This window comes from Acomys minous, assembly GCF_964271855.1.
Source record: "Acomys minous genome assembly, chromosome: 4".
NCBI classification, from domain to species: Eukaryota; Metazoa; Chordata; class Mammalia; order Rodentia; family Muridae; genus Acomys; species Acomys minous.
In genome coordinates, this window is record NC_140486.1 from 88,597,257 (window position 1) to 88,669,345 (window position 72,089).

Consider the following 72,089-nt stretch of genomic DNA (forward strand, 5'->3'; position numbering starts at 1 on the left):
GGCATGTGCCACCATGCCCGGCTAGTATTATTTTTTGAAAGGAATCAAGTCTGAATTTTATCATATGTTTACCTGTATATCTACATTTATATCCTTATAGTTGGTATTTGCAAGGTTCCAGGACTCCTACAAATAACAAAACCCAAAGATTCTCAAGCTCCTATGTAAAATGGCACTGCATTTCTACATAACCTCGGCCTACCCTCTTTCTTTCTTTCTTGCTTGCTTGCTTGCTTGCTTGGGGGAAGGCTATCCTCTTCCATGCAATAAATCATCTATAGGTTACACACAACACCTAACACAATGTCATGCAATTCTTATTGGTTGGCTGGTTTGTGTGAGGTAGGCATGTACTACCATGTCTGGCTCAATTCTTTTATTCTTATATTTCGGACTCCAGGTTGGTTGAATCTGAAGATTTCCTACTCACGGACACAAACTCCCCAGTGTGTGTTTCTGCTATATGCTCTCATCATTCTCAGCTCATCTGCCAGATTTTCATTTATCTTACATTTTCTTTGCTCCTAGTTTTCTCCTTCTTAATCCAGAAAAATGGAATCATCTGTGTATGTAAAGGCTTTATATATACTCATGCTCATATCTGCTGTGTTTTGAATGGCCACAACATGGAACCCACCCAAATGCTCCCCCACAGGTGAGTAAATACACACATTGTGCTGTATTTGTGTCCAACTACTCAGTCTTGGAAACAGAAGGAGTGTTACATTGGGTAATGTGTGTGCATCTGAAAGTAATTATGCTGGTGGAAGAAGCCAAGCAGGAAGAGGACACACTGTATGATTTCATTCCTATGACAGGACAGGAAATGCAAGGTAATCTACAGTGACACAAAGCAGATTAGTGGAGTTTGGTGATGAGGTGTGAGAGGAACTGAAATTCAGAGGGCACCAGCAAAGTGTGGGTAGTGATGGAGATGCCAATTCACTTGATTGAACTGAGTGCTTCATGAGTATGCACATCACTTAAAACCATCGCATTTTAAACATCAATGTATGCAGTTGATTGTATGTCAATTATATCTCAAGAGAGCTGTTAAAGTCTTCCCTGTGTCATGTTTAGAGTCCCTGACTGCTGTGTCCTGAGTCCCCCCCCCCCCCCCCCCCATGGCTGAGTCATAGTATAGAACAAGAAAGCCTTGTGTTTATGGCAAGATTGACTTCCACCAGCAGCTGTCATATTCTGTCTCTAAGACATAGTCCTGTTGATGTTATTTGTATAAAACAATGTTTGTTTCTCTTAGCTTATTTCTTATCCTGGCTATCACACAAGTAATTGAGACTCTTTTTATATTACAAAGGATCACAACATAATCTGAGCAGTTTAAGTTTGTTCTTAATGCTCTATGCTATTTTTTTAAATTTTTATCATATTTCTTCATATATATGTATATATACATTTATGTTATTACACAAATATAAAATAAACTACATAAAGCAGGAAGACCCATGAGACAACCAGGAATTATGTAAATGTTACATTCATAGTGATTTGACTATTTGTATTTGGCAAACATCTTTCCGATCTTGGTGAGTGAATGAAAATCAATATCTATCATATCTCATCTCTATCAACTTAAAACATCTATATAGACCTAAAAACGTCTTAGCCCCTGACCAACTAAGCTCAATTATAAGACTAAAGTATCTGGTCTTCAACTCCATCAGAGCTTCCCATCAGAAGGAATAAAAGTTAATCATCTGAGAGAACTGGAAGTGCAGGTTAGCAGCTTCCAAAATGAAAAAATGACAGAGACAATTTACTGCCTGAACAGTCACCCAAAACTCTCTATAACATTGGAGCATCATCTTCAGCCTTCTGGCCTAATATATCTGACAGACATATTTGTGAGGCAGGAACTATTGAGGGCTTGCTCACCCAGTCTTAGCAGAGTTTGGTCATCAACTCTGCCTGCATCCAAGCTTGTCCATTTTTAGGCATAATTCTGTCTGTGGCAGAAATGAGGACATTTTGCTCAGTGGCTTGTTTGCCACATTTGATGCCATCACCATAAGGAGATTCTTTGATGTTCATCATCTTCTTTGAGGCAGTCTGGGTGTTGCCAAGAGTTAACCTGTCTTGTTGTCAAAGAACCTCTAAAATAATAAAAACATCTTTATATGCCATAATCTGTAGGTCTCTGAGGCTTTTGAAAACCTTATCTAACTATTTCACCTTATATATCTATAGAATCATATCTATCTGTTAAGCCTAGGATATACAGTCTTGTGATAAAAATAAGCTAGTAATTTACATGACCATGATTTGGTAAACTATTAGCTTGTATTATTTAATTATCCTAAACAGCCTGCAATACCACTTTTAAGGTATTGGAAGTAAACCTTGCATTATAATTGAGTTGGATGGGTATAAAACCTCATATTAGAGTATATATATATATATATATATATATATATATATATATATAAATGTGTGTGAAGAATAATCTTAAATTTGAATTGGCCCTCTATGTTATTTTGTCTTACTCCCAGCAAGCATACCAGTGATCCTTGCATTTTATACCTTTCCTGGGCTCCAGCTCCTTCCTCCTGATCTTCCTTGGACCTCTACCCATGGCTGAACCCCCTGCTTCCTTTTCTAACTTCTCCTCTCCTGGCTGTCAGGAAGTCCAGCCATCCATTGGCTGTAAGCTGCTTTATTGACATATCAAGGGGACAATTGGGGAGCAGATTATACACAACATTTAGACAGGAGATCAGAATTTAAACTACACGATAACATTGCGCCTACACAGTCCCTCTCTCTAGCCTCTTGCTTTATTAGAGTGCATAGCTTGTTTTGCTGAGAAGGATGGACCAGATGTAAAACTCCGGACACTAAGTCAAGAGAAAAAAGCAGTAATGTTGCAATAGCTAAAGTTCAGGAAGGGAAGAAAGCCCCACCTGGTGCTTAGCTCATTAGCCTTTTCATTACAAAATGACAGTGATGGGAGAAGAAAAAATATTTACAGTAAATATATTTGACTAATCTTTAGAATATACAAAGAATTCTTAGAATGTACTAGTAAGGAGATAAGCAACCCCCCAAATCAAATAGACATATGTATGTATGTATGTATGTATGTTGATAATAGATTGATATAGATATATCTACTCATATGTCTATATGAATGCACAATAAAGTACTTACTCGTCAAGACAAACAAATGAAAATCACACTATATACTTAGATTGAAAGACACTCAGAGGGTTGCCAAAATTAAAAATAATAATAACAGCACAAAACGTTGGCATGGATGTTGGTATTTAGTATTTTAATACATTACTGGAGGGATATTTAAAATGCTAAGATCATTTTGAAAAGGTGTTATGAGAATTTCTCTTAAGAGTTAAGCATATAGCTGGTCAGTGGTAGCATAGGCCTTTGGTCCCAGAACTTGGGAGCAGAGGCAGGCAAATCTCTGAATTTGAGATCAGCCTGGTGTACAGAGCAAGTTCCAGAACAACCAGAGCTAAAGAGAGAAAGCCTGTCTCAAAAAGAGAGTTAAATACATATGATCCCTAGGACTCAGAAATTTCTCTTCTGAGTGTGTACTCAAGAGAACTGAAAGTGTATGCCAACACAAATATATGAATATTCATTGTAGCTTTTTTTTCTCTAAGACTTCCCACAATTAGAAACTCCCCCTTTGGGGACTTTGAGGTCTGACGTTGTCCCTTAGCACTGATGCTCTGCTTATTTGATTTTTCAAGTTTAAAAAAACAATTCTCTCTGGTTCATTTTAGGTAGCTTCTATTGCTATATATTTGCCATTGCAGATCTTTTCTTTTCTGTTATGTAATACATTTTCTCCCTCCAAGTGAGTAATTTACACTGATAAAGATCCATTGGGTCCGTTAATGTTGCCCACATCTCTAAAGTCTGCACATCATGTGCTATCTTCTTGTTTCTGAATTTGTGGATGCTGTTATAAGACTTTTTAAAAATGGTTTGTTTATGAACTTTATTGTCTGTATCATCAGTTTCAATTGATTGGTTTCCCCCTCGTTATAATTCACACTTTCTTGCTTCAAATGCTAACTCTGTTAATTTCAGAATAAATGTTTGACACTGTGAATTTCACATTTGAGAGTAAAGGTTGAATCTTTGTAGATAATTCTTGAGCATGACTACAGAATACATTTTGAGCCACTGTTTGGGCTTTGCCTCTGATCACTGTTGCGTGGAACCAGAACAGCCTTTCTTCTAAGGAGGTACTTGCTTTCAATACTCCAGCCAAATCCAACCTAGTGTCCCAGGAATGACGAGGTTCTGCTCCCTGGCTGGTGGGAACGGGGGCCATTGCTGGTTTTGCAGGAACACTTAATATGCGATTTCTAATCTTTGCAGGGAGATTCTTCTCCAGGCATATATAGTGCACATGCAAACATATACCAAAGCCAGCTCTGGTGAAGAGTGAAACGTGGGGGACAGGGGAATGGGATCCTCAGTTCACCCCTGTTCTTTCTGCCATAACCTCTATGTACACAAACACTTTCCTCTTTTCCATTCTAGGAGGCCACTGCACTCTCTGCGTGGGATCGTTCCCTTCTGCACCATAGCCAGAGAGGACCTAGGCAATGTGCACATCATAGCACCCACTGGCCCTGTTTCCCATACGTCCAGGTTCACTGTTTTGTCCTTCATGGTGCTCAAAATACTCACAATAGCTGCATCAGATTTTGTGTCCATTCTTGCTTAGTTGTTTCAGAAACAACACAGTATTTTTTTTCCTAAGGTGCTATTAATTTATAAAGAAACAGAAAGCTTGCAAATAGTATTTGGAGTAAATGGAGATTCAGGTGTCAGGTTGAGAGAAACAGTGAAAGAAGGCTTACGTATGGGGCCAGCCAAAAGCTTCCAGTTTTAAAACAGAAGAGGCTATTATTGTAAACAGAAGAACACATCCTTGAACAATGCTGAGCCTTGAACACAGAAAGTGGAACTGCATTACCTTCTAAAACAAAAGTGACTTTGCAGATGACCCAAACAGTGAAATGACTGTAGGCTGGTGGCAGATCCAACAGAATCACCATGGTCCTCATAAGAGAAAGATGGAGTCAAGATTGTCAGAAACGTGGACATAGAAGACAGAGAATTGACCACGTAAACTGTTATTTCATTACAAGATTAAGAGTTCTCTAGAAAGCAATATGACAATGCTGATGGGATCAGAGGGTGGTGTGGACCCAGATGCCAAGAACTGGGGGCATCCTCAAGAAGCTGGAAAATGTGAACAAACAAACAAACAAGCAAACAAAATGTGTTCCCTTAATACTTCCGAAAGGAAAATATCTCCATTAAAATCTTAAAGTAAGGCCAGCCAAGACCCATTTTAGACATTAGAACTCCAGAGCTGTGTGAGAAGATAAGGTTATGTTTTCTTTTATTCTTCTGTCATATATCACATTTTGACTACCGTTTCCCCCCCTCTCCTCTCCTGTCACCTCCCTCCTTGCGGCCTATCTTCTCCCCCAGATCCACTCCTCCTCTATTTTCCTTCAGAAAAGGGCAAGCCTCCCAGAGATGTCAACCAAACAGAACATATCAAGTTATAATAAAGCAAGCCAATAAGACAAGGTGACCCAGGAGGAGGAAAAGGGTGCCCAAAGCTGACAAAAGGGTCAGAGACAGCCCCCACTCCCACTGTTAGGAGTCCCACAAGAACACCAAGCTACACAACCATAACATAGATACAGAGGACTTAGATCAGACCCTGATAGGCTCCCTCATTGCCTCATGAGTTCCTGTGAGCCCCCATGGGCCCTGGTTAGTTAATTCTGTGGGCTTTCTTGGGGTGTCCTTGACTCTTCTGGCTTCTAAAATTCTTCCTCGCCCCCTCCCCTTTTTCTTCTGCAGAATTCCCTGAGCTTTGCATAATGGCTGGCTGTAGGTCTCTGCATCTGTTCCTAACAGTTGCTGGAGACGCCTCTCTGATGACGATTATGCTAGGCTCCTGTCCACAAGTATTAGCAGAATATCATTAGGAATAAGGTCATGTTTTTGAGACTGCTTAATGATAATTTGTTACTAGCACAGCCCATGAGTAGAAGGGCTTCGTTTAGCTCCTTTATCTCAACAGGAAGACGGCCAGGTGGTAAAGTTCCCATATGCTGGCTTCCTCACTCAGTGTTGCACATCCTTTACCTGCTGGTGTACCGGAGGACTAAACTGCAAATGTGTTCCACTTCCTGTTAGCCTCTCTTGATGTACTAAATTGATTGCAATAAAAGGCGGCTCTTAACCAGGTGCTTATAGCAACACAGGTGCCTATGAAGTCTTCAGCCCTCACCTGCCAGACAGATACAGATTACGCAAGAGCTGGAGGAAAGAAATGGATCCACAGATCTAAGATTAGACATCAATAACTATCATCAGCATTAAAATCTTCCTTAAGAGAATTTAAGTCTCTTCTTTATCCATGTGCATTAGAAACACTGGTACATTAGTCACTTCTTGTTTCTGTGATAACATGCCATGGCCCAAGGTGACTTAAAGAATAAAGAGTGTATTTTGGCACACAGTTTCAGAGGGTGAGACTCACTAATGGTGAGGGAGATTCGGCAGCAAGTAGCTGGAGCAGAAAGATGAGAGGCTCCACCTCAACCACACAGAGGAAGCAGAGCGGGAAATGGAGCAAGGTGACTATATGCTTTCAAAGCCCTCCCCCAATGACTTTTACTTCCTCTAGCTAGGCTTCCCATCCTGAAAGCTCCGCCCATGCCTGAACAACAGCACCAACAGGAATCCAGTGGTCGAAAAGCGTGAACTCGGAGAGGGACAGTTCTCATTCAAAGCACCACAACGAGCTTTCATAGTTATCATTCTTGTTATTTCTAGTTTAATTCTAGTTGCTTCCCATTACTTAAAACTGTTGAACAGTATTTAGTTAAATTATTTATAATTCAATCATCAACCTTTTATCATTCTTGGATACCTTTGTTTCTGCCTGTGAGTTAGCTTTTCATCACTGTGACAAAACACCTGAAGGCAGAAACTTAAAGACAGAGAGATTCATCTTAGCTCATATCTCCGAGGGTTTCAATTTGTGGTTTCCTTTTGCTTTTTACTTGAGGTGAGGCAGAAGCAGAAGAAAGGGAAGAAGAACGAAAGGGAGAGAAGAGAGGAGAAAAAGAATGAGGAAGAATGAAGAAGAATGGTGAAAAGATAAAGAGGAGAGAACCCCAGGACTAGTTATCTCCTTCTCAGCATGTCCCCACGGACCTGCCCTCCAAGGAGATCCCACCGTCTAAGAGCCCATTAAGCTATGAAGCCATCCATGGGTTAACCCTCAGATCATGTGCATCATTATGCCGATGAGTCTCAGTAGCACCACCACCAAGGGACCAAGCTTTCAATACTTCTTAAGGGCATCATTGATCCAAACCACAGTACTGAAGTTAAGTCATAGCCATTCGTTATTGGTGAAACTTTCTTATAACACAGATAAGTTGCCTGCATGAAAAGCCCAAGAATACTCAAGTCCTCTTTAGAGGGTTAGCAGCCATGGAGATACCATGCAAAGAACTGAGCAGTCCCCTCCTTGGGCCAGGTGGGAGAAGAGGTGTGAGGAGATGGTTGTCCCTTTAGGTGTGTGAGGATGAGCACAGATAAGCAGTGGGCTGACTTGCACATGCGTTGTGGTGCAAGAGAGCTTTGCTCCTGGTGAAACAGCAGGGCACATTGTTGGGGTCAATTGCAATCCACTTGGCTTCTCCGTGGGAAATAAGTAGTGCTCCAGAGCCTTCCATGTCTCGGCAACGTGCTGTGTAAGTTCAGGCCAGGCAGAATAGAGACAGTAGGATTCATTTTTCTTTTCATTCTACTTTTTTTTTCTCATCTCCTCCCTTTTTTCTTCTTTGCCTCCATAAAGTTCTTATTAAACAAGCCAAGACAAGATTTTCAGACAGACTAGATGAGACAGGAAGATGTTCACCGGCGGAATTAGGTTTAAGGTGCCCTAAATTAGTTTAGTTAGTTTTATCTTACTTACAAGATGGACAACATATACTTTTTGAAACCATGTCTATATAGAATCATAAATCCAATTTCTTGCAAAAATCAGATATTTGGGGTTTTTTTTTTCCTTTATGAACTAACTGCTAAAAAAAGAATACAGCTTCCTTTTCTATATTTTTTGCTTCAGCTACTTGTAAGAATCCATTCATAAATCTCTGAAAGTTTCACTTTGACATATATTAAGTATGAAGTTGTGTGTGCACATGCCCCTTTCATGACTTCTTCCCTCATCCTAATCCAGATGATTCTAAAGATGACCAAGGCCAAACAAACGTTACTTGTATAACAGAGCATATCTACTGCAAAGCAGGTATCAGGTTCTGCTCTATGGAGCGGCCAATGAAAAAGTGGTGGGGAGGTTGGGCAAAGAGTGGAGAAAGCTGGCTTGCGGAAGTACTGGGGGGACCCACCCCCTAGAGGCTGCAGCCTGATTACAGAACCGTCCATAAGGTGAGCCTCTTTGAAGGCAGGCAGCATTCCTGAGTTTCCTGAAGGGTGTTTGAGGATTAGGCAAAGAGAGTCAACTCAGGAAACCTCAGCAGACAGAGTTGGTGAATAACTCCTCCTCCTCCATTTGTCAGGGAGTTTCTTAGGGCAATTCTGCCTCCGGAATAGAGAATCCAGATCTTCTGGGTGCTCCATCCTTATTGGTAGACAGTGACAAAATGAGATCCAGCCTACGACTTGGGAATGAAGATGAAAAACAAATGTCATAAAATTGAAGCCATCTATACATACACGGCCTCAATTCCTTTAGTTTATCTAGCTAATTAATTATCATATATGTAATCAAAGATGCCAGTAGACAGCAGACACACCACACCCTTCACAGAGTTGAAAGCCAGGCAGAAGAAAGGTATGTTAGGACAGTGTGGTCAGAGTATGTGAATATGTGACCCGGCTCTGCAGACAGGATCATTAAAAACCTTGAGATTGGCGACGTTACCTTGGACTATCCAGGTGAGCCCATCATCATCCCGAGTGTCCTTCTATATGAAGAAGGCAAGAGGCTCAGAGTCAGAGATGAAGTGACAGGCAAGCTGGCACTGGAGGTGAGAACTGCCATGCGGCTGGCTCTGGAGACAGAGATAAGGGTCAGGAGCCACTGAAAGGAGGTGACCTTCCACAGTGGGAAAGGTAAGAAAATAGATCACCCTCTGGAACCCATAGAGGGAGCAGAGACCTGAACCAGGGCACTGCTGCAGCAGGATGCTGGAAAAGAACAGTCTCCGGGTGGCTCTATGAATAAGGGGCTGTGGACTTTTAGAGGAGTGCCGTTGTGAAAGGGCAGCACGAATGGTTGCTCTGTGTAGAGTGGATTCAAGGAAGGGAGAAGCAGAAGATGCTAGATGAATATGATTAGGAAGTGATAATTATGCAAGCGTAGACAAGCGGGCACGGTTCTCAAGGTAGCACTCACAGAACCCAGTAATTGGCTGCCTGACTGAACCACTGTTTGCTCTAATTAAGGATGGGAGGGCACTGCTCAGTGGTAGGCCACTTGTCGAGAAAGTACGAGATACAGGGGTTGAGCCACAGCACTTGCCCAAATAAATGCTTCTTGGTGTTTATTACAGGATTGAATCAGAATGTGGTTATCAGTTCTGGGGCGTATCTGGTTTGGGGCTAGCGTGACGAGCCTTGTTATCTGTATTCCTATACCACTCACTTTATGAGCATATAATTTTATTTCTCTTGGGTAAATACCTAGGGATGAAATTGCTGAATCACAGCGAGGGCAGGCATATTTGACTTCTTAAGAAACGGCCATGCTGCTTCTCAAAGGGATTGTCTGATTTTACACTCCCGTTGGTGATGTCTTGGACGATCAAGGTGGCGAGAAAGTCAGCATGTTCCTGTTCCCTTAAACCAAGGAACAACATGCCTACTTTCTTAACCTGCTCCATGTTTTGTGTGCTAGGAGAAACAATGAGGGAAGAGCAGGCTATCATCCTCTGAGCAGAGTCTATAGGACTTAGGATATTTGGGGTGTTTTGTTGTTGTTGTTGTTATTGTTGGTTTTGGTTCAAATATTCCCTAACTTGTCACTAACTCTAGGGAATGTTTTCTTTGCATGCCTCTAATGGCGGTATTTGTCAAACCAAGTCATAAGATAAAAGTAAGCATTCACGCCTCAGATGATATTTACTCTTAGACAATGTTAAAGTTGTTGTTAGCTTTATTATGTATTTATGCCTGTGTGTATGTGTATGACATGCATGCCTGGTGCCCACCTAGGACAGGAAAGGGCATCAGGTCTCCTGGAACTGGAGTTATAGATGGCTGTGAGCCACTGAGTGCATGGTGGGAATCAAGGCCCTGTCCCCCACAAGAACAGCAGGAGCTCCAAAGCCATCTCTTAGACTGTCTGAGACAAGGATGCTGAGGCCTTGAGCTTAATAGGTACTCATTCTTTTTCTAGCCTTCCCAGAAGTCTTGTCTGAAACCATGTGGTGCCGTAATTCTAAATACTCTTTCAGATCTGCCCCGCCCACACCTTAGCCTCCAAGTTTGCAAGTTCAGACACACCCTCCCCTTCTCATCACTGAGGAGAATTCTCCCTATCATCCCTCAGATCCTCTCTCTAGGCCACAAGTGTTCTTGGCAGGGGTAAATATGTGGTGGGACTTTGGAAAGCTGGAAAAACGCCAACCGGAAAAGACTCCAGAACCAACAAGCTTCACACAGGACTCTGTCAGGCCAGAATGTACAGCCTCTGGCTGGAAAACTACATTCACCTACATAACAGAGCCCTGGACGGAGGACTAGAGAAGTTGATCAGAGCTGTGTGTGTAAATCTCAAAGGCCAGGGGACTTGGGAGGAGGGGCAGGGGAAATGTATGAGAGACTGGTGGTCCTGAGCAGCCTTGTGACTTTGGCTTTAAAAGAACTGGGGGGATAGAAATAGAGGGTACTACAAATGCCCTGGTGAGTGATCACTCCTTCCTTGGAGGAGTCTTATTCTAGGGGACAAGGGCTTTCTGTGTTTAAGAAAAGGGGGGCATTGGGTTCAAGGGTGGATCCTTCCAAGCACACATCCACTAGAACTTGTGTGTGGGCTTTTGTTTTAAAAAGTGGTCTCTGTGGCTGTAATTAAGGTAGGGTCTCTGGGTGAGATCATCCTGCATTATGTAGGCGATCTTAAATCCGGTGGCCAGTGTCATTCCAAGAGCCAAGAAAAGAGCAAGAGGCTACAAGTAGGTGGGAGCAGAGACTGCAGCTCTGCAGGCACATGTCAAAGATCCCAGGGCTACCAGAAGCTGGAACCATCCAAGAGAGATTCTTCTTAGTCTCGGAGAAAAGGAAGTTCAGTTGACATCTTCACTTCAGATATCTGAGCTCAGGGCGGTGACAGAATTATCTGTGCTATCTCGAAGGCACTGCACACAACGTTGTTTATCACACAGCCCGAAAACCAGTATAGAATAGGAAATATTAATAAATATGGCAGATAAATATCATTCTTGTTCAATCAGCCAGGAGGTGGGGACAGGGGAGTAGACATGTGTGTTCTGAGCATGCAGAGGTGAAGTTCCAGGCAAGTCCAGCAGGGAACAATCCAGGACAAAAACAAAAACAAAAACAACCCGACAAAGTTGTCTATGAGGCATCATGTTTTGGAGGCACTCCTGAGGTGACCCCAAGACAGCATCTACAACACTGCATCACATCACCCACCCATCTAGTCTAAAACAAGATCCAGGCAGAGGTGGGGAGGCAGCTCCCCCACTCCATCTCTTGCAGCTCCCGTAAGTACATGTGACTTCGTCCGTTAGTTCAAGGCTCATTACCAGTAGGAGAAGCCACACAATTCAGTTCTTTTAATCATTTTTCTCATTATCTTTCGTTCCCTGTTTTAGTTGTCCCATATTTCTTCACTTCTGTCAAACAGCTTCTTGGTTAGACATTTTTCTTGTCATCTGCCCTAGAAAAAAACAGAACTGAACAGCATAATTAGCATTACTTATATGAAAGATGTGACTTAGGGAGGAAAAGTTGCTATTAATTGCTGACTCACATTGTAAACATCTTTGAGTCATTGGAGCACACTGCATTTTCTGGTCCCCTCGGGGCCTTTCATGGGGTACAGTGGAGCCCTGTCAAGAAATGGTGACTCAGCCGTGGCTGTGCCAGAGACATGTCATTGTGAAGCACATGTGGCTAAAGCCATGGCCACAGCAGACCAGAGCTCTATAGACAAACAAACACCCAGTGGGTGTTGTACAGAGAATCCAGCTCAGCTGACTTTCTAGGTCATGCTAACAGGGGTCTGCACCAGGATTTTTAAAGGGGAGAGCATTCAATTCTAAAAGATGGCAACTCTATACTAGACTTTCTTCACTGATGGCATTCTGTGTCTGAGGGTGATTTTCTTCTGTACGGTCCAAGGAGAATAATGCCTCCTATTCTTGGCTCTAGACTTGCACACCAGGCTTTGGGATATGAATTTGCTAAATTTAGTTCAAGTTTTAACTTGGGGATTGAACTGAGAAAGTTGGTACAAAGGGGATGGTCAGACACTGGGCTTTAGAATGAGATATTCTGTGTTTATAAACACAGACTCTCTGTAGCTTTACCTCCTGGTCTTGATGATAGTAAGGATGCCAGAAACTCTGCTGAGAAAGCACGAGGTGTAAGTAGCAGGTAACTGCATACATAATATTACTGCCAGCACAACTAGGGTGGGCTTTTACACATTGCAAACAAAATCCATACCTCTTTTCTCCCCTTTAAGTCATTTGTGAATTGTATGGTTAAAGCAGAACCAAGTTAGAGTCACAGCATCCTTAAGCTCTTCACCTGAAACCCTCTTGGTCCACCAGAAGGCACGTGACTCTGACCACAGTACCAGCCTAGGGTGCTGGGACTCTTAGCTGTAGTTAGAAGTGCCTAGACATCCCAAAATATATGTGCAGCTGGCTTCTGAGAAGTTCCCCCTTTAAGATACCCTCATTCCTGAGGGAAACCTTTAGCAACCCAGTCCGATGGCTTCCAGGATCTGGTGGATCAAATACTATATCTCCTGGATTCAAATCTCAAGACATCATTTGCTAGAAGTATGTTCCTGGAGTTGAGAGGGCCAGATAAAATGCTACAGATATAGTTATGTTTGAATTTCAAATAAACAAAATCATTTTAGTTCCGGTATAGTCCAGATGTGACATACAACACAATACTTGTTAATAAAAATTTGTGAGCAGGTGATATGTGAAATGTATTTAGTAGAGAACCATCGATTGCTATCAGAAATTCAATTTCCAAGTGAGCTTTTTTGTTTTTATTTGCCAAACTGGCGACCCTATCTGGTACCTTTAGTCCTTCTGGGGCTCCGTTTCTTTGTTTGGAAATGGAAACACACACACACACACACACACACACACACACACACACACACACCCTATCAGGCAGTGTGAATCTCTATTCACAGAATTGTTACATGGATCCAATAGTTTATAAGGTGCTTTAAACAGGACTTGGCAGATAATAAGTGTGAATAAATAACTTGAATAAAACAACAATCCACCCCATCATCTTTTCAAGCTGTTTATCCATGCTTTATATTGACAAATGCATGTGCTTTGTCTTATAAAAACACAAGTGCGGCTTCCCAGAATAAGAGGTTGACTTATCTCCCCAACACAGTGGTTTCAAATTCTTTCCTGACGCCCCTTTCCCCAAGCTGCCTCCAAATTAGCCTCCCTATTCCCGCAGTGGTCTCTGCTGTTACTTTAGATAATTACCTATGTGTGCCCCAATCCCACTCCTCCCATTAACTCAATGCTGATGCAGAATAGAGTTTATTTTAGTGAGAATAAATAAAGAGAATGGAGAGGTAGGACCTCAGCTACATTCTCCTGTCACCTTGTCAACACTGGTGCACCACCACTGACTCTTGGAAAAAACTCAGGTCATGGCACATCTGTTTCCTTCCACAAGCAAATACGTATGCACAAGAAGCTGGTGTTGGACCAACTGTCCATAGACTAATTCCTTCCTCTCCTCTATATAGTCTTACAAGGACGTAGGGTAGAGGGGTGAACAGGGAAGTACATGTAACATGAGGCATGCCTTCTATCTCCTCTCAGGACACTGTTGCCACCTCCCTCTCTTCAAGCAAGATGAGCACCCAGATTCTCTCTGATGTCATTAGCATGTGTCATACTACACGATCTTCCAAAACAGCTCGAGGTTCCAGCGGATGGGACTGGACCATCTTTTTTAGGTATTAGGGTCACTGAGCTTCATGAGTGGACTCATTTTTAGTCTATATTTGATGTTTTCCTAATAGTGAAAGTCTGAAGCCAAGAAAACATCACATTGAATCAAAGACCAGAAGCCAAGAGAGTGGCTAGGCTACAAAGCAGGTGCTACACTCTTCCTGTGTGACCAAGCTGTGTCCCAGGATAGATTACAAGAGGACACAGCCATGACAAAAAAGCAGTCCAGTGCACAGTGTTCAGTGCACAGTAAAGGAGAACAGAGACATCTGTGTGCTGTCAAGTCCTCAAAAGATGAGAGAGGATACCTAGACTCCCATTCTGAAGAATTCAAATGAGCAGAGGCCTCTCCTCAGCTTAGTCTTTTCCCAACTCTGAAGGGCTCACTCGACATCTCTCCTCAGTTGGGGAAGTAGAGATTTTATGTTAGTTACCTCATCACTGTGACAAAAATATCTGACAAAAGCAGATTAAGAGAAGGCAGAGTTATTTTGGCCCACAGTTCAGAGGGTCGCAGTCCATTATAGTGGGGAAGTGTGGTGGGACAGGTCTGTCTGTGGCGGGAAGAGAGAGGCGCAGTGGTGACTGCTCACATGGAAGCAGATCATAAAACAGATAATAGAGACGAACATGAGTTCAACTTCAAATAACCACTCCTAACCTACTTCTACATGTCAGGTTCTACCTCCTAAGGATTTTATCCCCCCCCCCCACAAAAAAACCCAGCATCAGTAATTATGAACCAAGCATCAAAACGTGAACCTTTCGAGGACATCTTTAGTTCAAGCCGTGACAGACATATAAGGAGACTGGTCCAAACTGCAGGAGCCATTCAATAGGCATGGTGGTCCTGTGCTGTAGACATACTCTGCCGTGGTCTCCCAGTTATCAACTGCTGTGTAACAAACACAGAAGCTAGTCCCAAACCTAGAAGCTCAGAAACAGTAACAGTTTCTCCGTAGGTCATATCAGATGTGCAGGCTTTACTAAAAGTCTGAGCTGTTTGGGGAACTAAGTCCTCCTCTCCTCAAAGTGCTCTTAAAGCAGTACTCTCTCAGGAGTGTTTAGTTAAATGCGATTTATTGAATACATTTATCATCCAATGCACTATGTGTGTGTGTGTGTGTGTGTGTGTGTGTGTGTGTGTGTGTGTGTGTGTGTGTGTGTGTGTGTTAGGAAGCTTGTCTCTACTCGTACTTAAGTTCACATTTGAATAAAAACAGATTTGTAACTTCTAGTGAAAAGCATTAGATGAATACTTATCATTTAATTGGAAGGAAAAGATGGTACGGGGAAATTTTGTTTTAAGCAACAGAGTGATAAGGAAGGTTCATAAAAAGTTGCGAGGAATGTACTTTCCACATTATAAACCACTTTGAAAACATGTAATAATACTCACCAGTGCTTCTCTTTGGAAGTCAATTGCTTTTCAAAAATTAGAGTTAGAAGCCCTGCTTCCTCTTGGTGCAGTGGGCCAAGAGCTTCCCTTCTCAAGAGCCCTGGAACAGAATTTGGATTCTGCACCCTAGGTTAAATCCTAGCTGTGTGACCTTGGACAAGTTCCTTAGCCTTTCCATTCTTCAATGTCATGTCCTTCAAGGACAGAAAATGCTAATGTATTCTTGCATGTTTTGCTCACCAGTAGGTCTTGGCACATAACAAATGCCCAGGAAATGTCAACTGTTGATGATGATATGGCTGAATAATGTCCATATTCCCGGGAACCTATGAATATGTGTCAACAGAAACTTTGCATATATAATTAAGTTAAGAATCTTTTTAAATTATTTATTTAATTAATTTTAAAAATATTTGTTTTTTATTATTTTAACTGTGTATATGTGCACCTTTCTCTCTCTCTCTCTCTCTCTCTCTCTCTCTCTCTCTCTGTGTGTGTGTGTGTGTGTGTGTGTGTGTTTGTGTATGCACATGCGCGCCTGTACATGAGTGTTAGCATGTGTGAGTGAGTGCCCATGCCCACAGAGTCCATAAGATGGTCTCAGATCACCTGAAGCAGAGTCACAGGTGAGTGTGAGCTAAGTGAGAACTGAACTTGGAGCCTCTGAAAGAAAGCACAGCTTCTTAACCACTCAGCCATCTTTCCAACTCAAAGTCAAGGTTCCTGAGACACTAGAGAGTGGGCTTAATTGCCCATTTGGGGACAAGGAAACACTGGGCCCTTCATCAGCGAAGGAAATGACACAGCCACTGAAGCAGAGCTTGGTGTAACAGAAGAAAGGCAGGCACTCTGAGCTGAGGTGTGCAGGTTTCCACAGCCCAGAAGGGCAAAGCCGCATTCACCTCCAGGGCTCCGAGAAGGAGCACACTCCTCTAGGCTCATTTCAAACCTGATCTCCGGAGTTGTGAAATAAGAAATCTGTTGCTTTTGCCCAGGGACTTTTTGCCAAGTTGTGACTGCAGCAATAGCAAACTAATACAAGGCTGCGGCTGTTGCTACTGCTCCTGATAATCCTAAAGGCAGCAATTTTCCTGTGTCATCAAGAAACTCTGCTCTCCAGCCCTGGGATGCTGTGTCAGGGTGAGGCCTTGATGACAATGAAGTGGCTCTGTGCAACAGCTCCAACCCTGCCACCACTGTTCTTTTTCTTAAGATTTCCAAACTACACCTTTAGATGGCAAAACAATGCTAACTATTTTCCATTTATATTTCATGACTTGTTTGGGGGCATTTTCATCAATATTTTATCATGAAGTTATGAGTTTTACTTTTAATTATGTATCTTGTAAGGCTCTCGGCATGCTTGAATATGACTTTCTCATGTGGTGAGGCCATACTCTCCCAAACTTGTAGCAGGTAAGGAAAAGTGTTCGATGTTCCTATGTATGAAACAGTGTATGAAATCCACTGTACAGTTTACATGCTGTTTTGTTGATCTCATCCTACTTTGTTCTATGACATCCTCATGAGTAGACTACTAAACTTGGGTTGAGATGACTTAGAAAGTGACACAGACAATACGTGACAGAGGTGACAGTCTGGACCACACAGGCCTCTGGAATACACAGCAAAAACCCCTCAGAGACGCCCTTTTAGTTTTGTTTCCTATTGCTGTGATAAAAATGCCTCGGGGAAAAAAGCAAAATTCTACTTCTGGTATCAATTTCTTTTTTCTTGTTCTTTTTATATTTCTGTGATAAAATATTCTGACAGAAACAAACAAATAAACAAACAATTAGGAGAGGAAATGTTCAATCAACTTGCAATTCCAGGTCACAGGAAAATCACAGCAGAAACATGAGGCCCTGGTCACATCGCATCACACCCGAGAGTGGCAGGAACTAAATGCAGGTGCCCTTACGAGCCAGCTGGTTTCCTGTACTCTCATGCAATCCAGGGCCCCAAGCCATATGGTGACATCACTCACGTTCGGGCTGGCTCTTCCCATTTCAGTTAAGTCAGTCAGGACACTCCCCCACCGGCATGCCCACCCACAGGCCAAGCTGATCTAGAAGGTTCTTCACTGAACTGCTGTTCTCAGGTTGTGCTAAGATTAATAAAAACAAACAAATGAAAAACTGACTTCAAAACTGCAACGATTTACCAATTTGGGGAGCAAAGGTTCTCTTTTCTCTTTATTTTGTTTCTTCATTACCCATTTGGGACATAAAGGTCTAATGTTCCAAGTATGGAAATGCACGCATCGCATCTTTCTGTTTACCAGAGGGAGTTTGAGTCCTGCCGCTCCCTTTAAGGAGCATGTCCATCCCCACAGTCAAAGACAAGGCATGGGTTCTAAGTGCGACCTTAAAAGAAATGATCAATTAGAGGCACACATCTTGAGGGCGTGGGGAATGTGAATGAGGGTTGCATGCGGCTTCACAACCACATGAAGTTCAATTTCAGTTTGGTAAGCCAAACGCCCTGCATCGTTTAATATGAACAGTGGCTGTGGCCGTCCAATGCATTCCCTTAGAAGAGAATCTGCTCAAGTTTGATCTTTTGTTGCTGTTAAAAAAAAAACAAAAACCATGATCAAAAGTAAGTTGAGGAGGGAAGAGGTTTATCACAGTTTGCACTTCCAGGCCACAGTCCATCAGCAAGGGAAACTACAGGGAACACCAGCACCAGCTGAAACAGAAGCTGGGGAGGACTTTCTTACTGGCTCTTGCTCTCTGCTCAGCTAGCTTTCTTACTTAGCGCAGGCCCACCTGCCTCGGCATGGTTCTGCCCACAGTGAGATGGACCCTATTTCCATCAGTGAGTGATCAGAAATGCCCCCACAGACACACACCAGGCAACCAGATGCAGGCAGTTCTTCAACTGAAGTTCTTTCTTCCCAGGTGCCTTGATGTCATATCAGGTTGACAATAAAAATTAACCAGGGAGGAATCTGAATTTAAGGGGCTTTTTTTTTGTCTGTTTTCTTCCTTTGGGAACAATTGAAGAGTAATCCTGGAGCTGTTTGCAGCAATCGTTCACAGTTTGTTATGTCGTTTCATGTTTGGGAGCTATCATGGAAAATTAATCAATAAGTAAATGCCTGACACTAAATGACAAAAAGTCTGAAGGACTCTAAGTAGCCTACTGGTAACAATTAAGAGACTTGAAGACATTGCCACCAAATGAACTAGACAGCCTTGGATGCAGGGCCAACGCCAGCTCACTCATCTCACGACGCTTGCCTCTTGACCCAATGAAACTTCTTCACCTACGGAGTTCTGTGACATCAAACTCTAGCATTCTCGGAGCTAAAATGAGATGCTGAGAAGCATCTGGGAGAAATCAGAGATCTATCCAGATGGCTGAATAAAAAAATCAAAATTAATTCGAAAGCCTGCTTTCCATAAGTTAGAAGCAATGAATTTGACATACGATATGGAAATTTTCCACTCCTAACAGTACTCATAGATGGGGCACCTACTGGTAAATCTAACAATAATAACAGGGCCTAAGTCAATAAAGCTAAGATCTACTGAGAGGAGACCTGAATAAATGGAGGGTTATGCACTGTTCCTGGATGGAGGTCATTAAAATGTTAAACTTTCATTCTTCCCAATTAATCCATAAATCCAACATGATCCTAATCAAAATTCTACTCATTTTCGAGGTACCTAACAAGCATGCTCTAAAATTCACATGGAAGTGAATAGGGACAAAAATAGCTAAGACTTAAGCAGAAAAGAACAAAGAGGTGTTGCCTGGGCAGATTGGGGGCCATACTATAAATCTATAACAATTAAAATGGTGTGAATTTAGCACATACAATTATTTTTAAAATCAGTGAGACAGCAGTACTACAGCAAGAAAATCACATATGGGTTGGAATTTAGTATATGACAAAGGAGGTATTAATCCCTGTAAGTTATGATTATACTCTGTAGTAAGCCACGACATGTAAAAAAAAACTGTAGCTTAATCAATTAGGGAATAATTTTCCTCATATAACAAGAAGTAGAGGATTTAAGTCCTGGGTTGGGCAAAGTCTTGGGTGATTCATTCTTCCTTCAGCTTGCTAGTCCAGCCCTTTAGCTAAAATCTTGCCCTCCTATACTGCACTTCCTACGCACCGTGCTCTGCCTGTGGTAAGTCTGACAGGCAGAGCCTTTCAAGAAATCAAAGTAGAACTAAGATTTCCGTACCAATTCAGTGGACAATTAGCACTGTCATGCCACTCCTCAGCCCTCAAGAAAGGACGGGATTGGGAGAAGGTGTGGAGATGCTAATCCAAGCGCAGGAAAGCACAGCTGTGTGGACCACTAGGCTCAAGAGACCTATGTGACCATTGCATTCCACAGAGTTAATTAGTATAGATTTTAAGTGTTGTTAACACAAAAATCTCCACACATATGTAAACTGATGTGTGTCTTCATTTGCTCAATGCAATCATTCTTCAATATATACACAATTCTAACAACATTCTACATATAATAAATATATACAATTATCATTTAAGTAGAAATTAATAATAAAAGGAAATGAAAGCCTGTCCAAAATTTCAACACATTGATATAATAACGTAGCATGAATGGATGTCTTCTCCATTAAAATGAAAAGGAACTTAGCTGGGTGAGTACTTAGCAACTTTTAATCCATAGGGCCAGCTTCATAGATGTGACATCAATGAAGTCATAAGGGACTTTATGGTTGGTTTAATGCCCTCTTAGATATTTCCTTAAAAATCTTATTACTTTATCATTGAAAGAGGTTTTTTGTTGTGTTTTGTTTGCTTTTCCAGATTTCTTTAAAAATTTATTTTTAATTTATAGATTCACTTTACATCCCGATCACAGCCCTCCCTCTTCTTCTCCCTGTGCCACCCTCCGACCGTCTTTTTCCTATCTCCCCTCCCCTTCTCTTCAAAAGAGGGGATCCTCCTCCGTCCAACCCACCCCAGCAGATCAAGTCCCATGAGGACTGAGCTTATCCTTACCCACTGAGGCTAGGCGAGGCAGCACCATTAGGGGGAGTGACCAAAAAGCAGGGACCAGAGTCCATGTCACAGACTTACTAGGGGACCCACGTGAAGATCAAACTGCCCATCAGTTACATATGTGTAGGGGGCCTAGGTCCAGTCCATGCATGCTTTTTGGTTGGTGTTTCTATCTCTGTAAGGCACCAATGGACTGAGGTTAGTTGACTCTGTTGGTCTTCTTGTGGCATCCTTGTCCCCTCTGGGTCTTTCTACCCATGCCCTACCCTTCCACAGGGTTCCCCAAGCTCAGCCTAATGCTTTGCTGTGAGTCTCAGTATCTGATTCAATCAGCTGCTGGGCGGGGCCTCTTAGAGAGCGACGGTGCCAGGCCCCTGTCTGTAAACACAGCATTGAAAGTTTTATAGTTAGGAACAGAGAACCCATGGAACGTGTACAAAGTCAGAGGAGAGACGAACAATGTACATACTCACTGGTTCATACTGCTCCGTGTGTATGCGTTATTCGTGATGCCCCGTTGGTGCACTCTTGGGAAATCCAGTTGCATCTAGATCTGAGTGAGTGTGAGCACTGGCAACTTTGAGAGACTTTGCTTTCTCTTCAAGCCAGAACTTAACTATAAACAGGAAAAGGAGGCAACGATGCTGAAGCAGCACAGATGGCCTAGAAGCTGCCGTATTGCTTGTTAACTGTCTTAGAGTGTCTATTGCTGTGAAGACACACTAAGACCACGGCAACTCTTACAAAGGAAAACATTTCTTTGGGAACTGGCTTACGGTTCAGAGGATTAGTCCATGGCCATTGTGACAAGAAGCAGGGTGGCACGCAGGCAGACGTGGTGCTGAAGAGGTAGCTGAGAGTTCTGCATCTGGATTTGCAGGCAACAGAAGGAGAGTGTCAGCCATTAAGTCTGGGTTGAACTTCCGAAGCCTCAAAGCCCACGCCCAGTGACACACTTCTTCCAATAAGGCCACACCTTCCAATAGTGCCACTCCATATGAAGTTAAGGGGACCATTTTCGTTCCAACCATCTCACTTATTCACTTCCCTTTTCCTTGCTCTAAATTCTTTTTAAAAATATTTTATTAATTTATTCATATTACATCTCAATTGTTATCCCATCCCTTGTATCCTCCCATTCCTCCCTCCCTCCTGCTTTCCCCCTACTCCCCTCCCCCTATGTCTGTGACTGAGGGGGACCTCCTCCCCCTGTGTATACTCATAGGCTTGCTCTAAATTCTAAGGCTTTTCTATTATAATCCCATGAAGGAAGTGTAGGGATAAGACATCCCAAATTCAATCCTTTCTTATCAGCAAGCTCTAAGCAAAGAGAGATGTTAAAATGTTCATAGATCAAAGTGTGAAATAAGAACAGCTGCAGATGAGAATGAGAACGGTGGTAGAGCACCTGCACAGCACGGGGAGGTCCCAGGTTCAAATCCCCAGGACGCCAAAACCAACCTAAACAAAACGAGACAACCAAATTAATTGTATATAGTGCTTCTACTCTTGAAATAAGAATAAAATATTTCTAAACACAGAAGCTGTGACATATAAACTGTGTCCTTAAAATATGCATCGTAGAGTTACAAGCATGCCTAGGATGTGTATATATGATCAAACAAGACTTCAGAGGACCCTCAGCTCTCCCTTTTAGCTAAAGAAATCACTAACAAATGGGTAGCTAACCATGAAGCTGTCCCCAAGGAATATAAGAACCAACAAAGTCTCACTCAGAGATCTATGCTAGAGCATCAAGCATACTGACATGCATAAGAGAAGTCCCCAAAGACAGGGAGATATGGTCAGAGATACTAGCTGAAAACTACCCAAAGCTGATGAAAAGTATTAATGCACACATGTATTCCCGTGTAGGGAAAACTCAGATTCTGAAGTAGCCACTGTACAGCCAACCTCTGTAAAGTCAAAGAAGAGGGAGAAGGAGCAGAAGGTAAGCGAGTCTTCACATATGAGGGGCCCTTAATAAAACTTAGGTTTTTTTTTTGAAACTCAGAAACCAGAAAGGTTTCTGAAACAATGGAAGAAAGATTAACTCAACAAAAAGTTTTGTATCGAAACAATTCAATTTTTAACTATCTTTTTATTTTTACTATTATACTCTAATTACATAATTTCTCCCTCCCCTTTTCCCAACCCTTACATAGTCTCCCATATACTCCTGCTTGCTCTTTCTCAAATTCATGGCCTCTTCTTTCATTAGCTGTTGTTACAAACGTATATGTCATTATAGATACATGCATTTCCAAGTACAGCCTGCTCAGTCTGTGTAACGTCACTTGTACGGTTGTTTTCAGCACCGGTCATTAGGTGTTGGACAGCCAGTTGAGGAGCTCTTCCCTGGGGAAGACTATTTCTCCCACTCTCAAAATCCCTTACGTCACCGAGAGTTCTTTGTGTAGGGCTGAGGCCTCAGGGTCTTTACCCTGTCCGCGTTAAGCACGTCGACTATTGCTGTCCATGTTCAGCTCACGCTTAGGCAGTCACAGTGAGAAGTCATGGGTGGAGCTTCTGACAACCATAGAACACAATCTCACACCACTCCCCAGTCCTCAGGGTCTTATAATAATCTCTCTTCCCTCTTCTGCGATGACTCACGAGCATTTTGTGCAAGAGCTGTTTTGTATATGAAGCCACTGGATCTGGGCCCCACGATGCTGCATTTATGATTGGTTGTAGTTTTCTGTAATGGTCTCTGTTTGTTGCAAAGAAGACGAGGCGTGAGGACTACACTTATCTGTGGGTATAAAGACAAGGATTTAGAATGTTGTTAAGGAAGTGTAAAGTAGTAGTTGTAGATTCTCCTCCAGAAGGCACCACGCAAGCTAGTCTTCAGGGAGGAGACATTCAGATCCAACTCTGTCCCCTGTGTCTGAAGAACATGTTGTCTTCAGCAATAAGAATTTACCCCTCCACCTCTGGGAGGAACTAAGGGAAATAGTAATAACCTATAAAGTTTTGGGAGTGTCTTGGACAGCTCTAATTAACAGCTCAAAAGAGGGCTACTCCCTCTTTTGGAAATGTTGGGATTTTGTTAGCTGGTCTTTGATTCTTGGAGGGAGCGTTGGCAGCCCAGATGGGGGATTTTCATAAAAAGTCAAAAGGAAGTACACTGTTACTTATCTACCTAAAAATACCTACACAACACAATTTTAAGTTGTTTGTTTTCAGTTTGTGTGTATGAGTGTTTTGTCTGTGTGTATATTTACGTATACCACATGAATTCAGTGTCCCTGGAGGACAGAAGAGGATGTCAGAGCATCTGGAACTGAAGATACATGTGTTTGTTAGCTGCCATGTGGGTGCTATAACAATAGCAGTACAAAAAAAATATTTTATAGAATGTAGTTTTTGTGTACTATTAAAATTAAGTCGGTATTAATCCAAACTAGATATTTTATGATTAAGATGTTAACTCTGGGTCTCTGCATCTGTTTCCATCCATTTCCGGGTGACACCTCTTTAATGACATATATGTTAGGCTCCTGTCTGCTAGTATAGCAGAATGCCACTAACGGTGTCAGGGGTGGACTCCCTCTCATGGCATGGGTCTCAAGATAGACCCATGGTTGGCCATTTTCTCAATTTCTACTCCATCTTTACCCCTACACATCTCGTAGGCAGGACAAATTGTAGGTTTTGTGGCTGGGTTGGAGTCCCAATCCTGCCATTGGAAGTCTTGCCTGGTTACAGGAGATGGCTGGTTCAAGTTCCATATCTCCCAGTGCCAGGAGTCTTAGCTAAGGTCACCCTTATAGATTTCTAGGAGTTGCCATTGCCCCCAAGTTTCTAGCTTGTCCCAGAGATGCTCTCCCTTACCTATTCCAGTTGTCCCTTCCAGTACTCTCACCCTCCGTCCTCTTCCAACCTGATCCCTCCTCTTCCCATCCCCACCCTTGTCCAGTCCCCTGCCCCTTCCCCCACCCCCACTCCACCCATGATGTCTGTTCTATCTCCCCCCTCTCCGTGAGATTGGCTTGTTCTCCCCTTGAGCCCTCCTTGTTACTTAGCTTCTTTGGGTCTTTGTGTGGGATTCCTAGTGGCAGGAGCAGGGGCTATCTCTGACTCTATTGCCTGCCTTTGGGACCCTTTCCCCTATTGGGCTGCCCCACCTAGCCTCAATAGATGATGCACCTAGCCTTGCTACAACTTGTTATGACAAGGCTGGTTGATAACTCGTGGGAGGCCTCCCTTGCTGAGGAGAAAGTGAAAAGGATTGGAGGGACGGTGGGAAGAAGGAAAGGAGAGGAGTGAGGGGAAACTGCAGTTGGATATAAAGTAAATAACTAAATTTTTTTAACAACTAAGAAAATAATCCCAAAATATATAGCGAAAATGACAAGAAAATTTAAATGGTACAACGATAACACGTTCATTTAACACAGAAGAGAACACTAACGGAGGAACAGAGGAACAAAGGGGCACGATGCTCATGAAGAATCACTGAAGACTGGTGGGTATAAGTCATGGCTTGCATTGGTAGTGTTTGTAAGTAAATAATCATTTCAGTCAAACAGCAAAGATCGACAGAAAGCATTTTAAAGATAGCATGATTTAACTATATGCGGTCTACTAGAAATAGACTTTAGATTATGAGATCTGAAAGTAAAAGAATGAAAAAAAATATGCCATACAGCATTAGTATAAAGACTAGAATGGTTATACTCCCACCAGACTATACTCGAAATAAAAAATAAATGAATAAATAAATAAATAAATAAAAATAAAAAATAAAAAACATTTTACAGTGATAAAATAATCATGTAATGAGGAATATATAATAATTAAAGCCATATACATGTAACATAGGCCCAAAGTAGATGAGACAAAACCCTTACAGAATTGATGGGAAGAAATACACAATTCAGCAATAATAGCAGCAGATGTCAATATACCACTTCTGGTAATGGATGGTACAACTTGACAAATAATGAGAAAATAGAACACTTGACTAATCTTTCAACAGCCATCCCTAGCAGAGGGCTGTAGAAGAACCAACAGCAGATGCAATGCATTTCTCAAGTGCTCAGGGAACTGTCTTCGGGCTAGAGCACGTAGCCATCCATAAAACAAGTATCAGTGAACTTCCAACAATTTTGCCATTACAAAGAATGTTCCTCAGTTACCATGGAATGAAAGTAAAAACAAACATAGAAACTGGAGGAAATTTGGGAAGCTCACAAATATATGAAAGTTCAGTATTAGATTCCCCCAAACAGACAGATCAAAGAGAAACAACAACAACAAAAATTAGAAAATAGTTTGAATTAGCAATAATGAAAATATATCCAAATTTGTGAGATACAGCCTAGGCATTCGGAAACCTTTCTCTACCTGAGATGTTTAAAACTTCAAGAATGAAACTAGACAATTTGAGAAAAAATATTCAATGTTATTCTTTTTTAAGATTTTAAAAAATTGTGTGTGTGTGGGTCTTTCATTTTTTTTAAACCTGCTTTATTTGGGGGTCCCTTAATGCCTCTACCTCCCTTCCAACCCACCAGCCCTAGGTAGGAGAGAAAGAAGGTTAGTGAGGAGAAGGGGTGTAGTTTTCTTTGGGTACTTCCTGCTCTTTAGGGTCCTTGCCTCTCTGGGGGCAATACCAATTTCCATCGTCAGGATGTTCAGTCAGCAACAGCAAACACAGCAGCAGCTTTCTCTTTCTCTTCCTCCTCTTCCAGTCTTCTCCAAGAGTTCTTCTCGTGGCCCTCCTTCCTCTCCTCCCTCCCCTCTGCCCCCCCCCCCCGCCCCGTCGCACCGACCCCCTTTTGGCTTTTATAATTACTCCAACTGGCAAAGATCATGAGGCTGCTGCTGCTACCTGACAAAGATCACGAGCCCCCTCAGGAGGCAGCTATCAGCTGTGGACAAACTTCAGTGGCCCTCATATTCCACACCTGGGATTAAAACAAAAACATGTTTACATATCATAAACCAAGGTTTCCACAACAATGTATGTGCGTCAGGATAGGACAATGTGCACGTGACTGCAGGTGCCAGAAGAGTCCAGAAGAAGGCTCCATAGCTCCCTGAATGAGAGTTGTAAGTAGTTGTCATCTGTCCTATGCTGGAAACCAAACTCTGGTCTTAAGCCGTGTGTGTCCTTAACCTCGGAGCCATTTCTCCAGCCCTTCTAATTCTCTTCTTAACTCCTTCATGTAACTGTTGAGACCCACAAGTGTCCAGACGTCGAGAAATTCTCTCAGTCATATAAACAATCCCCAGGGACTCAATATAGCCCAGATCTAAACTCTTGTATCATGAGAACCATCAAATATTCCATTTTTCAAAATCACATTTCTCAACAAATAATGTTTCTTTACTACCACAAAACTACAGATGCAAATTTATTTTATCAAATTCACCAGAATGTTAGCTCATAAAGTGTGAGGTCTTTCTCTTAGCTCTCAGGAAGCATTTCCATGGTGCGTTGAATAGCTAATTAGGAAAACATATTAGGCATCGTTACATTAAAGGCATCAGGCAGTAGAGATAAATGGTGAACAAGGAATTTTCTCTTCCACTGAGGAGGCGAGTCACAGTCTTGTAGATGCTCAATAAATTCCTCACTGATTAAGGAAATGGATTGTGAAACTAGAACCAGATAGTTCCGTCTAGTTAACAGCACTAAAATTTACTTACATACTTTAAAACCCATATATAAAATTGTAACCTGTAATGGAAGCTACTCCTATACCAACATTTCCAATTATATATCGAGAGATCACTAATAGCCACTGACAAACCTACATTTTTCAGAACAAACATGTCTGAAATTACATTAAATAAAACTTTTACCACAAAGGCAGTTGTTTTCCACTGACAAATGAGATCATGTATTTTTTCAAGTTCATGGGATCATGAACGTAAAAGAGAGTTTATTTTATTTTATTTGTTTAAATATTGATAGCAGCAGCAAGAAGGCCCTTCCATGGTTTACAAGGTAAATTCAGTAATGAACATGTGCATATACAGGACGAAATTTATAGGAAACATCACTCTGTGGGAGAGATGAATCAAGTTCACATCTCTTCAAGCATCGGTGGGAACTAGAGCTTTTCTATCTCTGCACACTCTTGTGTTAGTGTGCATAGACGTGCACACACACACACACACACACACACACAGAGAGAGAGAGAGAGAGAGAGAGAGAGAGAGAGAGAGAGAGAGAGAGAGAGCGCATTCTATTAGGAGTTGTGCTGTGGCACTGCACATCTGGAAGCAAATGGTTTTGTTTCTCTGTGGCTTGGGACTATGTTGCTGCTATGAGATGCAGCTTTGGGAAGACCCTGCACACTGCACAGGTCTCTAGATGCCTTCATCGACCTCTCTGTTTAAATGAGAACAAAAGCTGAAGGCTGGAAAAGGGGTCTTTGAATCAACACTTCATGCAGACAGTGCCTAAGTCAGCATTTTATTAGTGACTGATAATGGCTCAAGTCACTGAATTCAGATTTTTTTCCAAATCTTTTTGTTGAAGCTTTATTTACTTTTATTTTATATGTATGAGTGTTTGCCTGCATGGATGTGTGTGCACCACATCCATGCAATGCCTACACAGGCCAGAAGAGGACCAAGAATTCCCCAGAGCTGGAGTTACAGGCAGTTGTGAGCATCCATGTGGATGCTGGGGTCCAAACCCAGGACACATGCAAGAACAGCATGTGCTCTAACAGCTGAGCCATCTCTCAAATTCCACCAGATCTTAAGCTTAAGTTTGTTCATGTATCCTTAGTGACTGCTTGCGCTGAATACTTTTATGTCCGCTTGGCACACGCTAAAGTCATCTGAGAGGAGGGAACTTCTATTAAGAAAATGCATCTGTAAGATCTGGCTATGCACAAGCCTGTAGGGTACTTTTTAAACTAGTCATTGGTGGGGGAGCCCCAACCCATTGTGAGTGATGCCATCCTTGAACTGGTGGTCCTGGGTTCTATAAGAAAGCAGGCTGAGGAAGCCTTGGAGAGCAAGCCAGTAAGCAGCACCCCTCCATGGCCTCTGCATCAGCTCCTGCCTCCAGGTTCCTGCCCTATTTGACTTCCTTTCCTGACTTCCTTTGATGATGAACAGTAATATGGACGTGTTAGCCAAATGAACCCTTTCCTCCCCAAATTGCTTTTTGATCATGGTGTTACATCACAGGCAAGACATTTTAATCAGGAATGCAGCAGTTATAGTACTAAGTTAAAAAATAAAATAAAATACGAAACTCCAAATATTTCAATAGGTTACTATAGCAAAGATTTTTTTTTTCTTGTTCAAACCCTTGTTTCCATGTGGTAACTCAGTTCCAGCTGGTGAACAGGCTGCTGACACTAAGTCAACGTCTTCTGGTCCCCCATCTTAGAGGAAACAATGTTCTAAGGCAGCAAGTCTCAAGCTGTGGGTGAGGACCCCTTTGAGTATGAAGGACCCTTTCACAGAGGTCAAATACTAGATATCATGCATACCAGATATTTACATTACAATTCATAACAGTAGCAGCATCATAATTATTGAAGTCACAACAAAAAAAAATGGTTTTATGGTTGGGGATCACCACAACATGAGGCGCTGTGTTCAAGGGCCACGGCGTTAGGAAGGTTGAGAGCCACTACCGTAGGGGATCACGCTCTTGGAATTCCGTGATCTGACCCAAAGCAATCAGATCAATTCTGATCACAACTTACTGTACAGAACTAGTCACGTGACCCACCCCACCCCACCCCACCCCACCCCACTGCCTTCAAGGTCAGGAAGTGCGGTCTTCCTGTGAGCCAAACGTCAGAAAGGCAGACGTCTTCAGTGAACAGCATGGATGGCCTCAGTGGTAATCAAGGTGAAAAATTCAGCCAGAAGAGAAATCCCTGCAGCTTTAGTGGAGCTCTGCCTCTGCGCCATCAAAGCTGCCAGTAGTAAATGCTTAACCCCTGCTATGTGCCGGGACCCGCATCACCACTCGGCAGACACTGATCTGATCATTTTGTGCTTTTGCTCGGTCCTGTCAATGCAGCCTGTTATTTCTCTATCAGCAGTAGGTAGGCTGTTCGGAATCATGGCTGCGGGCTCGACTGATTGCAGAACCCACCATGCAGATGAACTGGGCCTGAACAATCAGCTCAAGTGGAAACTGCGGGAGCAGTCATTTCTGAATAGACTCTTCTCAACGGAATGGGGCGTTTAATGTGATCTGAAGTCTAACGCATGTAAGATGGGGCCGCAAGCGCGAACACCTCGAGGAGGACGCCGATCTGTAGCGGAGGTGCCTGACAAGGCCAGGTATACGAAGCCAGAGAGCATGGGGATGCAACGCTCAACTCAGAACACGGCCCTGCTAAGGTAGTAGTACCTCCCTGGATTGTTATGTAAAAATCTTGGATTTGAATTTTGGTTCCCCATCCGCCCGCCCTCCAAACAATGGAAATACATTTTCAAAAATTATGCCGTGAACTTAAAATTACACCTCATGAACCAAATAAAGCATTTCCATAAAGCAAAGTTCCGCCCACAGGCTACCAATTTGCACCCTCTGCTGAAAAGGTTTGCGTTATTAACATAGCTCCCGTGAGGCGACTTATTCCTGCCAAGCTCAGTGCTCACGCTTCAGGTAGCTTGCCACAGGGTTAATGATGGAAGGTGCATGCGAAGCTGCAGGCTGCGAGCGGGATGCTCTGCTGCGTTTGGATTACCGAAATAGACGGAAGGGGAGCGTACGGTTTACCTCCACGTACAAACGCCTTCCAGAGAAATGTCACTAACAAATTTAAAGGCACTTGTGCCTAACAGCTAGTATCTCCTTCTAAACAACGGGGGAGAAAGGTACCGGCAACACTTACCACATCCCAGCTCCCTAGACTGTACAGTGATATTTTTCGCCTCCGTTAACGGAGTTCTGCGTGGCTTCGCCTCAGCGACGCGTGAGTATAGCTCAGTTGTTTCATACTGCAGACTTCAGAGCCAAATCCACGTGTTACCAATCTAATATGTGTCCCACAGGCTCAGGCTTTGAACGCTTGTTCTCCATCTGGTGACCTTATTTCAGGAGGCAGTGGGACTTCGAGGAGGTGGAACCTGGAGCTGGTGGAAGTAGGTCACTGTCGCAAAGGCTTGGAAGCTTATAGCCTTGGTTCCTGGCCAACCGTGACGTGAGCAGTCTCTGCCCTTTGCTCCCATTGCTAGGAGGCATAGAACAGTGAGTGAGCTGTTTCCTTTTCACTGTGATGGACCGAAACCTCCAGATCATGGGCCAAAACGAACCATTTCTTCCCTACATTCTTTCTGTCAGATAATTTTGGGCATGGTGGTGCAAATCTAACAAACACACACCCTTCACTATGTGATTATAGGCAAGTTACACTGCTTCTCTCTAGTTAAATTTCTTTACCCTCCCCAAAAAATCAGAGTAGCATTTTTAATTAACTAGCTAATTAATTACCCTCATGTGTGTGGGGAGGAGAGACACCCAAGGAGGTTGGAGGACAATTATAGTGGAGTTAACCCTCTGCTTCTGTCAAGGATGGAACGCAAGTCCTCAGCATTGCGGGCAAGGACAGTTAGCTCCCGAGCCATCTCACCTATCCAGTCACGGAATCGTGACCCTCAGTTTGCTGGGAGGGATCAAAGGTGCCACTGATGCGAGCGAAGAGCATTGAAACGTGACTGGCGCAAAGCAAACATTCAGGAGAAGTGTTTCAAATTGTTCCCTAAGACTTTCTTACGAACCCTGAGAACGGTGGTGTTTACCCGTCGCTGAGAGAAAACATTTTTGAGCTCTCCCCAGCAGACTCTGCCCCCAACAGCTAATCTCTAAGCATCACTCAATGTCTCCTTTCACAGTACAGGAATCTCCCTCAGCTGCAGTCCAACTTTGCCAAGACAATTCTTTCATGGCCAGGACTTTGATTTCTAGTTTACACTACAGTGCTGGCCAGTGCGTGGGACATCCAAATTTGGCTCCTGTTTCCCACACCTTACTTCTCAGAAGACACTTTAAAATAATCCACTTGAACGCCGTAGACCAATCATTGAGCACAATAAACAATAATTCCTTTGCAGGGGCCTCCAGGGAACCTGCGGCATTTTGGCCATTGGCAGCCATGGAAACAAGAGATGAAGTGTGTGGGCCATTGGAATGCTTTTAACTTGTGCTTCCAGAGGCTGAGGCTGCTAATTGCTTCTAACTAGCCTTTCCCCCAACCTTTTTTAGAGAAAGCTTGCACTTGAGCACATTGCTGCAACTTTCCCTTGCACCTTAATGTTGCCATGCAAATGTTCATGCTGGAGAGACTAAGCAGAGATGCTGTGTGTGCCCTTCAGGAGTTCTTAAAGGGAAGGTGGGTACCAATTGCCTGGAGGATCAAAGGTGCCTTTTCTTTGTAGTGATACCTTCTTGTGGGTATGATTGCTGGAGCTGCAGCAGCTATTTTGGCCTGTAAGATTTATAGTAGCAGTTATGAAAGTATAGACTGAGGAAACATAAAGAGGCTTTCCCACAAAAGTCACAGGATTACCTCTTTTCCCAATCATATACATATTCTTTATGAATTCTTTAATCTTTCATATATTTGAAACCAAGCAATACAATGCAACAGGAGTATATTTAGTAGCAGATATAATATTCAATTTCTTTTCTACTAAGCCAGATGGGAGTTGGTAAACAACAACAAAAAATAGTGTTACTCCTCTCAATAATTTATTTTGTAAAATATAATTATTTTCATAAATCTATTATTCTTCCCATACAGCGAGTGTAAATTTTATTTTTAAATGAATTAAACAACCATATTTTTAAAACTCAGTTTCATTTTATAAAGAGAAAGTTCTTTGTTGGGTAGGATTAATAATTTTTAAGTATAGGAGGTTAAGATAAAAAAAAAACTTGAAAAGTGGACTTGTCTCACACTCTAGAAACAAGGAGCTGGGATACAGGGTTCAAAGAGTCACATTAACCTTAACTTTCCTTTCTATGAGAAAATTCTAAACGTATGATATATGTAGGCCACCCCCTTAGGGGTTCTGTTATTGTAAACTAGATTACACTTTTTAAACAATATTTCCCCCTTCTGTGAATCGAAATGAGGTCATGGCTAAGAGCAAACAAAAACAATTAGAAGCTGGAACTGTTTCCTGAATGTCCCTCCACTGAGGGCATCGGTTTAACTCAGGACACCGAAGCGTCTCCCCTGGCCCTTTTATGCCTGGACTGGTCTCACTGGAGACCTTGCTGAGACCTCATCCAGTTAGCTCTTCCTGACTCCACACCTATTTTTAAGGGAACAGAATGGACCTTGGTGGAGTTGTCCTGGCGCAGTCAGGGTGGGAATGGGAAATTCTTCTGTTTCTGAGATTTAAGCCAGGTCCCTTGGCTGCCAGGAGCCTCTTGGCAGAGTGCCCAAGATGGGGCTGCGGGGGGTGGGGGGGGTGGGGGGGGAGTGGGTGGAGAAGGGGCCATGCCTCTGGGAAAGCTGTTCTCAGTCTCCTAGGCACCGCCTGTGTTTCTTGCATCACAAAACATGCTTGCGGGATCCCAGGAGCTAGCTGATGGCCGCCAGGAAGTAAGGGACATAGATTCTAGGGCTGTGGGAAAGGCGAGGCGTGTCCAAGGGAGCCCCTTAGAGTCTCATCGCAAACCTGGGGAGGATTTGAAGATAGTAGCAAGAGCTTGCACTTTCTGTACTCACACTGAGGGCCAAAGGGAAGCCACAGAAACCTCACACAGAAGATGCCATCAAACGTGCCATGTGTCCTGTCGGGGATGAACCCGCCACCTCTAAAAGTTCACTTTGCTTCTGAAGCTAAACCTAGTTTTGTGTTAATTGCTCAACAAAGGTGACATGTATTTGTCCCAATCTACAAGTCTATTTTAAAGTACTTCATTTTCTGTTGCAAGCCTTTTGAGAACAATAGGGCTGTGTACTTTCTTTTAAGACTTGTCTTAAAATACATCAAGTGACTGCCATCCTCCCATGAAGATTTCCTCTTTCTGCCTATCCAGTTTACCACTGCACCTACCACTACTATACTGAAACTGAGGCAGACCTGTCCTTGCTCATGGAGTCTTTCCATTCTTTTCATGAAAGGAAAGAATTCTGACACAAGATGCAAACAATTGGGCAGAGATTGTCCCATTGAGTTTTGCATTATAGATTTAAAAATATTTTGCAGATATATATATAGATATATAGATATAGATATAGATATAGATATATAGATATAGATATAGATATAGATATAGATATATGGCATGCTTGCAGAGTAAGGTAATAAATACATTTCCCCTCCAAGATCATGGTGAACTAGACAGGATCTCCCTTTTAGGATCTATCTTTCTATGACCCTCTAGAAAAGTCTGTGGGAAGAGGGATCAAACCCACAATGAATACAATAGTATAATAAAGTCAGGGTCTTGTGAGGACTTAGACCCATTGCCAGCATCCATGGGTGGTAATGTGTCCTGATGGCTTTGTTTCTGATGCAGCAGAAACAACCAACTGCAACTTCAGTGGCATTTACCACAAGCAGCACTCTAACCAGGATACACAGCTACCATGCCATGGTTACCATGTTCCTCAGATTCTTCATATGTAAGCCAATATCTTGCCATTTGCCAAAAGCAAGATGATTTGCCATTCTTCCTCCACAGAAACATATTTTTACAAGGCCCTTCACTCAGTCTAATGCCACAAAGCAAACTAGTCAGAAGAGAGACTATGTTGTTACACATTGTCAAGAACTCAGTGTTCAAGTGTACAAGTTTAATTGAGTAGGAAGGACACTTGAGGATGACTACAGGCACTGAAAAATCAGCAACGTGCATGTATTGCTCAGTTATGTGAATTTAGGTGACTGATTTTCTCTTCAGTTCCATCCCAGAGAAGCTAACTCAAATAAAACCTCAACGATATCATTATATTTTAATTTTAAAAAAAGATGTCTGATGAACTAAGTGAGAAATTAGGTCTACTCTGACTTGGGTGTGTCCCAATAATGGGGTACAGCACCAACACTGAGGCCCACTTTCCTATCATACAGCAGAAGGTGACTCTCAGAGGCTGATGTCTGCTGCTCTGTGTTGTGTAGGTTTCTAATCTCTGGTTAGTTTTTTTGTTTGTTTGTTTGTTTGTTTGTTTTTTGTCAACTTGACACAAGCTAGGGTCATCTGGGAAGAGAGAATTTTGATTGTGAAACTACTTCCATAAGATTGGCCTGTGGGCAAATCTGTGGAGACATTTTTCTTGATTAATGATTAGTGTAAGAGGTCCCAGCCACTATGAGCAATACCACCCCTGGGCAGGTGGGTCTGGGTTGTATAAGAAAGATAGCTAGGAAAGCCATGAGGAACAAACCAGTCAATGGCATTCTTCATTCTCCTCTTCGGTTCCTGCCTCCAGGTTCCTGTGTTGAGTTTCTGCCTTGGCTTCCTTCAGGGATACAGTAAGCTGTAAAATAAGCTAAACCACTGCCTTTCTCAAGTAATTTTCGATCATGGTGTTTATTGGAGTGAAAGAAAAACAAAGTAAATCACTAGCACCATATCCCTTCCATAGGCCCTGTGTGTCTAGGACACAGCTGGCAGACAGCAAGACAAACAATGTGTGTAAATGCGGGAAGAAGGGCCAGTGTAGCCCCCAGCAAGAGGTAGGGAGTTGTGTGAGCTCTTTTACATGTTTTTCACTGAGTTCATCTTTTATTTCTACTGCCGCTTCCTTAGAGAGAGGAGAGAGAGAGAGAGAGAGAGAGAGAGAGAGAGAGAGAGAGAGAGAGAGAGAGAGAGAGAGAAGAAGAAGAAGAAGAAGAAGAAGAAGAAGAAGAAGAAGAAGAAGAAGAAGAAGAAGAAGAAAAGAAAAGAAAAGAAAAGAAAAAAAGAAAAGAAAAGATAGAAATTAACTGTGGCCAAGAGTGAAATATTTTGGCCTAGGATCATAAAGACACAGAAATAAATTAAAAGGAGGGAGTACAAGCCCCTGCTTGCTGAGCCCTGCCCTCCCTCCCTCCCCAGAAGGATGAGTGCCTCTGAGAGAAGGCACTTCCAGAAGGAACGCCTTTTACTGCTAGATCCTCGGATATGTGCAGTTAAATGTGTTAATCTCACTGGTTGTGGTGGAGCCTGGCAGATATCACTCATGGTGTTGCAGGCTGAATAAAAATTGATATTAAACCAAAGCAGCAATTGGAACAAAGGCGTCTCTGCTTATCCAAGCCTCGCTGTGCTTTAGATGCTATCAGGCAGTCAGGTGCCTAAGGATGCTGCTGGAAAAGGAGAATCAGCCCCGGATTTAAAACAAATACTTGCAGGAGTGTGCAGGGTGAGAGGCTAATGACACTTAAAATGTATTTACAAATAATGATAGATAGATAGATAGATAGATAGATAGATGATAGATAGATATAGATGATATATATAGAAATATTGGTAGTTCAAGTATAAAAGCATAGAATGCAACAATATATATGTAGTGAGAACAAAGATAGTCTTGTTTTCTCAAAGTAGTTTCTACATTTGCAAAATAAAGTAAAAATAGTTACTTATTGTAGTTGTATCATCAACTGCTATAGTTTGTAGTTTTGTAGAGCTTTTTAGTTATCGACTGTTGATATAGAACGATTGTATTACAAAAATCCATATCATTTGACTGTAGTAAATTTGAATAGTCTAAGTGAGATACATAGCTGATTTCTATCTAAATCTGGTAAATTTGAATAATTAACCTGTGACCACAGTAGTACCATGGTGAGGTTAGACTGTGACTGTTAAACAGAAGGTGACATTCCAGCTGCTCTGATATTAGTGTATGCAGTGCTGACACATACAGCGGGTGCTTGTCAGCTGCTTGTTCCCCCATTCTCCCAGGAGATGAACCCCAGGACTCAGAAGAGGCTCGGGTTGTTCCCAAGTAGCTTCTAGACCACAGCAGCTGTGAACCAGCATGAGCAAGAAAGGATGATGAGAGCAAAGATTCAAAGAGGAACGGTGATAAGAGGAAAACAATCGTAGTGATGTGGTCAACTAGTCATTGGAGAAAGCCCAAAAAGCAGGATTCAAAAGGTCATCCAGGATGTGAGCAAGAAAGATGTGGCACACTCAGGAGATGGCAGTGAGAGATAGCTCAATGAAAGGTGGACTAGGAAACCAGCAGCAGGAGGAGAACCACCTATTGTGGTACTACTGGGAGAACCCATTGCCATCCCCGGGGCAAAGAGTGTCAGATAGAAGGGATGTCTCTAGAACCATAAGAAACTCTCTGTGGCTTCTGGTAGAAGATGACACTGTGCCGCCATGACAGGTGACCCAACATGTGACTCTCTTCCATGTACCTTCTGTCTGTTGAGTGTGAGATAAAGATGGAGACCAAAGTATACAACTGATGAGTCCAGGTACAGACAAGACAGAGATGGTCAGCCTCACATCTCAGAACTTGCTCATTGTATGTGTATGTGCACACGCGCACACGTGTGTCCCGCACCCCTTCCCACTTAGAGTTTAGTTTCTTGGAGGGAGCAATGAGGCTGGACTTATCTTGACACACGGGAAAGTGTTCTGGAAAAAATATATAATGACTGATTCATAGACAGTGTAAAAACTACATTCATATTCTTTTACCAGAGAAACTTAGCCCTGTTAGGACCAGCTGTGACTATAGGATGAAGAGATCAACTACGTGTGTGTGTGTGTGTGTGTGTGTGTGTGTGTGTGTGTGTTACATGAGTGTGAACGCATGACTTTTTGAGCTTATAGGCACACATGTGGAGGCCAAAGCAGGATTTCAAATGCCTTCCTTTGTCTTTTCCCTCTTATTACCTTGAGACAGGATGTGTCAGCCAATAGGAAGCTGCCTATTTCAGCTAGACTAGGTGGCTAGCAAGCTCTCAGGATCTGTCCACCTCTGTCCTTCAAAACATTAGCAGCCATGATTGCCTTTTATGTGTGTGCTCGGGATTTGAACTTGGGTCTCCATGGTGGCAGATCAAGTGATCTTCCTCACTGAACCAATGGCCAGGGTCACAAATAAAAGTATTGTATGCAGTGGTCTCAAATCTTCTGTATGTAGCTCTTTTGTGGTTGTAGACTATCTTTAAGGAGTTAACACACTAATAGCTTTGATATGCACTAATTAAGTAATGACAAAAAGTTATTCTGAATTTACATCTATTTATAATTTATTAATGAAAGCATCTGCATTCATTCAAAATAGTTGTATGCATTACACAGTAATCATTGGATGCTTGGGAGTCCATATGAATCTCAGAACTCTTTACAATAATTCCATAGTTAAGAGGCTCCAATTAATTATAAATGACAGATACTCTAGTCAAATTAGCATGAACAGAAAAGAGAATTAATTAATTAACCGCTCAAGAGGTGGCACTGGTTTAAAATAAGGCCCTAACCAGCTATTCAGATAGAGTGACCAGATCTCTCTCTCCTCTGCCTGCAGTCTCTCCAGGGCTATCTCCTGTTGGTGGGAGAGATGGCTCCCCGTAGTTGCAGAGGTGCTGCTTCATGGCTGTTGATCCCGGAAAAAGAGAAGCCTCTTCCGCTCAGTAGCAAGGCTCCTAGTCCTCATTGGCAATGATTCAGTCCAATGCTCATCCCAACCTCAACAGTAACTAGGGAGGAAGATACTCGATTGGCCAATGGAGATCACGTGATGACTAATGAGGGCAGATAGAGATCAGTGTAAATCCGGATGGATAACTCAGAAAAGGCAGAACGCTGGCCAGGTTAGCAAGCTGCAAATCCGCATTGCTGCAATCCAGGGAGTAGAAACAATAGTCTCCTTTCCCCTTTTCCCCTTAAGGTACTCATACATACTTCCTGAGTTGCTATAGACAGAACTGGCAAGCCTATCTCTGTCTTATGATCTTTTACGTGGTTTCTGTTTGCAGTGCTCACGTACCCTTTCAAAAATAATGGACACACATTAGAAGCAATGCTTTACCTGCCCAGCATACATCACTAAGTAAATATGTACTGAAAATTAAAATGAGGTGAATATGAATCTGAGCTCCTAAGTGATTTTCGTTTTTATTTAACAATATCTAAGATTCAATTCTAAAACAATGAATAAGATTTGCAATTACTAAAATGAAACAGCCACATCTACAATTAACTGTTGATCTTACTGTTACTGCAGACAAAATAATTCAAGTTTTATACAGGAAAAAAAGGTGATCTTTATGTCCATTTTTAATAACTTTATGATTTGAAAAGAATTTCTAGTCATTCATAAAATGTTGAAGATATTATTTTTGGCCTTGAATAATTGTGTTGCACTTTTATCAGAGTCATGAAAAAGTTTTAAAACAAGGTAATTCCTTGCAACTATGAATTGCATGTTTTGTTCATAAGTTACAGTATTTGAATTTTAATGCCTTAATAAATTTTTTGAATTTATAGAAAAGACTGTGCTACTGACCTTTTTAATATTCTGTTCTCTCATTGGCTACCAGCCCCAACCTTTTTTCTATATTCCTAGCAATTGTTTGAGAAGGAGGAGGAGTGGAAATGCCAGCCAGTCAGAAACCAGAATATTGAAAAGGTCAACATCATACAGTTTTCAGCTATAATTCATAAAGACATTAAACTTCCAATATTTCATCTCTGTCCCAAGATTGTAATGAGAGAGGAAAATGGCACAACACTAATTCATCGTCATGACAAATATTATAATGAGAAAGGAAATACAGAAGCTACTAGTATTTGCTTACTGTTTTTAAAGTATCTTATATTCTTCATAACATAATGAGAGTAAATTTATACTTCCTAATGTTGAGCCCTCTCACTAAACACTTATTGCCTTTTAAATTAGTAGGATTCTTTTGGGAACCTACTGCAATTAGGCTTAACCCTCCAGAGAGCTACTAATATCACCAGGTTAGAGTAAATAAATATGAAAGATTTTTATTACAGAAATATAAATGAACTGAAACTTTATTTGGGGGTAATATTTCGCTGTCATTAAAGTAGTTGAACTGGTTACACTTCTCTTGCCATGTTAAACTGAATTGTTCCGTTAGGACTTTGATATCAGGGTAGCCCCAAATAAAGGAGGGTCCTTTGTGGTGCTCTTTCATGTGCTGGTAGTTTCAGTGTAGCACCATTAGGAACAGAAGTGAGGACCTGTAGGTTCAGATGTGAACGTGCTCAGGCAGTGAATCTGCTACCAAGAGAGCAAAGAGAGGGAGACAAGGTGAAGGAAGCTCTAGCTGCATCTTGGGACCTGGGTCTGCCAGCAGTCAGAGCACCCTTTTGTGGTTAAACATGCATGAAATTGCAATCAGGTTGTTCCCAATATATCAGAAAGGAACGTACATGGAATTCTCCACGTCTGTGCGCTTATGACAGGTCTGCAACCTCAAAAGAGGCACAGCATGATATAAGAGGAGAAGAGTGTCATCGAAAGTGTCACCTTCCTCCATGAATAGCCTAGGCACCTCATAAATATTCATGAAACGTCTTTAGAGTCTACAATGAAGCCAGGCGTAATAACTTGCCTTTAATCTCAGCAGTCAGGAGGCAGAGGCAGGTGGATCTTTGTAAGTCTGAGGCCAGCCTGGTCTACACAGGGAGCTCTAGGACAGCCAGGGATACATGGTGGGATGAGACCTTGTCTCAAAAAGTAACTAAATGAAAATAAAATCCTGAACTCAGGGACCAAAGATGGCTCAGTGGGTAAAGCAGCTTGCTGTGAAAGACTGACAACATCCCATGCCTGAGCATGGTGGAAAGAGAAGGCCACTCCATGGGTTTGTCCACTAACTTCCATCTCCATAATATAATGCAAGTGTGCACGCACATGCAAGCACAGACACACACACATGCACGCACATACATAATTGGCAACACCAAAAACACTTGGTTGTTTCATGCCTTGGGGACTCCATTCTAATCTCTGGTTGGAGTATTCACTTGGCTAAATAAATTTGTGCTCTCACTGTCTATGTCTCTTGACTAAATTTTTTTTTCTTCCGGAAGAACAAAGAGACACCTCATTAAAAAAAAAATCCATTCAAATCAGGTGAAAGCCCCACAGGCACTCAACATAATTATGTATTTTCATTTCTGCTACTTTTCAAATGTGCCTGTGGGAAGTGGGAGGCAGGAAAACTAGAGACTTACAGAGAGGCAGATGCCAACTGGGATGGTTTGAGTGCAATGAGAACTTGAAGTGTGAGCAGGAAGAGGGAACCAGTGTGGCCAGAGACCAACAACAGCAGAAATTCGCTCTGTCCTCTAGTCAGAAGGGCAGAGAGAGATAAGCTGCCACCAGGTCTGGGAGAGCTGGAGCTCTGGCTGAGGAGCAGACAGTAGGAGTCACAGTCACTTGAGGGGTAAAGCACAAAGTAGGGGAGAGCTGGGTAGGAATGCCAGTATCAGTGAGTCAGGCACTGAGGTCAACTTCCTGAGCCCAGGGCAGGATAGGGGAGGGAATGGAAGGGCAGGGTTACAGAGGAGTGATAAGAAACAAGGAAACAAGTGATTTTCAGGAGGATTGCCGGAGGCCATACTTAAAGATGCTGATAGCAGAAGGAGATAGGAATGGGTGGGACAAGAATTAGAAGTGGAGTTGGAGATGATGGAAAAGATAGTCCAATATAGACTGGGACTTGGTAGAATTTTGACAGACTTTCTTTTAGCCTATTGTTTGGATGATGTCCTTAAATGATGTCACAAAACTAATGCATCACATAAGCCCATCAAAGAACAGACTGTATAGAGAACCTTCTAGAATGTTCATTTTAGGTAAGAAGAGATGCCGACAGATTGTGACCCCACCTTCACCCCCAGTTCTGTTTCTCAAAGCAACCACATGTATCCCCTATATGTCGTTCGATGTTCTTTGCTTTTCAACCAGATCTTGGTACAGAGGGATCCAACTAGGGTGTTGAGTGACTTGTTAACAAGAGCGTGATTGCTGCCTGCCTTTTCCCATAGCTTATTTACCACTAACACACATCATCTTGTGATGCTAATGAGCGCCTTTCACCCACTGGATCTTGGAGTGCTTTATGAACTAGGAATGCAGGAGCAGCTGAAACAGAGCTCTCTCTGGGGTGGAATAAGACAGCTGTTCGCCTCGCAGAAATGCTGTACAACAGCATGAGTGGAAACCAGGGAAGGGTGCTCAATCTAATTGAAACTGCAAGAAGAATTTAAGTTGACGGCCTAATTGCTGAGGCTGGCATGTCCTTAAGATGGGGCTTGTTCTAGTCTTTCCTGGCAGTGAGTGGCACATCAACTTAGTTCCATTGAGTAGACCCCATTGCTTCCACTAAGACATGAGGAGTCTGAAGCTCAGGGGAACAAACTGTACTTAAGGAATGGGATTGCATTGCATGCCTTTTGAGTTTTCTGGTTGCTATTTATCGTTTGAGTCATACGGCAATCAGAACATTCAGTTACAAAGCAATAACTCAGGACCGATGTGAGAAAAAGGGCACGCCCATGCTGTGCACATATTTTGCAGAAATCGGGCTACCCTGGGAAGGTCGCCATGTGATCTTGACTCAACTTGACTCTCCCTAGTTTGGGAACGCAGTCAAGTTACAAGAGCTGGAGGTGACCGAGATGCACCACATTATCATGCCTATAAGAAGCAGTGGGTCGTGGGTCAATGAAACTTCAACTGATTACTTTGCAGTGGGCTCCTCTCGCCTAACACTCCTTTCTTGCTGGAATGTCACATTAATTGGTTCTTAATTGAACAATGTGCTTCCAATTTTCAAAACCCAGCAGTGTAGAAAACAGAAGACACCAGAGTCTTGCTCTCTGGAACAGGAAGGAAGTCACGTGGGCAAAGACATGGGGCACAAGAATTCAACTCTCACTCAACTCAGAAGACCATACAAATATTCGCAGGGCCTAGTAAGGAGTGGCTCTTCATGTTTTCCAATTTATGCTGAAGGCAGAGTTAACACCCCACCCCTCTTTTGGAGGGCAGCACCCATATGAAGCAGAAGAGCAAGGCGCAAACTTCCCCAGCTCCTCGACTTCTGAAGATTGCTAAATGCGGCAGCATTTTGTATATGGTTAATTATCCATTCTGTCTTCAAATACACAACCTGATCTTAATTTGTGTTCTTCAAACAAGACACCTTAGATGGTAGTTGGTTGAGTCCTAGACAGGGAAGTTCCCCTTTTCTGCAATTAAATATGGGCCAAAGGGTCTGCTTTCCACCTGAAATTAAAAACCTGTTTGTTCTTGCTCCTCTCTCTCTCTCTCTCTCTCTCTCTCTCTCTCTCTCTCTCTCTCTCTCCCTCCCTCCCTCTCTCTCTCTCTCTCTCTCTGGAAATGATCCATGTACAGGCAAGTTTATTTTTCTGTTTTGAAGAAACCTTAAACATGGTCTGCATTCTGAGTTCACATGGGAAAAATCAGATGTGGGGGGTGGGGAGTAGATTTCTTGCAAACATAAAGAACTTGTCAAGTCTCTGAGCTCCCCTCCCCCACTGGAGGGAGGCAGGTACCGGAAGGCTGGATATCTACTTTCCTTCAGACATATCTAAATCACTCTTGCTCATCTCACAAGTGAGACGTAGGCTGTTTTTAATTGCACTCTCAAGCACAGAGCGTTTATCAAAGTTGGGCTGTTTCTTCCTCTTGCATCAGATGTAGAAATCACAGTCTGTCTCCTCCTTGCGTCATAGAATATGGTCCCATGTAGCACTTAGTAATTGATATTGCAATAGATAGACAGTTGCTTCTGCCTCTTTCATTGATGACCTGATCCCATGGTTACCAGAAACCTAGACAGAAAGGAGGAGAGAGTCCATGAGGCAATGTCATTTTAACCACGGTGTCTCTGATTATACTGCAAATCAGGATGATAATAACATATTTTGAATTATAATGCATTGAGATTGTGATAAAAATCCTCTCTATATCAACAATGAATCAGACATTCGTATTGCTTCTCATTAATAAAAAGTCCTTGTGGAATTACCTCTTTTGAAGACAGATTCTGGAGGAAATGTCAACCAGAGGTGTGGGTAAGGAAAACATGTGATGCCAAGCTATCAAACTCTGGCAAGACCCAGCTGTGAAGGCCTCTGGCTCTCAATCCTTGTGACAATTTACCACGCTGACACTGATCACACATCTTCAAGCTAATTACTCACATTCCCTCAGCACCCATCCTTTCTGCTCTAACAAGACCTCCTTAAACATCGCTGGGACTGAAGCCGGCATCAGAGCAAGCATAGCAGCAACGCTTCCAGAAAGATAAATGTTTCCCTGGGTACAAACTCAATCATAAGTGAAACATTTGACAAAGAAGAATGCCCCTGGCAGCCCTGCTCAATCTCTCTAAGAAACCAACACTGTAGGACTCAGGAGCCAAGCCCAGATAATGGCACCTACAAAAGGCTTTGGTAAGCAAAGTAATCAGGCCTGTGTGAGCTAGTCTCTCCTTTCATGGTCTCTTGCCTGGACGGTTGGGAAAATCTGACCCATGAAATATTTTTCAACGTCTATGACAAATAGTCAGTTGCCCAGTGGGAGTGGTTAAAGGGAAAGATGAAAAGGTGGGAAGTGGTCTCCACATTGAGGGGACTAAGCGTTGCATAAGGAATAGTGAAACATGCGGGACGTTCGGCATAGTTGCTCATCCAACAGGAATCCCGTCACTATTTTATGCAAGTCGCTTTGCTAAGCTTAGCTCTGCCGTTATGTGAAGACCCGGCCTTTGTATCTGGACTGCTTTAGGAGAATGAAGAGGATCCAAAGGTCCCTATTTGGGGGGACTTTTGTATGCCCCTGTGTCTCCTCTATAAGATAGAAAGGTATACAACCCCACGTGAACATTGTTACTATTCAACCCAATAATCGCCTCAATCCACTCATTAGCTTAGAACCCCTTCTTCATACTTACGTTGGCCACACTCTGCCTGGGCCACTGTTGGGGTGGGGCGGGGCGGGGCAGGGTGTCATCACTGTGCTCTCGCTGATGAACATGCCAATGAAGGAATCAGCCCACATGTCACTCACCGTGAGAGGACAACGAATTGGACAAACTGAGAACAAGGAATGAGAATTTCTGGTGACAGAAATTGAGAGGAAGTAAGAGGACATCCCATGGGAGCTGGTGGCCTGTGAGCCAGGCCTAAGAGGATGTGGGATATTTAAACCTAGAAAGATGAAGTGTTCGCGGTGCCAAGTGGAAAATGCTGCAATGAAGAGGGTGCATGATGGATGCTTGGGAGGCGCTCTGGCCACCATGAGCATGCCCGTGCACGAGTGGGAAGGTTGTGAGCTGTCCTGCTTTGACATTTATAAAGTGCGTGTGTGTACTCAACTTTAGTGAAGCAGTGGAGGTGAAAAGGGCAACTAGATTGATATTCTAGTTCTGTCTCTCATGACCTTGGGGGAATTACCCAAACCCTCAACCTAAGCTATTTCTGCTACAAAACTGGGATAATTATATTACCTACCACAGAGGTGAGTCACAAGAATTCAATACATTTGTTTACCACTATAAAGAACTGAGCCTAGAATAGAGTCGGTGCCCAACAAATACTATATTTCTCTTATCATTCTCACACAAAGCCATGCAGATAAGAGTTCATACTCTTCAGAAATCACACCAGAGCTTGGCAAAGTTAGCGGTCACAGCAAGTCTTTGTCGCCATGCATAATCTTGGCACCTTGTGTTTCAGCCACAACACAGTGGTGCTAAAGCAAGCATGTATGGCGTGCACACGCGTGTGTACATGCTTGCACACCCCTTTACTTAGAGACTTTTTGGTTATTGTTTGGCTTGTTAACTGGCAGCTGATGCGGCTGGACATCTTCTGGTGCAGTGTCCCACAAAGAGACACTGAGCCCAGACTCTCAACAGCGCTGAGACTAGGAGTCTTGGCACAGGGCTGCCTCTTGAAAGGGGTGTTCTCATTTAAATCCTTAAAAAAGAATCTTTTCTGAACACAATACTTGGCTGAAAGCAATGCAGGAGAAGGGAAAGCAGCGGCAGCAGGGAAGAAATTTTAAGGGCTGCAATTTGTTCAGAGTTTTCCCCCTGAAAAGAATGCCATGCACATGAAGAATGGAAGTGCCTTATGAAATGTGGGGGAGGTGGAGACCGAGAGGAAAGGCATCAGTCTGAAACACTGGCAAAGAACATTCCCAAAAGCAGTTTAGCAAAGGCAAAGCCAAAACAAAACAGCAATAGAAACCCACCCGCCCGCAATGAATGAGTGACTCGGTCAATCAATAAATAGCACATATTTGTTGCCTGTCAGGTGTGTCCAATATTTTCATATGGCATAGTTTATACTTTAGAATAACACAATATAGTCTTTAAAATAAAGAAATAGTTTTGTGCAGCCAACAGTTTTGTGCTGGGCCATAGTCATAGCTGCTCTTGGCTGCACATGGCCCAGGGGTCATATGTTAGGCATGTGTAGAACTTTAAAGCGCTCTCTCTCTCTCTCTCTCTCTCTCTCTCTCTCTCTCTCTCTCTCTCTCTCTCTCTCTCTCTCTCTCACACACACACACACACACACACACACACACACACACACACAAATGTGTCCCTCTTTGCTAGTTAGCCATCACTCAAACTGTGAATATTTGTGAATATTACTTATTCCACTGATTGTGTTGTGATGATGTTTTTTTCTCTTTACATGCCCGTTAAATCAGGTACAAAGGCCCATTAGTCTCTGCTATAAATAATCAGGGACATTAAATACTTCATTGTTTGAATTAGCCACTGTAATTTACACAGATGGAAATCTAGTCAAAGCTGTGGTTTTATAGCTTCTGTGGACCACTCTCACCTTCCACCCTCCTCAGAACTATAACTCAGTTTCCAAGCAACTTACATGTGTTGTGCAGGCCAGGCCTCCACCGTGCCACCTCAGGGAACTGATTGACCTTGTTGACGTGTTACAAGTGTGAAGGCATCCAATCAAAGCTGCCACTTACAGCCTGGCATCTCTGTTGCTCTGAGTCTTAGCAGGCAGTTCAGAAAAACATCTTGCTTGTTCGTCTCCCACCGCCAGTCCCGTCTTTGCCGCTGGAAATGCACCCTGGTTGGATACTAATCGTAAGCAGAGCTATAAAAGCAGCGTGGGTGTAATGCTTGCCAAGGTAGGAAACACATTCAAGTGCATTACCTTACTGTGGCCTCATACACATATATTTCCCTTCTCAAAAGGCAAAAAAAAAAAAAAAAAAAAAAAAAGGCTTGCCTCTTGATTTACAGAGATGTTCAAAAATAGCTGTAGGTCTATGTGTCGGGTTTGGCCCACCTATAGCTTAAGATTCTTAATCAGCTGGCAATTTTTAAAAGATGATCATTGTAACCTTAGATTTTAACTAAAAGTGGAAATTTTTTCTTCCAAGCTGCTGTGGTGAAGGCAAGTCAAGGACTTGGCAGAGTCAAGTGGAAGCTCTCCCCTCCCTACATACAGGTACATAAGGCATCTTTCTCCAGTTGGCTACATCCCTGTCACCATTTCACCCAGCAGCTTGCCTCATGTCAGCCATGCCTAGTTCTCTGGGTGTCTTCGTCAGTGTTCTATTGCTGTGAAGAAACTCCATGACCACGGCAGCTCTTCTGAAGAAAAACAGTTCACTGGGTCTGGCCTCCAGTGGCTGAGGTTTAGTTCATTATTATCATGGCCGCACTTGGGCAGACATGGTGCTGGGGAGGTAGCTGAGCTACATCCTGATCTGCAGGAAGCAGGAATAGACAGTCACACCGGGCCAGGTTTCCACATCTGAGACCTCAAAGTTCATCCCCGTGACCCTCTTCCTCCAGCAAGGCCACACCCACTCCAACAAAGCCACACCCCCTAATAGTGCCACCCTCTATGGCCCAATTATTCAAGTACGTGAGTCTACGGCAGCCTTATATCTATTCAAACCATCACACTGAGCTTTTGAATTTATGCTATATAATCTATAGCCCACTAGAGAAAGGAGAGAAATTCTTAAAGATTGTGCCTCTGACTTCCATCCTCGATCAGTGCTTCTGAAATTTTATTATCTAGTATGTAATTATTCTTAGCATTTTCGCAACCTTCCACCTTCGCAAGACAGTAAAGACTCATTAAAAGATGTTTGTAGGAGGGATGGTCCCGACAGTTACTGTAAACTTACTCATCATTAAAATTGTGCTAGGTAGTATTTGAACTTCTCTTTTTTTCTAAAAGAGAAACAAGCCCGTGTTTGAAACAGAAAGTGCCAGAACAAAGAACAAGGAAAGCATTTAGATAATCTCAGCTGGGTGTGCAAAGTCATAGCCGGATCCATCTTTCCTATCTCCCGAGTGCGGAGCCACCTGTTCGTCCTGCCTGTCTGACGGTCTGGATGAGAAGCCGAGTTTAATTAAGTTACAGGTGTGGGAGGAACATGCTTTGCGGCAGCACTTAGATTATTAATGGACTTCTATATTGAAGTGTTCACATTTTTGAAAGGCTAATTACAATATAATTTTGGTTTTAAAATATTGCTTTGCCAAGGGTGGGAGTTGTGTCATGTATTATTAACTGCCAGTCTTCCTTTTTCCATCTTGAGGGAAATACTGCTCTGGTTCTGATAGTTGTTAATATGAAATTGTTTCCCTTATTTCCCTATTTGATGTGTTGAGCTCTCACAGAAGAAAATATGCCTCACAATTGCGAAATAGGAAAAGCTGCGGTGGAATTTCCCTGAGTTTTCCTGACATTTCCTACAAATTAAGTCGAATGGTGTATATAGTTTTGGTAAGCCAAGTTTCATGGTTTTCTGTGCTGATTGAGGCCCTCTGATCTTGTCAGTATCTAATTTTAACATTTCCAGGGGGAAAAATTAAAGAGTTTAAGGAGCTAATTCTGGAATTCGTTCTGCTCTTACCTGGCTATAGATGCATACGTTGGGGCGCTAGTTGGTTATAATGGGAATCACATGATTTTTAGATTCTCTGGCCTAATTTAGAGTTCTTGTGTTTAAAACCGTGTTTACTGCATATTCCAGACAGAAATCAACACACATGCCTTCTACTCATAGGCCTTCCAGGGAAATATCATGGTCATTTCAGTGACATTTCAGTTTTGCCAAATCAAAGAGCATGAGCTTACAGAGAAGAAACTGAATAGGAATTAGTGCTTTCTCTGCACCGCAAAGAGCCAGGTAAAAGGGTTGTTATTCAAGCTGCACTTATTCAAAGCAGCCTCCCACTGGACCAGAGCGAGTCCTGCAGCTATGACCAGCAAGAGTTGTCATCTACCTAAAAGCTGCTCGGAGTCCAGAAACTCCATGTGCACCACTAAGCGAGCATTGCAGAAGCTGCGGGCCACCATGCAATGACACAAGTCTCAACTTTCTACCTGGAAGTGATGCTATACTTGATTAACTTAATCATTCTGCCTGAAGGAAGTGATAGGACAAGTAATAAAGGTCTCAAATGTCTAGAACAATGGTTTTCAACCTGTGGGTCGCAACCATCAGAAAGCACATATTTAGAATGATCTTAGGAAACAAGAAGAAGAGGAGGAGGACAAGGACGACGAGGAGAAGGAAGATGAAAAAGAAAAAGAAGAAGAAGAAGAAGAAGAAGAAGAAGAAGAAGAAGAAGAAGAAGAAGAAGAAGATTTTTGTTGCTATTTCATAACTGTTATTTTGCTTCTGAGCAGTATCTCAGACCCTAAGACCACTGAAGAAAATATGTGCTTTCAATGGTCATGAGCCACAGGTCGAGAACCACTGGCTGAGAAGATGGCCGGTTTCTTGAGCTAGTTATTTTATTAACCTAAAGTCACTCTTCACTGCCATGTGAGTAGGAAAATTAACATGTGCAGTGCTCAGCAGTGAGCTCAAATTCTGCCACTTAATCCTTTGTGGAGTTACTTCTGCCAAGTCTTATCACTATGAGATCACATAAAGGACCCATAGAATTTAAAAGAGCAAGAAGAAATCTCTTATCTTGCTCAAGGCTAATGGTGTTTCTGTATGTTTCTGAGCCTATGGCAGAAATCCATTCTGGTCTCTCCTCATCCTCAACATGCTCAAACGATACAGTTCATCTGTACCTACAACATGAAGAGACAGTGTCACACTACTTCGTGGCACATCTTTTCCTACAAACTTACCCTGGATTTCATCTATAAGCCTGAGAGGGTACAATCTTGAATGCCACAATCTCAAATGTTGGGGTCCTGACAGATCAAAACTCCTGAAGTTAAAATCCCAAAAGATTACTGAAAGTACAATTTTTAAAAATCATTTAAAATTTCTTCAAGAGGCATTTTGTGAAGAGATGGAGAGTGAGCAGTCATGTGCTACCTGCCCGCTGTTAGCTTTGGTATTTTGGCATAGGAGAGGCAGTCCTTTCTCTCCTTCCTCTTGTGAGATTGTTTTGATCTTCAGGTATATCTTCAGCTTTGTGAGAAGCCTTTTCATCAAGGATGTGACTAGCAATGGTACCAGTGGGACAGATCCTTGATGCATGAACTTCCGTGTATTCATTGGGAATCGCAACACTACTGTGGACAAGAAGTCTGATGGTGAGGCTATCTTTTCAACCTACGGTGAAACTGTAAGTTGCGCTGTGTGCGATGGCTTTGCCTTCATCTAGTATGTTAACAAAAGAAAAGCCTGGGCTGCTGTAGCTGGAGAGGATGGCTGAATGACTATTGGCCAGGGTTTAGATATTAATCTGGCTGTAGAGCAAAAGTGAACTGAGGGAAAGCAGGTGTGACACGATCTGCATCGCAGATGTACCAGAACACCCTTCTCCGTCCCCTCCACTCAGCTCTTCTTTTACTTGGACCTGAACTTTTGTGGTATTCTGAACAGTTATGGCCCCCACAGACTCATGTGTTTGAATGTTTGACTCATAGGGAGTGGCACTATTAGGAGGGAGGGGTGGCCTTGTTGGAGGAAGTGTGTCACTACTGGGCTGGACTTTGAGGTCTCAGATGCTCACGCAAGGCTGTGTGTGGCACACAGTCTCCTGCTGTCTGAGAATTGAGATGTAGAACTCTCAGCTTCTTCCCCAGCATGGTGTCTGCCAGGATGCTGCCATGTCTCCTCCATGACGATAATGGGCTAAAGCTCTAAAACTGTAAGCCAGCCCCAATGAAATGTCATCCTTTTAAGAGTTGCCGCGGCCATGGTGTCTTGTCACAGCAGTGAAACCCTAAGTAAGACAACTTTCATGAGGATTAGTATAAAAGGATATACAGTTACCCAGCACATCCTCCTCCTCCTCCTCTTCCTCCTCCCCCTCCTCCTCCATCTCTCCTCCTGCTCTATCTTCTAAACGACAGTGTGTATTGAGAAACACCTCATGATGGGGCAAAAGTGGATTCAGTTTTGAAGACTAGAAAACAAGGACCTTTTTCCAAGTCTGGAATATTGAAAGTTGATGACCTTTAGGCCAAGGAGAAAGAGCCAACTCCAGTAAAACAAAAAAGTGAGTTCTCTGCTGGAAAGCCTGGAGAAGGGGGAATAATAAAGAACAAAGCAAACAAGCAAACAAACAAATTTGTCCTCTCATTTCAGTAGAGACAAAGGATGAGCAGTGTGAAGAGCAGAGAGATGCCTCTGTGAAGTTGGAGTCTGGGGCAGGTGCAGCTGACTCAGCTGAGGCCATGAGGTAAGATGGCCCTGCTGCAGCATGGTGGTAGTGAAGACGGCGGACGACCAGCTAGAGTTGATCAAGAATGCTGAGAAGGAGGCTTAGGAAGGAGAGGACGGCAGAGGCAGCACCAACAGGGAGGTTGTCTCTGAAGCACATGGTGGAGTTTAGAAATCTTATCCCATTATTCATTTACCTGGGCGCTTGTCAGAGATCAAAGTAACACCGGATCCTCTCTCCTAGTATCTTCAGCGCATCTCATCCTCCTCCTCTCCTCATCCTTCCTCGGGTCATTAGTTCATCACTGCCCTTCGCCTAGCCCCATTTTCACTTCCTCTTGATGCTCCACAGCAGTTTTGTTAAGACATATCCTGTGAGCTTTTCTTTTAATTTTGACACCTCTTGGACTTAGCAATGAAAAGATTTGTAGTTGTTTTTTATCGCCTGTCTCTAAAATAATTTCATGTTATGCAGGGAGTACGGGTCTTTCCATTCAAGATTTTATCAGCCTCTTCTCTAACTGCAGAAGCATCTTGTTTACTCGTAACCCCCGAGAGCAGCTTTGTATTAGAGGTGTGTGCCTTCTGTCACCTGAGTAGGGCTATTCAACTACAATGCAATGTATTTTTTTTTGAGAGAGTCAGCATATCAAATGCATCTTACAGAGAAATAGTGTAATAGTCTTAATCTTTGTTTTCTAAAGTAATACACTGGTTTTTATGGGAGGGTGGGAGTTGGTTTTGTTTTGTTGTTGTAGTTATATTTTGTGAACAGACTGATGTTTGGGATCTTTTTTCAAAATAAATAATTCCTTATTAAGCCAGGAAAAAAAATCCTCTAAAGGGCATTTAATTACATTTAAAGCAAGATATGTTTTAAGAAGAAGATAAAAACATGCTGGAACACTTGATTTAAAAAATGCATATATATCATATACATATATTATATATATATTGTTTTTGGACAGTTTCATGCGTGTGTCTAATACATGTGTCTTACTTTCTTTAGGCGTTGTGTGCCTAGAAGATGATCCTGCAGCCTCTAATCTTATTCCTGTCCCAATTAACTACTTTCCTTTTTTTTTTAAGTCCTTTTCCCAGATTTATGACTTGTGGCTTGGTTTTATGGCTCCTTTAGTTTAACCACCCTCTGTGTGATCACTGGTTTGGAACTACCCACCACAGCTTGATGAGGCCAGCAGTAGGTATGCAACTAAAGCCAGTGGCTACCTCCCCTCCTGAATCTATCAGTAGCAAGTAGTTCATCAGTAAGTGGTAGAGCCTCCTGAGCCCCTGGTCCATGGGTCTGACTATTAATGGCCCCACTGTGCAGACCCACAGCTGCTATCAGTTCATGATTGCAACGGCTCTGCCTCACCCAGGAGATGCTAGTCCATACGCCTTCTCCCTGTCTTCCAGTTCTCGTGCTGTTTCTGCCTCATACTTTACCGTGTTTCCTGAACCAGGCGCACATACATCACTTAATCTCAGCACTGAGCCTCTTCATTGGCCCCATCCTCTAGAAAGAGAGGCCTCTCTGATTGACTGAGACTAGCTGGTTACAGACATACATGTCTCAGAGGCAGGTTGGTGCTATGTCAATTTGCCAAACAATCATATGAAGTTCCTCTCTGGGGCTGGTTTTTTGTTTTTGTTTTTTTTTACCATGTTTGCAGTAGCATGGGTTCCATTCTACAGACCGGATCTCAAATCTGACCACAGTAGATGGACTACAAATTGGTGCAGCCACTACAGAAATAAGTGAGGAGAATCCTCACAAATCTAGATATAGAACTACCATATTTCACATATATTCTACTCCTAGGCATAGACCCAAAGGACTCTATGTCTTACAACCGAGTTACGCGCTCACCCATGCAAGTTCATAAAAGCTAAGAAGCAGACTCAGCCTACACCTTTCATTAACTGATACAGGAATAATGAAAATGTGGTACATACACACAAAGGAATTTTATTCAGCTGTAAAGAAAAATAACATTATAAAAATTTCAGGTAAATGTATGAAATGGGAAAAAAGTATATGAAACAAGATAATACAGGCACGCACACACACACACACACACACACACACACACACACACACACACACACACACACAAAGGCTCATGTTCTGCTTCGTATGTGGGTCCTAGCTTTGAATCTCTAACTTTATGTTTTTAACTTAAGAGTACCAGATGAAACTAGGAAACTAGTGAACTTTGGGGTGCCAATAAAGGAGGGGATAGTAGAAAGCAGGTAATAGGAAAGTGGAGAGGAGGAAAGTTTAAGCAAGAAGCGGAGACAGATAGGACAGACAAGGGGGTAAGGGTGTAACCAAACGAGAAGGGTATGAAAAAGCCACGTGGAAATCTACTATCAAATGACAGAATCTAAAAATGTAATCTCTATTTAAAAGAAAGCTTTTGAAGGAAGAAGTCCTACATGGCTGGGAAAAGGTGCGTGCAGATTTCTTTGGTTATCAAATGGAACCCCCATGGCTTGAGAGGTTTCTCAGTGGTTAAGATCACTGGCCGGTTTCCAATAGGATCTGGGATTTTCATTCCCAGCACCCCCATGGTGCCTTATAACCATGTGTAGTTCAGTTCCAAGGCATCTGGTGCTCTCTTCTGGTCTCTGTGGGCACCAGTCATGCATACAGTCCACAGACATTCATGCAGGCACTTTTGGACATAAAATAATAAAGCAAATTTTAAATAGAAAACAAACAACAAAACAAAACCCCAGTGCCAGGGCTGGGGTGCTTTCTTGTGAGTTATTAGTCAAAGAAGCCTCAGGATCTCCCCCAAAATAGCACAGACTCATGCCATTCCCTTTGCTTGCCCATCGGAAGTAGATGATAAATCTTATCACTGTAGACACCACACTCTGTGAATACAGAGACAGCTTTCTGGAAATGAGGTAGATGGTACCCAATGCTGGCTAGCCTTCATAGCCCTGAAAGATGCTATAGAGGCTGCTGGGAGAGACAAGACATCAAAGTCTTACCCAGCTGTGAATCCTATGATATGTCCTCTTGTGTAATAATAGAACTGTTATAGGAGTAAATAACACACATACACCTACATTTGAAAGCACATTTATACATACACACAGGCACACACACACACACACACACATTTGCAAGGATGAACACTTAGGTACACTAATGACGGCTGCATATATGCAGCAGCTATGCGCACATCCATGTCCACATGAAAGTGTAACAAGGGCACATTGGTATCCATCCTGCAACCTAAACGCTTGCAGGGTTCGGCCTTCTGATGTCCAAGGCAGCAAAGAAAACTCTACTCCCATTCTCAGAAGAAAACCAATCCACCTTCAGTACTTGTTTGTTCTGGGTCTCAGCAGAGTGGACGGTCCAAATAGAAGGAGATGATCCTCTCCTGCTCACTGAGATTCACACTAATGCCCTCTGGAAGGACCCTGGCTGACAGATCTCCCTCCAAATCCTTTACCAGGATCCCAGGGGCTCATTCTGCCCAACATGCTACAGCTGTCCTACATGGAGGTGAGTGCGCACTTGACCATCCTCAGCCTTGCTTTTCTACCTCTCTAACCTAGCTGGTGCTGCTTGTTCCTTTTTTTTTTTCCCCTTTATTTTTGGATTTTAACATTTGAACTTTGATTTATTTATTTGATTGGTTGGGTGGGTTTGTTGTTGTTGCTGTTGTTTGTTTGCTTGCTTGTTTGCTTCAAGAGAGGGTTTCTCTGTGTAGCCCTGGCTGTCCTGAAACTCAAAGATCCACCTGCCTCTCTCTGTCTCCTGAGTGCTGGGATGAAAGGTGTACGCCACTACTGTGCAGCTTTGGCAGTTGAAATTTAGAACTTTGAAAATTTAGACTTTACAAAATTTGGCCTTTTGAAATTTTAAAGTCTGGCATTTTTTGTGTTTTTGTTTTTGTTTGTTTGGCTTTTTTTAATGTTCCCAGTTCTAACTCGTGGCTGTGAGTCAGCATCTTGCCTTTGGTTTGTGCTGATCTCTTTCACTCATCATAAGAGGGAACTCAAGCTTCTGGTTCCTTCACCTGAGGTTGCTTAATTGCTGGGAGTGAGAAAAGATTTCTCCAGGAATGCGTATCCTATCTGCAGTATTAAGAGGACTCAGGAGAATGGAAGGACCAAGCTGGTACTCCAAAGAATCTCCCAAATATGTAAGCCTCTGGCCTGGTTCTAGCTGGCCTTAGGGGTCTAGAGTCAGCTAGAGTAAAGGTGGGTATTAGAAAGACAAGACAGACAGGTTGCTCAGAAAGAGATGGAAGTCGCTCTTGGATAGCAGAGATTACAGCTAGAAAGCATAGCTACAAAGCAGGGGTACGAGCCAGGTCATTTGTCTCACTCAGGTTGAAGACATGTGTGAGCCAGTGAAGTGACAAAGCTCGGTATTAAGGCCTCTTTGAGGTTTTGGAGTTGTAGAGTTTGGAGCGGTGGCGTGGTTCTCAACCTCCCCAATGCTGCGACCCTTTAATACAGTTCCTCATGTTGTGGTGACCTCCAACCAAAAAATTACTTCATTGCTACTTCATAGCTGTAATGTTGCTACTGTTATGAGTTGTAATGTGAATATATGATATGCAGGATATCTGATATGCGACCCCCAGAGGTATCAAGACCTACAGGTTGAGAGCTGCTGGTTTGGAGGGAAAGAAAGAGGGGGTGAGACAGGAATTCTTCTAAGGGCACCCTAGTTCTGTTCTCAGTGTGCTTCATTTTAACCCAGACTTCTAGCTCTTTAAAGTTTCATAGTGGCAAGAGCCTGATACTTGAAGTTCCCACAGGCAACTTGCCCCCCATTCTTCATGATCCTAGAGCATTCCATGAGGCGTCCTCCACCCCAAAGCCCTTTCATTCTGAGAGCACGCATGCTCATGACCAGCTTGAAGCCTTGTAAAAACTACAGATGCCTCCACTACAGAAATGGGTGATCTGGTTGTTCCTCTGTCTCTCAAATTGAAGAGGACTCGATCAGTCTTGTGACATCATTTCTCTCCTGCCTCTTCATCGTTCCCAATTCCACTCCTGTCTAGGACAGGTTAGACCCCTGCTTGACCCGTCCTGAGGAGCTGTGGTGCATTAACTATCTCTGGTAAGGGTCAAGGGTGTATGTAGGGCAGTGTTTAGGGACCTGCTTGCATATCAGGTTGATATGTTCACCTTTGGCTACAGTTTCTTGGTATAATCTTTACCGGATGTCGCTAGCAAAAGATCTATTTTGCTGTTTGGCATACTTGGTTGCCACACAGAACACGTGGAGTTGCTAGGTGATGCCCTTCAACACGTAGTAGAGTCCATTACAAGAGCCCTGACTGCCTTTCATTTGGCACAGCTCTGAATTAGTACTGAGCCAGGTGATTCAGGTCAGAAGATAAGAGCCCTAGCTCCAGGTGCAGAGGTGTGGATGTTTGGCTGAGTGTGAAAGAGATGAGGTTAGAGAGATAAGAGCTATATATCAGTTACACATCAGTGTGCCCTCTGGAAGAGCTGCCTGCTCAGGAGACACTTCTGGGTACTCAGACTCCCCTTTCAGTAGTGCTGGGCCTTTTGTGACTAGTGCTTTTGCAGGCTAGTGCTTCCCCTGCCCCCTTCTTCAATGGAGGCTTGTGTGCTTTTTAAAATGCTACAGACTTCTCTTTAGATCTTTCCCCACCATATGTTTAAAATCAATTTTCTTTCTGTTTGTATCCTCCAGCTGACTTATTTATTTGTTTACTATTTATTTATTTTTATCTATCTATCTATCTAACTATTTATTTATAGACATGGTTTCATAAAGCCATGAGTTGGCTTTGAACTTGTTATGTAGACAAAGATGACCTTGAACTCTTGATTCTCCTGCCCCTTTTTCTTGGGGGCTGGGGTTATAGACAGGCACCCCCACACCTAGCTGCTAGCTTATACATGAATACATGTATTTAATTATTACATACACTCCACAAGTATGTGCAACAACTGTGTGTGCAGACACATATGTGTGTATGTATGTATGCAGGTATGTATGTATGTATGTTCAGGAAATGATCAGGGCTTCTCTGCCCTTCTTCAGATGCCTGGCTATCTCTTTTTAATTTTAATTTTTAAAGATCTTGGCACTCCTCTAGTTCAATTATTTTTGCATGCTTGGATGAAATAAATCATTAAATAGCATTCCATGTCATACCCACATTATCCTTCTTCAAAAAACAAACGAACAAACAAAAATAAAAACAAACCAGTCAGATCTTGGGAAGGGGGCAGAATCTATTTGAAGAACTGAACAGTTGACAGTTTCAAAACACACGTTTGTGGGTGTGACACAATAGTCTGAGTCTTGTCATCTGATAGCCATCTACTCTGGTCACACATTAGGCCTCTTAGCTTTATTTTAAGGAAGGACTGCACTTCCATGATGGTGGCTGGCTGACTTTCGCTTCCTACCACTGCTTTTCTTCACCCACTATGAACACTCGCATGAGATGTAGTGCAGTCTCCCAGAACCATGTGCACATGTTAGAGTTCAGATAAATATATCCTCCCCGCCTTCGCTGTTTACTGTTTGTTTCACCCAGTTCCTGCTGACCGGCTGGCACATACGCAGCCTCCGAGGGTTCTGTGGCTTGATTTAGTTTGCAGGCTCTTATTTGTATGCACGACGCCACCACTCTATATTATAGGGGCAGGGCTATGGCTTCTATAAATTATGAAATCGCCTGCAAAGCCTGATTGCCTGTTAGTGAATGTGTGCTCCCTCAACATTAATCCACACTCGGCTGCAGTCAACAAAGTCCTGGCGGAGGGCCAGTCACCAGCGCTGCCTCACTTCTGCCTGCAAGTCAGGTTCGCTGAGTTCGACAAGTGTGGAAGATGGATCGCAGAGCAAGGGGCACAGCTCTGGTAGGATGCAGGGGATAGGGGTGACTTTCGTCTGAAGAAACTCAAGAAAGACTCAGTCGAATATCTCCAAGTGCGCTCGGACAAATGAGAAGCAGGAGCAAAGGCCAGATCTCTCTGGCATGAAGCAATGAGAGATAGGGTGACAGAGACATCATGAAAGGGAGGCAAGAGGCAAAGCGGTTCCAGGCCTAGAAAGCATAGGATTCTGGGAGATTGAAAATGATGAATTAAAGACAGCGTGACGTGTGCATCAGATCCCAGAGTCATGTGTGGTTGCACGCATGTAGATGAATACGCATGGATGTCCAGAAATGAGGCCAGTTTCTGTCCACAGTTGACCCATTTGTCCGGGGTGGCAGTATTTTTGAAGTCCTTCATTAATCTTTGGATTATGTTTTAAATTTACTATAGACATAGTGCCTGGCTTTTGCTTGAATAGGGTAATGAAGTGTAGAAAAACTATAAGATCAGATTCATAGTCCGCATCCCTATCTCCCCAACTGTTTCCGTTACATAGAGCTACTGACAACTAAAGAATCAGTAGAGCTGTCTTAGACCTTCTTTGAAGTCTTTCTCAAAGGCCTCTTTGTTCTTTTTCTCCAACAAAACTGGCGTGAGTTAGGACAGGAGCTCTATTTCCATACAGGGATCCCAAACTATCCTTCCTATACACAACCCCCTTTCAGAAGAGCACCAGTGACTCTCCCCAGTATTTGCAGTATGGAGGCCAGACTTCCACCCTCCACCCTCAGCCATGTTCCCTGTTGAGACTCCCATGCAGGAAACCTGCTTCTGCTGCTCCTCTCACCTGCTCTCTCTTGGCTTTGCCCAGAACAATTGCTCTGTCTGGCATACGCGCTATGCCCCAGCCGCTGTTCCCTCCGCCCCTCTTCTTGTCTTTTCATTTCTCTGATGCCCACCTCTCCTACTCTCAACCCACCAGCTCTCTCCTACTCCAAATGATTCAGCACTTACTATCTTCTAATTATCTTAAGAGTGTTCACCTTACCTCTTTCCGTTAGAGGAAAATCTCTCCAGCAGGGAGAGCTTGCTTTGAGGGCCCTTTTGGCCTTATAAAAGGCAGTATCAGAGGGAATACTTTGGAAAAGGAAAAACTTTGTGAATAAATGCACAGGCCATGGCCATACACATAGAAACTTTACTTTTACTTAAGTACTTTTCTCGCCATTATTTGGAATATAAGGCTGATTCTTTGGGGGGGGGGGTGTTTTATTATCCTATAATCATTCCCTTTTATGTGGTCATTAAAATAGAGGTAGAATTACCTCCAGGCAAGATAACTACCAGTCCTGGCAGATTAACTGCACCTTTCCTTTCAGATACAAGATTTCTCTTTTAAATGTGGCTTGGGAATTTGGAAAGATAGTCTCACCCTTAAAATTTTTTTAATTAAAAAAAAAAAAAAACAGCCCCCAGAGGCATAGCAGGTAATTAAGTTCTACCTAAGATTTGAAGTCCCCTTGATTTTAACCTTAAACATTTAGCCCATATGCCATTTTTAACAAATCATGAAATGCATTATTTTTCTCATTTTAGGGTAGGAAAAAAAAAAAAGAAAAGGGTAAATCCATTGGTGTATGGCAGATGGAGGTCAGGCTCTTACATAGAATTTTCAGCATTAAGACAGAACAAATGGCCTACAAGATTACAAAGAAAACAAATTCAGAGCAGTAACCTTTTGAGAACTGCCAAATTGCTGGCGGGATGAAAATGGGGTTGCATTTGAGAAATTATGCAGTGTTGTGCTTCTTGGAGAAGTGTACAGCACAGAGGGGTCTCCATGTTTTCCTTCCAAAGTCTATTTTTAATATTCATAGCGACACCAACTGAAACAAATCAGGCTATATGTAGAACATCCAGTAAATGGTAAACGGTAGTGGTGGCGATGAGGTTGGGGAGGGGGCTGATGGAAATAGAGGCTATGGTGAACCAAGGATATTTTTGAAATATCAAACAGACACATTCAGCCTGGATGCTGAAGATCACTAAGCGGGGTGAGAAGAAAATGGAAAATTTGCCCAGAAAAAGTCTGAGAGAAATCCCAGCAAATGGCAGGCTGAGTTCTCAGCAGTATAAAAGAAGGGAATATATCAAAGAAAATGTCTTTCTGCATATCGCAAAAAAAAAAAAAAACAGCAACATTCCCAGCATATGCTGCTGTTGCACTTTTTCATTTGGTGGGCCATTTGTGGCTGGCGGTGGGTGGGGCCTGCTCTCTGTGCGCCTCTCAGCCCAGTGTGATGAATGCTCAGGCTATTTTTTCCTGACCTTATGTGCATTTGTGTTTCCTTCCTTCCTTGGGTGTCTTGGCCTGGTGTCTGCTCTCAGATGGTGTTCCCAGGCAGCCCCTCCACACAGGATCATATTGGAGACATTTTGTGTAATTCTGTTTAGAAGCAGCATCCATTTCTGAAATGCATTCCCCTGTTTGTTTCCTTTGTTTTCTCATACACAGGAGAGCAAGCTGATGACAGTGTAAGTAGCATAAAACCAATAAAGAAGAAATCAGTAAAGTTTCTATTCTAACATCTATAAGTTTTCTAAGCTTTGAAACATACATGTGCGCATACGCGCGCGCGCGCGCACACACACACACACACACACACACACACACTTCCCCCTAAGGTTCTATAAGAGTTCATATTATTTTAGAGGCCAACTTTATCTTCAGATTCATTTTTCCTATTCATATATTTCTACACGTGGATAACACTCCACGACTTATTTGATATTTTGTGTCTTAGCAGAGCATAGCTTATTTAACTATTTTCTTTTTGTATTACAGCTAAGTTATTATTGAATTTCCATTACTGTCTACACCAGTAGTTCTCAACCTGTGGATCACAACCCTTTGGCGATCGAATGACCTTTCCACAGTGTTGTCTAAGACTATTGGAAAACACAGATATGTACAATACGATTCATATCAGTAGCAAAATTACAGTTATGAAGTAGCAATAAAAATAACTGTATGGTTTGGGAGGGGGGTCACTACAACATGAGGAACTGTATTAAAAGGGTCACAACATTAGCAAGGTAGAAAACCACTGTCATTCACCAATAGCATGAATATGTTAATGTTGTTTATTTCTTCCTTCTTTGCCTAGTTTCTTCACGGTAGTTTCACAGCTAGACTGAAATTCTTACCTGTAAGAGAAAAGAACTATGGTTCAGAAACTCTCAAGTCCTATTTTCTCAGCCTTCTAGAAGCAGGTGTTTATTAAGGAGTTAATGTGTATAATTTGAAGCTGGGTGTGGCAGTGCCTACCTTTAATCCCGGCACTTGGGAGGTAAAGGCAGTTGGATCTCTGTGAGTTTGGGACTAGTATGATCTACACAGTCCAGGACAATGAGGGATATATAGAAAGACCCTGTCTTTAAAAAAAGAAAAATCAAAACCAAAAAAACCCTGTGGGTAAGTTGTCCAATCATTATTTTCTCCTTTGTTTAGTGGTGATAATAGCTGTGTCAATGTCATTGAGCTCCTGTGAGAACTGAATGGGTCAATTTATGTAAAGCGCTTAAAAAACTGATTGGCACTTCCTAATCTGGGCATTTGCTTATCATTTGGGCATTGGTTTTAATTTTACAACTATTCTCCCATCCTATGACTTTGTTATTTAATTTATCGGCATGTGTTAACTATAACTGGGCCATTTTATTAGTAGCCACAGTGTAGCCTTATAATAACCCTGTAGCTGCTTAGAATTGGTTGACTCTATGTTGTAGCTTAGATTTAAGAAAAGATGACATTACAAATATTTAACACATGCTTTACAAACAAAATAGTAGTTTGAAAAGATTTTAAAAAATCAGAACAAGGCCCTCCCTGATCTGAACAAATCAGAACTCGGAAGCTACCAATAAAAACACATTGATTATCATCAAGGAAATGCATAGCAAAACTACACTGAGATTACACCCAATCCCTGCCAGAATGGCTATCATTAAAATTACCTAATTATACGACTCCTGGAAACACACCCACGGGGCTCTAAGTGGACAGGCCACAGAGATGCCTGCACATTCATGTGTATTGTGCTCTTATTTAACCATAGAGCCATCTTAGTGTCTCTTAATAATAGGATGGACCAGGGAGATGGCTAACTGGGTAAGAGTGCTTGCTCTGGAGGCATGAGGATCCAAGTGCAGCACCCATCGGAAAGGCTGGACATGGTCTCATGTATCTGTAACCCTATCGTTGAGGAGAAGAGATTAGTATATACTATATACTATATACTGAGAGCAGGCTGGCTGGCCAGCCCGACCAAAACAATGATCAAACAACACTCACACACACACACACACACACACACACACACACACACACAAGACAGAGAGAGATGGAGACAGACAGGCAGAGAGACAGAGACAGGCAGAGAGCGAGGGAGAGAGGGAGAGAGGAAGGAAGGGGGAGAGGGAGGGGCTGTGATACACAATAAAGTTTTATTCAGTCATAAAAAAGGATAAAATCATTTCATTTCCTAGAAAAATAACACAACTAGAGCTCATTGTATTAAGCCAACCTCAGAAAGATAAATATTACATTTTCCCCTAATTTGTGATCCTAGAATTTTTTTTTTAGCTACATGAAACCATTAATGTATATAAGTGACATGGAAATAGAAGGAGGCTGGAGCAAGGAAGGAGACTGTTAGGAAGGGATAAGAGAGAAGGAGGGGAGAGCATAGCGAAAAATCTATGGTACACTTCAGGAAATCATCTTCCTGAAACCCAACACTTTATGCAAAGAATATAGATCAATAAAGAAATTTAGAAAAGGGTTGTATGGAGAAAATAGATCTTTTATACACTGTGGGTGGGACAATAAATCTGTAACAATTCTTCAAAAAATAAAAGTTAAAAAAAAAAAGGATCAATCATATGATCCAGCTGTGCCACTCCTGGACATATGCACAAAGCAGGCTCTGTCAGCATACCACAGAAACACATGCTTATCCATGCAGCATCATGTATAACAATCAAGTTAGAGAAGCGCGTGGACAGCCGCCAGCCGATTAGTGAATAGCCAATGGAAACGTGGCCTAGATACTCAGTGGAGTTTTATTCAGCCATAAAGGAAAACAAAATTATGTCACCTGCAGAACAAATCAGGTTGGAGATCACTATAGAAGCCAAGTAAGTTAAATGCAGAAAGACAATATTGCATATTTGATTTCATATGTGAAACCCAGAGTGTACACACACACCACACCACACACACACCACACCACACACACACACACACACACACACACACCACACGCCACACCACACAGCACACACACAGCACACACACACTAAAATGTGATCAAATGTCAGTTACTACTTCTTACTAGTTCCGTGCCACTGATCATGGTGCTCAGAAAACATAAATAGTAAGACAGGCATGAAGGCAATGGTTTGCATGCAGAGGTCAGAGGGCAAATTTGTGGAATCGGGTCCCCTCTTTCACCTTTATCTAGATTGCTCAGCTCTAACTCAGGCCTTCCAGGTTTGTGTGGCAGCCTTTACCTGTTGACTCGGGTTTTCCAGGCTTCTGTGGCAGCCTTTGCCCGCTGAACCATTTCACTGGTCATTTGTACCTATCACAAGGGCATGATGGATGGATGAGCACATGTTGGGTGAGATCAGACACGTAGAAATGTTACCTTAAGAGACACAGCATAGGCAGGAAGCAGCAAGTTGAGGCCTTAACATCAACAAATCAGTAGGTATGGCATATTTGTTTTTAAGATATGGATGGGTATGTACTTGTGTTTATGTGTACTATATGAAGACCTGAGGCAGACATTGGGTCCCCTGGAACTGGAGTTAGAGTTCATTGTGAGATGCCAGGTGCATGCTGAAAACCAAGCCTGGGTCCTCTGCAAGGACACCAAGTACTCTTCACCCATGAGCCATCTCACTAGCTCAAGTTAACATGTTTAAAGAAAAGCATATGTTAGCATTAGGGGATTCTCAGCCTAAGTCATAAAAAAAAAAAATCTAGAAAAGAAATGTGAGAAGCAACATTTTGGAGTTCCTGTTAGTCATGTGGGAGGAGTGGCCCGCTAATTAGCATTTGCAAGTACATCATGCAGAAGTAGCAGGCAGGACATATAAAAACAGGAGTGAGCCTAGGGCCCAGTCCCATAGTGAAAATGTATAATATACACAGCATATGGGAAAAGACATATCATCTTTAAAAAAATGACAACTAAGTTTACGAAGGTCCTTTGATTGTCCAAAATAACAACAGTCTTCTGATGAGCGCATCATTTTTGTTGAGCTTGATTATTGTGGTTCTTTCAAGGGAGTAGGGATCTCCGATCTATGGAATTACAGGACTGAAATGCTGACTTTGGACAGGTGAGTGTATCAAGCTGCACCATCCATGTCCAAGCTTTGCAGCAGATCACAAACTAGAGCAAGAAGCAAACATGTCCTGGAGGGACTTACTCATGAAATGAAATCGGTTGAGTTTGCATGAGAAAATCTTTACAGAGGCAAAAGGAGAGGAGTTTATTTGTTAGCACTGGAATCCTGCAGGTTATAATACTTGCGGACTGACAAAAGGCTGAGGCCATTCAGTATTATCTTTCAAGCTGAGAATCTGATAAACACAGTGATGGGCAGACCGAAGGCCTTCCTATTGGCATTAGCTTCAGCCCAAGGGAACAGCCTAAACAGGAAAGATATTATAGCCACAAAAAACGTACATTGCTTTTTGCTCTATTAATAGTATTTAAATAATTTATTTTGTGCATTATCCATTATGTTCAGTGAGTGGCAATAGCTTGACAAGCATGACAGTATGAATACCCAGCAGGCACCCCATGGCTTGTCAAGGCCCAGCAAAAGGTCAGTGAGTCTGCTGGAGACATGCTGGGACCAGTGAGGAATCCTTCTCATAGACTTTGGTTTGGAACCCCCACTGAGCAGATAGGTTTCTCATGGTCTTATTAGTTTAATACTTAATATTTCTAATTTCATTGCTTTTACAAGAAGCTACCATTAGAAAATATCCTTCTCCTCTTCATCTTCTTCCTCTTCCTCTTCCTCCTCCTTCTCTTCTTCTTTTTCTTCTTCTTCTTCTTCTTCTTCTTCTCCTGTAGGCTCAATTTTCTTAGCAATTATATTTTATTACAAACTTATTAATCAAGAGTACCTCACTTATAGCCCAACTAACCTAAACAATAGGGAAAGGAGATTAAAGAATACAATAATAAAACTGTAAGGATATCAGTTATGAGGAATGATTCTCCTGGTGTAATCAGCAGGATTTCTTCTGCTGGAACCTGGAGCAACCGGAACCTGGAGCTTCAACTTCTAAGGGGATAAACATCACCTGCTTTCTCACAAGTCTTTTACTCATCCCCGACTTGTGATATAAACAAAAAACATGTTCATCTCTCCTTCATTTTCCTCCTCCTCCTTTTTCTTCACAGAATGCTACTGTTTGACACAATGGCAGCACAGTAACACTGGAGCTGGGCTGAGCTGCCAGCTGGACTCCAGAGAAAGTGATGAAAGTCAGCCCTGCTCTTCACACAATGAGACTGGACCCCAGTTCTAGGTAATAAAAATCAGCTCAAGGGGCTGAGGATATGTCATGATCCAAGGAGCCAAGATACTGTTCTTATCTTTCACAGCAAGACCTGGCCTTCTTCCAAGCCTTCAGAGACAGCTGGCAGATCTCCCATGAGTAGGTGTCCCTCCAGGCTAAACATCAGTAAGCAGTTACCCTTTTATGAGAGAGTTTTTAGGTTCTATCTTGGCTTTGGTAGGATGATCTGAGAAGGCTGTATCTATACCCAAAGTTGATAGGGGACTGCTTTTCTACCAAAAAGTTCTTAGAAAGCAATCTATGCCCTTGTACAACACACACACTAGCCAAACTTCCCCATCAAACTGAAATTCTGCAAATACATCAATGTTTCGGAGTCCTTTTTAAAGCTGTCAGAATACAAGAGTTCCACTTGGAGGGTAATAAAAATAAAAATAGATAATTGTCAATACCTCTTTTCCTTTTCAAAATTGCATCATTCATAATTTTACACTTAAATGGAGTGCATTCCTGCCCATGCCTGGAAAGAATAGAATTCTCCTCATGTTGGACACGTGAAATACCAATGACCTTGCGTGCAGCAGCACAGAAGAAGGCTGGGCGAGCCTGAAAGCCTCTTTGTGAGAGTGAGCATGAGGACCTGGCAAATATATCATCATTAGGTAGGCACCTAGCTGTGGGGCAAATGGTAAATGGTCTCTGGAAAGTGCCACTAGAGGTAACAACCACACACACACAAAGAAAACACATGAATTCTCAAAAAGTTAAGCATCCACATTTCAGGGTTAAGATATTGGGATCTAAATAATCCTACCCTATAAAGTGAACATTAGCCTAGTGATCCCAGGCACAGGGTGACAAAATTCACTATGGGGTATGTATCGCGACACACACAATAGAGAACGTTATGATACCTTTTTCTTATAAAGGGTGCTGCTTAGTCATCTTTGCATCCGTCTTTGAAAGTCACTGCTAGATGCAACCATTTTAGACATTGGTCCAACTTAATGCAGTATGAAAAAGAACAGCAGAATGGGAGTCTCAGGATTCCCTGATGATACAGCACAACTATTTACCAAGTTTGTTCAATGCACCGTTCCCATTGGTCTGTGCCATTTCATCATAGTGGAGAATCGCTTTCTCAGCCACCTTTATCTCAAGTGTGGTTATCAAAAGTGTACCCAAGCAGTGTAGTGTTACTGTGTCACCCTAAACAGTCCTTCACAGTACAGTTCTAGGCCACTGACATGAATGTTCTTAGGGCCTTTGCAAAAATCTCATGAACCAGACTCCTTCAGTCTGAGAACGGGATCTGAGTAGGCTCTTTCAACAAGTCTTCCAAGTGTTTGTTCTGCATACTAGATTTTTAAAAGTTGTGTTCTTGGATGATTTTACACATGTATACAATGGATTTGATTGTATAATCCTCTTGTTCCCCCTTCTGACTTTCCATGGATCCCATCATCACCACATTCATCTTCCAACTCCATTTTCCTTCTTTCTCTTCCTTTTCCTTGTGTTTTATAACACACTGTGACCAGCTGGTGCTGGATGTATGAGCATGGGTATAGGGCCACCCATGGGAGCATGGGCAGCCTATGAGGGCCTCCCCAGTAGCCATCAACTGCCAAGAGCTCCCTAGCTAAGGGTGGGGCCCCATAAGTCCCTCTCCTATCTTTGTTGATTGCATTGCTTGGCTCTATCTTGTGCAGAAAACTACAGATGTAATGGATTCATGAGTGCAGTGGTCCTATCGTGTTCCATTCCAGAGGACAGTGTTTCACAGCAGTCCTCCTGCTGACCAGTTGCTATGCACTAACACTTAGAGGAATTCACCCTTGAAGGTGTTTATCTGAGCCTTGACCTGTATTGGTATCATGCAAATCTCTTCTGGCTTCCCAATCAGAATTACTTGGCAGAACTTTAAAGCCACAAAAATTATGTCTGAACATCCCCCCAAGAGCCCAACTTTTTTTGACCTAACTTAAGGTCCATGGAGCACTAATTTTCTAATGTTCCCATGTTACTCTAGGCAATAAATAGTAAACTAAATAGATATTTAGAAATGCGTTGGTCAATTATATTATCCAATGATGAAAACAACTCAAAGTAATCAATAAATGAATGAATGAACAATGTACAGTTTATGCAGAAAGTAGAAAGTTATTTAATCACAAAAAGAAATGAAATTGTAATGTGTGCTATGGTATGAATGAACTTTAAAAACATTATGTTAATTCAAATGTGAGATTATTTTTCACACACATTATATATATATATGTATATGTGTATATATATATTTCTACTCTAATATGAGTTATTGTACCCATATAACTCAATTATAATACAAGGTTTATTTCCAATGCTTTGAAAGTGCTATCAAGCTGTTTAGGAGAAATAAGTTATACAAATTAAATGTTAGTAGAGTAAATCATGATCATGTGAATTGCTAGTCTACTTTTATCACAAGAATATACATCTTAGGTACAGCAGATAGATATGACTCTATAGAAAGACAAGCTCTTCCAAAACCCCAGAGACATGTAGAATATGGCGTTTAAAATGTTTTTATTACTTTAAAGATTCATTGACAATGAGACAGGTTAACTACTGGCAACACCCAGCCTACCTCAAAGAAGATGATGAGCATTGCAGAACCTCCTTATGGGGATGGCTTCAAATGTGGCAAACAAGCCACTGGGCAAAAGGTCCTTATTTCTAACACAGACAGAATTCTGCCTAAAAAGGGGGCAGAGTCGATGGATGCAGGCAGAGTCGACAACTAAACTCTGCCAAGACAGGGTAAGCAAGTCCTCAACAGTTCCTGCCTCACAAATATGTCTGTCAGATATATTAGGCCAGAAGGCTGAAGGAGATGTTCCAATGTTATAGAGAGTTTTGGGTGACTATTCAGGTAGAAAACTGTCTCTGTCATCTTTTCATTTGGAAAGCTGCTAACCTGCACTCTCGGCTTACTCAGATAATCAAGTTTACTCCTTCTCAAGTCTCTGAGGGAGTTGGAGACCAGGTAGCTTAGTTTTACAATGAAGCTTAACTGTTTAGGGGTTAAGATGTTTTTAGGTCTAGACAGGTGTTCTAAGTTGATAATGACAAAATGTGATGGAGATTGATTTACATTCAAGAAATTAAGATGCACCAAGATAGGAAAGATGCTTTCTTCAAGGCTGTCCAATACAAATAGCCAAAACACTACGAATGTAACATTTATATCATTCCTGATTGTGTCACGGTTCTTCTTGCCATAGGTAATCTATTGTATATGTGTGTAATATAAATGTGTCTGTTCACAAATAAAATAATTTTTAAAAACACTGTTAAGTGAAATAAGCCATACACAAAAGGACGGAGGCTGTGATTTCACTTATATAAAGTATCTATAGAGACAGAATAGAATGCAGCTCACCAGCTCTGGAGACGGGAAGATTTAGAATAAGTGGTAGAATGGCTATCAAGTTACTTGTTTGGGTGGGCAAAGTTTTAGAAATATGCAGTGGTGATGGTTCCCCAACACTTGAATTTGCTTCGTGTCGCTGAGTTGGACACTGAAAATCAATTGCATTTATGAACTTTATTCTGTGTATATTTTCCCACAAATCTGTATTTAGAAGGATCTAGGAAGATGGCTCAGTAGCTCAGAGTGCGTGCAGCCCTCGCATAGGACTAGAGTTTGGTTCCCAACACCCACAGCTTATAACCACCTACAATTCCAGCTCCAGGGCATCTGATGTCGTTCGTCTCTGCAGGCACTTGTACCCATCTATGTGTACCCAACCCACATATGCAACGTTTTAAAAATTAAAGCAATCTTTAAAATATACATCTTTAGAAAAGACAGTTATAATTGGCCCGGCCAGCTTCTCTCGCCACTTCCCACCTTTTGAGCCTGTCATATCTTCAAATAAAATGACACCCAATTCCCTGAACACATCATTTGGATCCATACACTCATGTCTTTTTTTTCTCCCCCACATGCTCTTCTTCCTTTCTGCAAAGTAGTCTGCCTTGCCAAGGATGCTTGCCAAATTCCATCTCATCCTTGGAGGCTGGGGTGTCAATCCTGCCTGCACATTAGAGTCACCCGAGGAGGCTTTAAAGAACTCCAGATGCGGGGACCTTCCTAGGCCAGTAAAGTCAGACTATTTCAGAGGTGAGTGCATGACAACTGCCATCTTTTCAGTGTTCCCTGGTGGTAATGATGTGATGTGTGCTTGAGAATGACACCTTTACTTGCTGGGTCAGCTGGGCCCAACTGTGACATCACCCGGGAGCTTCTTAGAAACCCCAAGTCTGGGGAACTCACCTGTTGCTGCATTGGTTACCAGACCAGTAGGTACTTAGCTTGTCCCAAAGAATTCGAAGGGCACCCTTAAGTCCCTCTCAGAATCCTCTCTGAGCCACTGTCATCAGGAGGATATTCTTGCATTAAAACAAATCTCTATGAGGGCTGGGGTCAAGGCTCAGTAGTGAAGAGGTTGATTTGCAAGTGCCAAGGCCTGAGTTCAATCCCTAGAAGTCACATACAAGGTCTTAGCATGGTGGCACACACACACTTGTAATCCAAGCACTGGGGAGGTGGAGGGTGTAGATCTCTGGTGCTTAGTGGCTGGTCAGCTTCACAGACCTGGTCTGCTCTAGGCCAGTGAGAGACCCTGCCTCAAAACAAGCAAAGAAGATGATCAATGCCTGAGAAATGACATGTGCAGTTTTCTACTAGCCTCTACGCATATATATATATACACACATATGTACATATGTACATGCATACATACATACATACATATCCCTACACACACACACACACACACACACACACACACACACACACACACACGGAATACATTTGTTTGTATATGTGTCACATTGTGATAGAGTTTTGAGAACCTGAAGAAGGTAATAAAGATTTTTTTTTTTAATACCTGGCTGGGCAACAAATTCCTGTAAAGAATTTCTTGAATTATATTAACTTTGAAAAGCAGAAAGTCACCTTATAAATTAGCATTTCAAAAAAAGACTAATTCATGGTTGCCATGAAATAAACTTTTTTGAGGAACAAATTTGTGTGGAGGTCCTGAAGCATGGCACGAGCAGTCCCAGGAAGGCCACAGGGAGATTTTATTTGTGAAGTCCCTGAAGCTCAAACACCAGAGAGGAGTCGATCGCCTCACTGGTACCCAGAGGCCTGGCTCCTTCTGTCTTGTTTTTGGCCAGTTTCATTGGACTTCTTCCGCCATTTTTTTTAAAGAAAAACCAAAAAACCAAAAACCTACTATGAAGACAGCCAAGTGTCTCTTAGAGTACCCTTCCCCTGCTTCTATTTCTCATTTTTCACCCTCATCCTCTCAGCCAGGGAAGGAGCTCCTTGCTCTGCCTCCATGCCTCCTTCTTCCTTCGCTATCCAAGGCTCCACCTTCCTTTCCTCTGGTGACTTACCTTATCCATCGACAGGAATTGAATGAAGTACACTGTCACCCTTCGTCACATTGACCAAATGTGCTTTCTCTTCTAAAATGCACTTGCATTGACTTGTAATCACATAGTCTTCAACCTGTATTGAAGGGTTTTGACCATCCTCTGCCGATAGGTATTGAAGTGGATTGTAGGTTAAAAAATAACTTGAAAGTTTAAAAATAGGATTATTTTGCCAGGCGTGGTGGCACACGCCTTTAATCCCAGCAGAGAGGCAGGTGGCTCTGTGAGTTCGAGTTCAGCCTGGTCTACAGAGCAAGTTCCAGCCCAGTCAGGAGTACAGAAAGAAACCCTGTCTTGAAAAACAAACAAACAAAAGATATTTTATTTTTGTTCCTCTTTGGATTTGTTTTGTGGGAGAGGAGTTTTAAACTGAAATCAAGTGTTTTGGTTGGACAGTTGGTCTGTATTCATAAACTTTTTTCCTAGAAGAAGAACAGCACAGAGTTCTGGCCTCCCTTTTTGTCTCTACGTGTCCAACAGCAAGGCTGAAGGAACCACAGATCTCGGGAGCGTGTATTCGTCTCTGTGTACGTGTTCATCTTTTCTGAAACTATAACAAAGTATATAGGTCCAGTTCACAAGTATGCAGTTTTCTTTTGAAAGTTTTCCTTTTCAATACAGAACATTGCACAAACTTCCTAAGGATAAACAATGATAATATTAACCTAAGCAAAATGTCAAGACTGGAAAAAAAAAACTCCAAATTTAATATAGAACAATAATTCTTTTTGCTGAAATAGAATTTGAACGGAAAAGAAATAACCGTATGATATATGGCCTGGTACACACAAGCAAAGATTACCACAATATCTTATGATAGCATGGTGAGGCCAAACAGAATAAAATTACTTCAGAGTCCTGCATCCACAGCATCAAAATAACAAGCTGGCCATGATAGTTCTACCCCGCACAGCAGCAGAGGTGATGCGCAATG

General features: G+C 42.4%; 1 long non-coding RNA gene across 1 annotated transcript; it reads right to left on the reverse strand.

The window, feature by feature from the left end:
* Nucleotides 1-10,220: 10,220 nt before the first annotated feature.
* Nucleotides 10,221-30,963, reverse strand: LOC311596094. Its single transcript, XR_014778708.1, has 5 exons — nt 30,481-30,963; nt 22,056-22,108; nt 21,121-21,515; nt 12,056-12,134; nt 10,221-11,978 (listed from the first exon to the last, which is right to left on the reverse strand). It is a non-coding gene; the product is annotated as an uncharacterized lncRNA (long non-coding RNA).
* Between the last annotated feature and the right edge of the window lie 41,126 nt (nt 30,964-72,089).